Here is a 72089-nt window from a genome sequence, read left to right as displayed (position 1 = left end):
CATAGCATGGCATGGTTTGTTAGGATCTCTGCAAAGAAATGAGTTCCAAGTTGACTCTTTATCTACAAGCTGGGTTTCAGCTTAAGCTGGAATTGAAGAGAAACTCTTCAATTAAATAGGGCTGGAAATCTCTAACTCTGGACTAAACCAGCCCCACCTATATAACAGAATGAAGGTGTTTGTCCTGGGTCAGGGTTTTTACATTGTCAGGATTCAAAGAGAAAGTCTCCATGAAAGAGTTTTAGAGAGTTAGGCGGTCCCTTCAATCTCAGATCAAGCAAAAGCAAAAATACATCTTATAGAGATAAGGAAGGAAATTATATCTTGCTATATCTAGCAATAATTTGAAGTTATTTTGCCCAATTATATGCCAATACATTTGATAATCTAAATGAAATGGAGGAATATCTACAAAAATATAGATTGCCCAAGGTAATAGAAAAGGAAATACATTATTTAAATATTCCCATTTTAGAAAAATAAATAGAAAAAGTTATTAATAAACTCCCTAAAAAAATTATCAGAGGCAGATAGATTTACATGTGAATTCTACCAAATATTTAAAGAACAATTAATTCCAATAATATATAAACTATTTGAAAAAATAGGGAGAGTAGGAGTCCTAAAAAATTCCTTTTATAACAAAGATATGGTACTGATAGATAAATCAGATAACGTAAAAATAGAGAAAGGAAATTATAGACCAATTTCACTAATTAATATTGATGCAAAAATCTTGAATGAAATATTAGCAAGGAGATTGCAGAAAATCATTCCCAAGGTAATACAGAATGTCCAAGTAGAATTTCTACCATGAATGCAGGACTAGTTCAATATTAGGAAAGCTATTAGCATAACTGACTATATCAATAACCAAACTAACAAAAAGCATGTGATTGTTTCAATTGATGCAGAAAATGAATTTCATAAAATCCAATACCCATTCCTATCAAAAGCACTGGAGAGTATAGTAAGAAATGGACTTTTCCTTAAAACGATCAGTAACATCTATTTAAAATCATCACCAAGCATCATATGTAATGGGAATAAACTGCAACCATTCCCAATAAGATTAAGGGTGAAATGAGGTTGCCCACTATCACCATTAATATTCAGTATTGTATTAGAAATGCTAGCTTTGGCAATAAGAGAAGAAATAGAGACTAAAGGAATTAGAGTATATAATGAGCAAACAAAGTTGTCACTTTTTGCAGATGATATGATGGTATACTTAGAGAACTCTAGAGAATAAACTAAGAAACTATTATAAATTATCAACAAAGTCCAGCACTTAGAGATACAAACAGAAATTCCATTCAAGATAACTGTTAATAGTACAAAATATTTGGGAATCTATCTACTAAGAGAAAGTCAGGAACTATATGAACACAACTACAAAACACTTTCCACACAAAGAAAGTCAGATCTTATAAGTTGGAAATATATTAATTGCTCAAATGTAGGCCAAGTATGAAAAGGACTGCCACAAACATTTTTACACATGTGGCTGGGCCCCTTTCTCTCCTTTAAGATCTTTTTGAGATAAAAGCCTAGTATAAACACTGCTGGGTCAAGGAGTATGCACAGTTTGATAATTTTTTGAGCATAGTTCCAAACTGGTATACAGAATGGTTGAATCTGATCACAGTTCCACCAACAATGTATCGGTGTCCCAGTTATAAATAAAAATGACAATTACAATGACCTAAATTAATCTACTTATTTAGTGTCAATCATTAGATTAGTCAATCAAACTCCCAAGCAATTATTTTACAGATCTAAAAAAAATAATAACAAAATTCATCTGGAAGAACAAACATTTAAGTATTTCAAGTGAATTAATGAAAAATGCTAATGAAGGTGTCCTAGTTTTGATAGACCTAAAACTATTTTATAAAGCAACAATCCTTAAAACCATATAGTATTTCCTAAGAAATGGAGCAATTGACCAATGAAAAACATTAGGATTATAGGAAAAGTAGCCAATGAGTATAGCAATCTAGTATTTGACAAACCCTAAAGACCCCAGCTTTTGGGATAAGAACTCACTATTTGACAAAAACTGCTGGGAAAATTAGAAACTTAGTAGATGAAGCTCAGAATTGACACACATATAGCAAGATAAGGTCAAAATGGATTAATGATTTAGACATCAAGAGTGACATTATAAACAAATTAGAAGAACATAGGATAGTTCACCTCTCAAATTTCTCAAAAATCTCAAAAGGAAGGAATTTGACAAAAGAACTGGAACTCATTATTGAACACCAAATAAATAACTTTGATTATATTAAATTTAAAAAGTTTTTGTACAAACAAAACTAATGCAGAGAAGATTAGAAGGGAAGCATTAAATTGGGAAAAAAATTTTACATTTTTGGGTTCTGATAAAGGCCTTTTTAAAAATATATAGAGAACTGACTCAAATTTATCAGAATTCAAACCATTCTCCAATTGATAAATGGTAAAAATTTGAACAGACAATTTTCAGATGAAGAAATTGAAACAATTTTTATTTCCATTAAAAGGTACTCTAAATTACTATTAAATAAATTAAGACAACTCTGAGATACCACTACACACCTTAGATAAGCTAAGATGACAGGAAAATATAATGACAAATATTGGATGGGATGTGGGAAAACTGGGACACTGATACATTGTTGGTGGAACTGTGATCAGATTCAACCATTCTGTAGACCAGTTTGGAACTATGCTCAAAAAATTATCAAATTGTGCATACTCCTTGACCCAGCAGTGTTTATACTAGGCTTTTATCTCAAAGAGATCTTAAAGGAGAGAAAGGGGCCCAGCCACATGTGCAAAAATGTTTGTGGCAGTCCTTTTCATACTGGCAAGAAACTGGAAACTGAGTGGATGTCCATTAGTTGGAGACTGGTTGAATAAGTTATAGTATTTGAGTGTTATGTAATATAATTTTTCTGTAAGAAATGAGCAGGAAAATGATTTCAGAGAGGCCTGAAGAGACTTACATGAACTGCTGCTAAGTGAAATGAGCTGAACCAGAAGATCATTATACACTGCAACAACAAGATTATACAATGAAAAACTCTGATGGACATGTCTTTTTTCTAACAGTGAGATGATTGATACCATTTCCAATGATCTTGTGATAAAGAGACACTTCTACACCCAGAGAGAGGACTGTGGGAATTAAGTGTGGATCACAATGTAGCATTTTCTGTCTTTTTGTTGTTTGCTTGCCTTTTGTTTTCTTTCTCATTTTTCCCCTTTGATCTGCTTTGTCTTGTTCAGCATGTTTGTTATATAAATAAGTATACATATATTGGATTTAGCATATATTTTAACATGTTTAACATACATTGGATTACTTCTCATGTAGAGGAGGGGTAGAGGGAAGAAAGGGAAAATTTGGAAAACAAGGTTTTGTAAGTGTCAATGTTTTGAAAATAAATGTTTTAATAAAATAAGAATTAAGTTTGACTTTTTTAGGACAACAGGCCAAAATATATTCACATACACTTGATGTTTCTGTAGAAAGCAATCACTATGTGAGATAAAGGACACTTTCATCAACCCAGTCAAGGACTAAAGAAATAAACTACACATCATAGAAAGCAGTGGGTATCTTTAAATGTAATCTATTATACTTTGTTTTAAATATATCATAGAAGACTTATGAAAAGGAGAACTATATTTCTTAGCTCCTTAGGAAAGGAAAAATTTTAATTTTTTAATTTTTTTTTTAGATTTGACCATTTGATTAATAATCACATCATTTTGGAAGGAATTTTTTCAGTGCAACAATTACATCCTTATTCCTTAGGCTGTATATTATGGGGTTTAACACTGGAGTCACAATAGTATAGAAAAGAGCAAAGATCTTGTCTGATTTAGCTGAATGACTGGATTTGGGTCGCAAATACATAATACTAGCAGACCCATAGAATAAACATACAACCATGAGGTGAGAAGAACAAGTAGAGAAGGCTTTAGATTTCCCTGAAGTCGATGGTAGCTTCAGGATGGTGGTTATGATTCTTAAATAGGATATTAGTATTAACAGAAAGGGAATCATGACTAAAAAGAAAGTATTAACATGGACAGAGATCTCTCTCTGATACGTGTTCCCACAGGCAGCCTCCAGCAGTGGTGAGGCATCACAGAAAATATGATTGAGTTTGTTAGAACCACAAAATTTCAGAGAGAAAATGTGGCATGTGAGTCCTATCTGGGCTGGTACCCCAGTGATCCAGGAGGCAATCACCAGTTGGACACATGTCCTATGGTTCATGATGAGAGGATAGTAAAGAGGCTTACAGATGGCTACATATCTGTCATAAGCCATCACAACAAGGAGTAAGCACTCTGCAATTCCTAGAATATAAAGGGAACAAATTTGCATAGCACATGACAGGAATGGGATATTACCCTTCTGAGTCCAAATATCTCTTAGTATTCTAGGGAGAGTGACTGATGTGTAACAGATTTCTAAGAAGGAAAAATTTCCAAGGAAAAAGTACATGGGGGTTTGAAGAGCAGGACTTGTCTTAGTTACAACAATGAGCAGGCCATTTCCTATAAGTATATTCATATAGATGATTAAGAAAATTCCAAATAGAAAACCTCGGAGGTTGGGAACGTCAGAAAATCCCAGGAGAATGAATTCCACCACGAATGTAATGTTGCTTCTTTCCATTTTGTCAATTTCTACTGGCTGTGGAAATATTGAATTCAAAATGAGCAAATAACTTTCTTTCCCTAGGCTTTAGTTTATAACTTAGAAATATAGAAAGGGGAATGGACAGAGGGTGTTGTTTAAATGACCTGTTATAACACTGGTAACCGTTATAATTTATGTTGTCTTCCTATATATACTAAGCATTTAATATTCTATTCTACAAAGGTCATATCCAACTGTTTACATTTTACATTCTCTTTTAGAAAGTGAATATCAACAAATGAATTTAGGTAAAGTATGTGCTATGTATTAAGCAGTATACCAATGCTCTCATATTACCTTTCTTGATTATTACAGTGAAAATATAGAGTTTTAGAAATATCCAATAAAATCTTTAAATTTACCCTAATCTTCATATCTACCTTCTATATCACTATTTTACCATAAACATTTTGATTTTCAAAGGTTCTCCTGATACCAGAAGTCATGGCTTTTACCAAAGATATGAATTTTATGAAATTGAATAAATTTTTAATTTCTTCAATAGTACTGGCCTTAAGAGACTTGTTTTGTTAGTTTAAAGCTTTGTTAATGATTTTTTTCTACCCCTGGAAAATTTTTTTTTTCCTAATCATTTCTCATCAGAATTTGTCCATTCTCTCAAGACATATCTCACCTTTACTTGATCATGTTAACTAGTAGACATTTGTCCCCTCGTGGAATTACTCAATCATGAAAATAAAACCATGAATTTCTAACTAACATATATGAACCTTTTCCTATATTTTTCTATATTGTATATTTCATATTGTATACAGTAACAATAAGAATATGTAATGATCATCTGTGTTGGACTTATTTCAGTAATCAGGTTATTCAAAGCGATTCCAATAGATTGGAAATTAAAAATGCCATTCATATCCAGAGAGACAACAGTCAAGACTCAGTGTGGATCAAAGCATAGATATTCACCTTTCTGATTATTTTTATTATTTGTTTGCTTGTTTATTTTTCCTTTCTAATCTTTTTTTTTTTTGACATTTTGATCTGATTTTATTTTCTCACCATGACAAATATTGAAATATGTTTACAAGAATTTACAATTTAATCTATATCATATTGCTTTCTGTCTCAGAAAAGGGAAAGAAGGATGATAGGGAGAAACATTTGGAATATAGATTTCTAATATTAAAATTGAAAACAATCTGTGCATATATTTGGAAAAATAGAATACCATCAAAAACATTAAAATTTTAAAAATTCTGTTTTTTGAAAACAAGGGTCTTGTCTTATATATCTTCATGTACGTTGAACAATAACAAATAACAAAAAAATGTGTTTTCAATATGTGGATCACCATTGTAATATGAGTTCAGGAATATTTCCTACTCCCAAATGCCTTGTTTATTGAATAATGTTTAAAATGCTATCTTTAGAAATTTTGGCATCTGTGATAACAGATGAATAACATTAAATTAAGTTTTTTCTCATTTCAAATTCTATTTTGAACTCTTATTCTATTCATTCCCTATACTATATCTATTAAATTATTAAAAATAATTATATATAAAATATATTTGTGTATCTATGAAAATGTATACATATAGCTATATATGTATATGCTTGTGTACCTACAAAGATACACATATATGTGTGTATATATGTGAGTATATATTGTACAAATATGTGTATCTATATATCTATCTATATATACATATACATATATATAAAGAAAGAGAAAGAGATACATATATATATATAGATATAGATATAGTCACACAAAGAAACATATACACATCATATCAAGTTTTATCTTCAGCTAAGACATGTGTCTGGTAAATCTATTCCATGTAGGAAATGTCCAATCGTGGAGTAGTAGCTCTAGATTTTTGAAGACACATATAGATACAGAAGATTGCTATTTTTGAAGCATAATGATGAAAAGAACCAAAAATAGTATGTTTTCTTTTAATTTAATAGAGATCTATTCTGAAGCCTAAATATGATATCTCTCTGGCCCTTTTAGTTATTCCATTGTGGTAATTTGGGAACACATTCAATCTGTACTCATGAAATTCATATTGGAGTATCACTTTTAGTGCTTATTATTTGCTGTCTTGAATAAGTGATTTAATTTTATTGTGCCTTGGCTTCCTCATATATACTGTAAAAAAAAAATCACAGTAATTCTGTGATCTTTTTCAGATCAATGTTTATGATTCTGTGATCAGGGAATCTGTCAATATCACTTTATCTTTAAATATCACTGATTTTCAACTTCTATTTCAGAACATTAGAAAAGCTGAAACAATATTTAGTTTTACTCTATAAGACAGATATGATTGGATTTCACTTAAAGTACTGGCTAGAAGATAAACTAAATAAATAAAATGCATTTGATTTTTCATCTATAAAAAGGAAAGCAAATTTCTACTTACACTTGCCTTTTGTTAGAAAGATTATTTGAAATGGGGAATCCAAAAAAATTTGAAAATTATTCAAGTTCAATTCAAGACATCAGTGTCAGCATATTCACTCATTATCATTTTACATGGAATTATATCCTAGAGAAGTAACAATTCTATTGATAACCTTAAGTCATCAATGTTCTATAGATATTTTTATGAACGAAAAAATTGGTTGTCTATATGTTTATGCAAAACAGCTTTGGGACAATTTGATGACATAAAAACTATTTCATTCGGAAATTACTCTGACTTCTTTTGATTGACTTCTATGCTTTAAAAGCTTTTCTTTCACATAGATTTGAAAGAAAAATATTTAGTGGGGAAAAATCAATTTATTCTTAATTTTAATAGTTAAGTATTTATAACTTTCAAGACTTCCATAACTTTTTATATGAAACACATTATATAAAGAAAATGGTAGGTAATAATTTTGTCTGAGTCAGTGCACCAATTTGAGTTAGTTTATTTGATGATGTCCTAAGTATAATTTCATTCTATATTTTCAGCATATAGATTTGTCATTTATTGGCTAATAAAATGAAGTAGAATTTGGATGTAAAATTGTATCCAACAATCTGTCAAATATTCTTTGGTACTGCTCAAACATTAGTGCCATGCCTGATTTTTTTGTTGCTCATTTGGGGGTTTTCAAGGCAAAGAAAGACATTGGAATGGTTTGACATTTCCTTTTTAAATGTTTTTTAAAAGTGAGGAAATGGTGACAAAAAGGGTTAAGTGACTTCTGTAAGGTCACAGACACATTTAAACTCAGAAAGAGGCTGTCATTGTACCATATATCTACCCAAATATTTGTTTAGTTCCAAATTGTTACAAGCATATATTATAATGTTTGTTGTATATCTTCATTATTTAGACCTTAAATAAATTGTTTGCACAATATCTATAGGTGATTATCTGGTGCTAAATTTCTTCTCTTCCCATTTGTACAGAAATATAGATTAATTTATCAATGTTAAAGAACATATGTTACATTGCTATTTGGACTAAATTCTCATTAATCTATACATAGGGAAAAGCTACTCCATTCTAACTATGTAACCTCATGGGAAAAGAAAAACAAACAAAGATGTAAACATGCAAATAAAGGCCAAGCTCAACTTAAAGATTTTGGTCCCTCTAATAGTGACCTACCTTAAATATAACATCAAATCACTAAGAATTCTTCCTTGGGCATATGACTTTCTTTCCAATTTTTTTCATTAAAACACATCTCTTCTCCAAAAGAATAGCAAGAGTGCCCCCCCCTTTTTTTTTGGTCCATTTTTGGTCCATTTCTCTCTCTTTTGTTTTTACATTAATGTAACTTCATTTCCCAAGATCTAGTTGTTGGCCACTCTCTAACCTAACCCACACCCAACACACAATCACATCACAGCATATCTCACAACAAATTAGAGCTATGTAAAACAAATCAGGAAATTTTTCATTGCAGAAAATACATACCTTATTCATCACACATTATTCCTATGCAAAGTGGATACATGTATGTCTCAGTGTCAGAAAGGATGCTAATTAGTGTTTTGTACTTTTCTAAAAAAAAAAAAAAAAAGGGGGGGGTGTCTGAAGTAAGTTATTATCTTCCTAACAAAAGAATATTATTTTCCTTGTCCATAAGATATTTTATGGTCCTTCAATAAACTTCTAGGATGCCAAAACTTTCAGGTTTTGTTTCATAATTACAATTGATTATGTGAGTTTATTATTGACATTCAAGATCATACTAATTTTAATGCTGAATAAAATAAGGAAATTTATTGCAGATGCATAATTATAAAACTCACAGATTAGGGGCAGCTAGGTAGAGCATCAGCCCTGAAGTCAGGAAGACCTCACTTCAAATCTGGTCTTAGACACTGAACAGTTCCCAGCTTTGTGACCTTGCTAAAGTCACTTAACCCAAATTGCCTTAGGGGGAAAAAAAAAAGAAAGAAAAATTGGCAAATAAACTAATACTTTTGATGTTTGATGATTTGTCAAGTATCTCATATATTATTTCTTATTCAATAAACAAAACACATTGAGGTATGGACAATTAAGACCTCCTTTTTACAAGGAAGATAATCCAGTGTTAGAGAGTTTAAATGACTTGAGAAAGTTCTTAGAAATATCAAATATCAGAAGAAGGATATCATTGCAGGGCTTCCTGTGTTCTATGCAAACAGTTGTGGCCCAATAAGAAGCAACTTCAGTAACAATAAGGCATAAAAGAGAACAGAAACAAAAAAGATAATTTTAGTTGTATGAAATGGAACATTTCTCATGCAAAAATTTTAATGTAATAACAATTAAGGAATATTAATTTTCATATACTCCTGAAAATCCTTAATATTTAAATTACATTTGAAATTGTCATCAATAAACAAAACTAAGAGCCCTTATTCTTGTGTATATAAGAAATAAAAAAATGTTACCACATTGTATATATAAAATAAGAAATTATCATTAATCATTATAATAACATTACTAATAAAATAAATAAAATTGAAATAAGTTTTTTTTTTTCCTTTTTCACAAATCATGAAAATAAGGTAAAAATTTAAATAATAAATTTTGAATTTCTTAGAAAAATATACACCCAATTAAAATGTTGTCATGTAAATAGTGTAATAAATCCTTAGGAATTATGCAAACATATAGTAAATAACCTATCACCATCTTTGATTCAGCAATCTCAATAATGGAGCATTAAGGAAATTAGTGATAGCTTGATCCAGCAGGAAGAAAATACTATTTTTGTTTTGTGAAAGAGAAAAAAAACCCTGGATAAAGAGTGCAGTGTTCATCCAGCAATGGGTGTACATGTTTTGTCAAATGGATATAATGAAATGTTGTATAAGAAGGAAAATTAATTTAAAGAATTAAAGGAGTGATAAACAAGTTTTAAATGATATCAAGAAAAAGAAATATAACCAGTATATCAACAGCCACAATCACTATATAGTTGTAAAAAAAAGAAAAAAAAAAAAAAAAAAAGGAAAACTAAGGTATAAATGAGTCCACATTAATTTCAATAACAAATTTATGCATTGAAAGAAGCTAATTAATATTTCTTCTCTCTTAGCATTGTAGGTGAGGGTAACTAAGATTATGAAAGTCATCAATTGAACATATATGACCTATATTAGATTGCTTATGTTTGAAGTGTTTTTTATTATATAGTATTTTTACATATAATATGCAATGAAAATATTATTTTAAAATGAAAATCACACATTAAAATAAATTTAAAAGTAGCTAAATATAGTTTTAATGTTAAATAGTATATATTTAACTCATCCTCCTCTGTTTTCATTGTTACAAGGGATATGGAAGTAGTATTATACAAGGTAATAATAGAGGTGTAAGAAAGAAAAGAGGTAATAATAAAGAAGAAAGGATTACAGAACAAGGAACCACAGAAAAATGACTCTGATGCTATTTATATAGCCTTGGAACACAGATTTTGTTTTGTTTTTATTTTAATTTTTGTTTAAGTGAATAGGTCAGAGCTTATTATGTGTGAGGGAGGGTAGATAGTTCATTCTTTGTGTATTTCTTCCCTGATATGTGAGCTCTGAATAATATTGAGTTTTTCAAAGCTTTTAGGAAGCTTCTAGATGAGGTCTGCAAATTTCTTTATAATCAGAGAATTTAGAGGTGGGCAAGTAAAACAATTGACACTTACCTTTATTAGATGAGATTAAACAATATTCAATTGCTTCCTTTAAATCACATGTTGAAAATAAAATGAAAAAAAGTAACTAGCAAAAATAAGATGCTTTAATCTTTGGGAAACTCTTTACATATTATCAATTTATCCTCACAGCATCTCTCTAATATAGGTATCAGTTGACATATTAGGACACTGTGCTTAAACTATCTGAATAAGTTGAAGAACTATCAGAGCATGGTTTGAATTTAGGGATCTCGGGACTTTTCAATTAATCTATTATTTTGTTCCCTTGAGCATTAGCCTATACTACTCTATCCCATCTAACTTTAAATGGAACTTGATTCCTTCTACAAATGATTACTTAGATTAAGTCAACATACTTTGAAGTACAAGTCATTCTTGTCCTTCTGTATTGTCTGGGGAGAGTTTTCCCATGATTTTTACCACATTTTAATGCCAGTGTTCCTTTTGCTTAAAGTCTGGTTCTCTAAGCATCTTAATAAGACAGTGTTACATAGTGGAAAATCTGAGATTTGGAGCCATGGGGATATACGGAAACCTTAGCAATCTTAGTTTCTAAATATCTAATAACTGAAAATTCAATATTCTTAATTATTTTTTAACTTTTTCAATGATATTTTGAATTCTATGAATCTTAGTGTTTGTTTGTTTTTTTTTTTTGTGAAAAGGTAGTATGTTTAACAATTTCTATTATTATTATAAAATTGATATCAACCAATGCTTCCCTCCATATATTTGAAAATCAGTCAGTCCCTTTTGTCTTAGAACAAACATAATATCTTTTCTTCACATCCACCAATGAAAGAAAACTTTTGTAATTTAACTACCTAGCACTTATTGTTCAGAACTTTTTAGTGCCATCCAGTGATTTCATACTTCATTGAAACACAGAGCATAATCACGAGGAATTCTGGATTATCAATCATAACCTGTGGGTTTGAATTCCTCTTCTATTACTGTTTTTTTTTTTTTAATGAATAACTTTAGTAATATATTTTCCTCACTTAATTTGATCCTCTCTGAATGCAATGCATTAGAGTAGATATTTCTCATATTTGTTCACCCTAATTAGAAGACTTGAATGAAAGCAGAAACTACAACAAAAACAACAACAGCAACAACAACTAAAATGACTCTGGTATGATAGAGGGGCTCTGGACCAGATCACCTACTCTAAAATTAAGTCCTAACTATATGCCTTTTCCAGTCATTCTATTGTATAATTAATATACCATCCAAAACTGCAACAATTCCCAATAAGATCAGGAGTGAAACAAGGTTGCTCACTATCACCATTACTATTCAATATTGTATTAGAAATACTAGCTTTGACATAATAGCTGATAAAGAGATTAAAGAAATTAGAGCAGGTAATGAAGAAATCAAATTGTCACTCTTTGCTGATGATATGATGGCATACTTAGAGAATCCCAGAGATTTTACTAAAAAGCTATTAGAAATAATCCACACCTTTAGCAAAATTGCAGGATACAAAATAAACCCATATAAGTCATCAGCATTCTTATAGATCACTAACAAAATCCAACAGTTACAAAGAGAAATTACATTTAACGTAACTACTGATAGTATAACATATTTAGGAATCTATCTGCCAAGGGAAAATCAGAGACTATTTGAGCAAAACTACAAAACACTTTCCACACAAATTAAGTCTGATCTAACCAATTGGAAAAATATTACATGCTCTTGAATAGGGCGAGCAAATATAATAAAGATGACAATACTACCTAAACTAATCTATTTATTTAGTGCTATACCAATCAGACTCCCAAAAAACTATTTTAATAACCTAGAAAAAATAACAACAAAGTTCATATCGAAAAACAAAAGGTCAAGAATTTCAAGGGAATTTATGAAAAAAAAAAATCAAATGAAGGTGGCCTAGCTATACCAGATCTAAAATTATATCATAAAGTAGCAGTTACCAAAAACATTTAGTATTGGCTAAAAAAATAGACAACTTGATCAGTGGAATAGGTAAGGTACAAAGGATAAAATAATCAATAATTTTAATAATTTAATGTTTGACAAACCCCAAAACCCCAACTTTAAGGATAAAAACTCAATGTTTGACAAAAATTGCTGGGAGAAACTAGGCATTAACCCTCACTTAACACTGTACACCAAGATAAGGTCAATTGGGTTGATAACCTAGGCATAAAGAATGAGATTATAAATAAATTAGAGGAACATAGGATAATTTATCTCTCAGACCTGTGGAAGAGGAATGAATTTATGAACAAAGAAGAACTAGAGATCATTATTGATCCCAAAATAGAAAATTTTGATTATATCAAATTGAAAAAATTTTGTACAAACAAAACTAATGCAGATAAGATCAGAAGGGAAGCAATAAACTGGGAAAACATTTTTACAGTCAAAGGTTCTGATAAAGACCTCACTTCCAAAGTATATAGAGAATTGACTCTAATTTATAAGAAATCAAGCAATTTTCCAATTAATAAATGGTCAATGAATATGAACAGACAATTTTCAGATGAAGAAAGTGAAACTATTTCTAGCCATATGAAAAGATGCTCCAAGTCATTATTAATCAGAGAAATGCAAATTAAGACAACTCTGTCAAAACACTGCACACCTGTCAGATTGGCTAGAATGACATGGAAAGATAATGCGCAATGTTGTAGGGGATGTGGGAAAAATTGACTGATAATAAGCAAAAAATAACTTTTAAGAATTTATAAATTCTATAAAATAGAGGCCAATTGGATGGTGCCCTATTAACTTGTTTGAAGGTTGATCCTCCCCAGCTATTCTGTGCTGACTTGATTGGTGGGACAAAGAGGGGGAAGTGACATGTGTGGGGGGAGTAGGAGGAGGAAGAGGAAATTGAGACACTTCTCTCTGTCTCTCCTGGCATTGGAGGGAGGAAGGTGTATGGGGAGATTGCTAGATTTAATCCCCTAATCTTGACCTTAAAAGATCAAGAATTAAATCCTGACTTCAGCTGATTCCTGAGAAGATAGAGTTCCAGCATTTGGCATCCAAACATGGGGCCGGAACCCTACTTCCACCGAAGTCCTCCAGTGACCAGGAGACTAGGTAAGTATTCTAATAGAAATAAGGAATTTACCTTGTTAAGGACTAAACCAGCAATCTCTAATAGCTGAGATGGGGCAGGTATTAGGTACAGACATTCCCTCAGCCTCAGCCCACCCTGCTCCAACCCCAGCCCCTGCTTCAGCCTCATTTATAAATGCTATAGAGGATACAATTAAGATAATTGAATCGCATGTCCCCTTGGTTCTTAAAGGAAGACAAACTAAATGTAGATAACTGGAAGCTAGTGGGACTTGAAATGAAAGAATTTTACACAAAAAATGGGCCTTGTTCAATTTCTGCAGAGGTATTTTATATATACAAAGTGATTCAATTAGACTTAAGCTATCAAGCAAGTTATAGGAGAAGGAAAAGTTCTAAAAATGAACAGAGGAGGAAGTGTGAGGAACAAAAGAAGATAAGCAAACTCAAGGCCTTGCCAGAGGGCAAGGGGATTTGAATGAGGAATTAGGGTGTGTTGACTCTGATTATCCTGAAGAAATTTCAACCCCTCTTACAAAGCAAATTATTGATCAGCTCACATCAACTCCACCTTCAGGGAGGAAGGGAGGAGGAGTAGTGGAAGGGGTGGTGATATCATCAGCACCTCCCCCCCAGCAATCACCAACCCCAATAACTAGTTTACAGAAAGGGCTTATTGAAGTGATCACAAATGGAGAAGAAATAGATAATGATTTCAAACTTCAAATTTTTCCCTTGATTCAACAGCATAATTCTGCAGGTCAAGAAAGTAGAAAATATGTTCCTTTTAATATGGATGTCCTTAAAGACCTGAAAAAAGCTTGCACTCTCTTTGGGGCTACATCAAATTATGTTAAGATGTTAATATGCAATTTGGCTTATGAAACCTTAACCCCTAGTGACTGGAAAATCATTCCAAAAGTGTGCTTAGAACCTGGACAAAATTTGTTGTGGTTTTCTGAATATAGTGAGCTCTGTAGGATTCAATCCCAATGAAATAGTCAAAGTGGAGTTAATCTTCAATCACCTGTGACCAATAACCAGGTGTAGGTTCTTATAGAGATGCTTCAGTACAGATTAATTACTCTATAACAGCATTTGAGCAAATTGCTGCTGCTGCTATCAAAGCATGGGCTTCTCTCCCCAGCAAAAACTACAAGGGTGAGACCTACACAAAAATTATACAAGGACCAAATGAACTCTTTGCTGATTTTGTGGGACGTTTGCAGACAGCTGTCATACAAACTAATAGTGAAAATGAAGTAACAGATACTTTGGTAAGGCAACTTGCTAGAGACAATGCCAATGAGGTTTGTAGAAGGATTATACTAGGACTACATAGGGATGCTCCTTTAGAGGAGATCATAAGACGCTGTGCCACAGTGGACACAAATACCATTTATAGCCAGGCTATGGTGCAGATTTCCCAAGATCCCAACATAGGAAGACAGGGTCCCTTTTGGCAAGGGGTTTCCAGAGAGACTCGTCAATGCTTTCAATACGGTAAAGTAGGGCATCTGAAAGCTCAATGTTAGCATAGAAACAGAGTGAGAAGACAGGCTGGGAGAACAAGACCCAAAACCCCATGTCCAAAATGCAACAGAGGACTCCATTGGGCATCAGAGTGTAGACTGATTCAAGGAAAGGGGATGAGGGGCCCAGCTCCAGCAAAAACACTTGGTGCATGATGGCAGCCAATGGAACACCCAGAGAGTGCCTCTAAGTCCAATACCCAGACATGACCCATCAGCCAGGAAGCCATCTGATGGGAGAAAGGGATTACACAATCAGTCAGCCAGGAAACAACATGATGGGAGAAAGGGACTACAATTAGGGAGGATAGAGTTGTATGCATCTGGGACAACTGAGATACCCCCTGGAGAGGTGAAATCTGTTCCTCTCCAGTCTATGGATCCCTTGCCTCCAGGAACAGTAGGCTTGACCATTTCACCTCCTGAGAGTACTTATAAAACAGTGTTCATTCATACACTAATGTGGGAAACTGGGGAATGTGTAGATAATAATATCCCAGTCACTAACACAGGTAGACAATGTGTGACTTATCAACCAGGAGAAGTAGTAGCATTGGGTTTATTGATATAGACCCCTAATAAGGAATCTTGTGACAGTCACCCATGTTCTGACTCCAAGCAGCAAAACCCAGGAATATATTGGACAGTAGCTGTGACCGCTGACCGACCTATGCTCACCATCTATATAAATGGCATAGCATTAGAAGGACTGGTGGACACAGGTGCAGATCGCACAGTCATTAGAGGAGCCAACTGGCCTAGTCATTGGCCAAAGACTAAGGCAGACACCTACATGTCTGGAGTAGGAGGATCAATAGCAGCTGAAGTTAGTGCTACCCCTTTAAGATGGATATTTGAAGGTGAAACAGGAGTTTTTACTCCTTTTATAATTGGAAAAATACCCATCAATCTATGGGGAAGAGACATTTTACAACAATTATGGTTAAAAATGAGTACTTTGGTTTTTAGGCAGGGCTGCTGTTGAAGGCCTGCCAACACTTTCACCTGTTCCTATCCAATAGAAAACTGATACACCAGTGTGAATAGAACAGTGGCCCTTAGGTAGTGATAACATTCAGGCCTTACTAGACATAGTACAGGGACAACTTGACCAAGGACACTTACAACCTTCTCTAAGTCCTTGGAATTCCCTAGTATTTGTTGTAAAAAAGAAATCTGGAAAATGGAAGATGTTGACTGATTTAAGAAAGGTAAACGAACAGATGGAAGCTTGGGAACTTTTCAACCTGGACTTCCATCTCCTACTCAGTTGCCTAGAGAATGGCCTCTATGGGTTATAGACATTAAGGATTGTTTTTATTCTATCCCTCTAGATAAGGAGGATATGAAAAGATTTGCCTTTTCAATGCCCAGCGTTAACTTAGCTGGGCCTTATAAAAGATATGAATGGACAGTTTTGCCACAGGGAATGAAAAACAGCCCTACTATGTGCCAAATGTATGTTGCTGCTGCTTTTGCTCCAGTAAGAAAAGCATTTCCAAAAGTAATGTTATTACATTACATGGATGATATATTGGGATGTGCACCTGAGAAACAAATGTTAGAAGCATGTCTACAAAAAAACATAGAAACACTAAGGAATTATAAATTGCACATAGCTTCAGAAAAGATTCAAAGACATGTTCCTTTTCAATATTTAGGATATGAAGTATATCCTAAGGTGCTTACAGTACAAAAACTCTCCTTAAGAACAGAGAAGCTAAACACCTTAAATGACTTCCAGAAATTGATAGGAGATATCCAATGGATGCATCCCGTGCTAGGCTTGACTACCTGTCAATTGCAACCATTATATGACATTTTAAGGGGAGACAGTGCTTTAAATTAACCATGCCAACTTACAAAAGAAGCTCAAGAGGCTTTGAGAGAAGTTGAACTGGCTTTATCCAATGTGGTTGAAAGAGTTGAAAGAGTCCCTCAAAAACCCTTGGAAATATCAGTTTTTTGCTACACAAGAGGCACCCACAGCAGTCCTTCATCAAGGAGACAATGTGATAGAGTGGGTGAACCTTCCAGCACAACCAGAACAAAGCCTTATTCCTTACCCAGTGCTTGTGGCTAGAATTTTATTAAAGGACATTAAAAAAGCAGTATAATTATCTGGGATAAGACCTGACAAGATATACACGTTTTATACTAATGCACAAGTTAATGTGTGCTGTGTAACCATCCCAGAGTGGCAAATTTTATTAGCCATGGCTCCAAATTTTACACACGGGTATGTCCGGTAGACATAAATATAATATCTGATTCGGCCTATTCAGTAGGTGTGGTACAAAGAATTGCCACAGCCCAAATAAAATCTGTAGCCTCCAATATATATCAGCTCTTTAAGGAACTTCAAGAGTTAGTGAGAAAGCATCCAGGTAAGATTTATATTTTGTATGTCCACTCCCATAGTGGACTTCCAGGTCCTATTTTTGATGGTAATTCAAAGGCAGATAGCCTTCTAATCATGTTGGCCAGTACTCCTTTATTTCAAGAAGCACAAGAATCTCATTCTAAATATCATCAGGCTGCCCGAGCTTTACAATTACAATTTGGAATAACAAGAGAAGAAGCTAGGAGCATAGTAAAAGCCTGTACAGCTTGCCTTCCTTTCCATGCTCCTACACTCCCTCCAGGGAAGAACCCTCATGGTTTGAGACCTGATGAAATTTGGCAAATGGATGTGACCCATTATAAATTTTTTGGTCATCTATCTTTTATCCACGTTGTGGTAGACACCTTTTCAGGATTCACTTTTACAATGCCAGCAGCAAAGAGACAGCCTGAGTGGTCACTGAATTCTTTATACAAGCATTTGCAATTATGGGCCATAAGCAATAAAAACAGACACTGGACCTGCATATACTTCTAAACATTTTGCACACTTTTGTGCACAGTATAAGATTTTACATACCACCGGCATAGCCTTTAGTCCTCAAGGGAAGGCAATAGTAGAGAGAAGAAACAGAGATATTAAGACACTCCTCAAAAAACAAAAGGAAGGGGGAGCCATGGGTAATCCTAGAGAACTTCTTAATTTAGTTCTCTATACCATTAATTTTTTGACTTTTGACAAAGATGCACTGGCTCCGGCAGACAGGTTTTATAACACACTGGAAGGGCAGTGTTCAGTGTGAGCAACTGTCTTTAGATAATCGCCAGGTGATGTGGAGAGACCCAGAAAGTGGTGAATGGAAGCGACCAGATAGGTTAACTGCTTGGGGGAGAGGGTTTTCTTGTATCTCCACAGATGGAGAAGGAATCAGATGGGTGCCAATGAGCCGAATTCACCTTGTCCATCGGAGAGAGACGGAGCAGACCCTTGAAATGAAGAAGAAGACCCAAGAAACATTGGGTGGTTCCATTGCTGACTGTTCCCACTGCTGAAAGAACCTGGCAGTTATTGCGTTTGACTCATGAACATCAAAAATTGTTGGACTTGAAAATCCTCAGGAATCATTGGATTCTCTGAGATGTGATAAGACCGTTATAGGACTCGAAAACCCTCAGGAATCAATGGATTCTCTGAGACATCATAAGACTATTGTAGGACTTGAAAGTCCTCGGGAATCATTGGATTCTCTGAGGCATCATAAGACTGTTGCTGGACTTCAATCCCTGTAGGGATCATTGGATTCCCTAACATATAAAAAGATTGATGTGGGACTTCAAAAACTTGTGGGGATCATTGGATTTCCTATCACGTGAAACAATGGACAATAGATTGGTTTTGGACTATCTCTTGGTTGCTGAAGAAGGGGAATATGTGTCTGATGTTTACATACCCTCCTTCTAGTACTTCTAGAAATCTTTTACAAAACCGTGTTGATTTATATTGTTTGTTATATCAATACTTGCATGTATACCACATCGACCCTGCACTGATTATGGGGAGAGCCATCACTAATAGCCTCTATGTTATTGCTATGTGCTTGTGTAATAACTCCCATGCTGATGGGTTTGTGCATACTTGTCTCTAATAAGGCCCTTCAACCCAGAAACCCACTAGCAATCCCCACTTCCCTTTGGTGCTTTTCATCTCCCTTCCTGAGATGTTGGGGAGGGCGTGATTATCTCCTTTTTGGTGCTTTCATCTCCCCTCTTGAGAAGTCGGGGGGAGCGTGATCACCTCCTTTTTGGAGTTCTCACCTCCCTGAAAAGTCAGAGATGGCACGACCACCTGTGCTCTAAAACAAAAGAAAGCAGGAGATGTAAAGGGCAAAAGAGCAAATGCACTTGGATAATGGAGCACATGAGACTAATTGCCAATTGGGAGGTTCCCTATTAACTTGTTTGAAGGTTGACCCTCCCCAGCTTTTGTGCTGACTTGATTGGTGGGACAAAGAGGGGTAAGTGACATGTGTGGGGGGAGTAGGAGGAGGAAGAGGAAATTGAGATGCTTTGGGTAGATCTCGCTTGGCATTGGAGGGAGGAAGGTGTATGGGGAGATTGCTAGATTTAATCCCCTGACCTTGACCTTAAAAGATCAAGAATAAAAACATTTAGTGATCCTGACTCCAGCTGATTCCTGGGAAGATAGAGTTCCAGCAATGTACTTTACTTAAATGTGATTCATTCTCTTACTCTTCCATTCCCTCCTTTCCTTCCTCTCTTGCTTTATCCCTCGTTCCCTCCATCTGTTTTCCCTTCCTTCCTCTCTCCATCTTGCTCTTTTCCTGATTCTTTCCCCCTTCATCCCTCTACCTAGTTTTCTATCTTCCTTCCTTATTTTCTTCCTAACTTCCACCCTTCCTGTCTTCCACCTTCTATCCCTTCCTTCTTTTCTTACCTATTTTTCTTCCTTTCTTCCTTCATTCTATTCATACTTTCACTCTTCTTTTCTTTCTTCTTTCTTTCTGCCTCCTTTCCTGCCTTCTTTTCTCCCATTGCTTACTCACCTTTAAAATCAGATCAATCTTAATGTTCTTATCTATTTAAGATTTGTACAAGCAAAATTTGATAAATTACTTCTAAAAATTTTAAATTTGTAAAAATTCTCAAATTTCAAAATATGCATATACATATAAGACAAAATCAATATAATTAACAATTTTTAATCTTATCATAATCAATAAAGTCTCATTAAAAGAATGTTTGGGAGAATTCTAGTATAAGGCAGAATAACAAATATGATCTTATACATTGTTTTAATTTTATTATGAAAGTCTTTCATTGCTTAGATATTAGCATTGGTAATATTTGGTATTGTATTATCTTTGAAATCACTGTTTTTAATTTTTATTAATAGTTTTTTAGGAGACTGTTAACAACAAAAATTGTCTTTGATCATGTTCTAGTTAAAGTACCAGGTATTTACTTAAGAGATAGGGAATTTTGAATTTTCCTCAAGATATAGAAAATTTTCATGTCTTTATTTAGATTTGATGAATAATTTTAACAACCAAATTTTGTTATTCAAGTTATACATTTAGTGACCAATATTTATAATATTAGTTATATGTTATATTTTCCTTCTCCATACCCTACATAATTAATGAACAGTAAAGCTGTGCTTCTTGAAGTTAGTGCTTTTATTATTTCTATTAGAGTCGATCTGATGTATATGTATATATATGCATAAAAACTTTTTTTCTTTTTTCATCATATAGCAAATAGAGAAAAAAAGAAATCAAGGACAGTATAATAAAGGCCTTGAAGATGACCCTATATTTTAGTAAATAGAAGCAAGACTGTCCTTCCCCTCAGTTCTATCAACATAAGATGCATGAATAGACTTTGGGAGTGACAAAGAAAGCTTACTCATTGAGGTAACATAATCACAGAATAAGTGCAACAGAGAGGAACAAAATTTTAAATAATAAATGCTATCTACATTAACAATAGAGAATTTCATTTCATGAATGTTGAAAGAAAATTAGAGTTAAGCCTGAAATAAGCTTGTAGTATATGATTTTTCAGAAGCTATCATGAGTGAAAACTGAAATCCAGAGGGTTTTAATTTATTTTTCTTTCTAGCTTTTTTAGTTGTAAGCCCGATTCATTGATCTTCTCTTTCTATATTTTATGCAAGTAAGCAATTAGAGATATAAAATTTCCTAAATGCATGCTTTGGCTGCATCACACAAATTTTGGTATGTTGTTTTATTATTGTTATTCTCTTGGATGAAGTCAGTTATGTCTATGATTTGTTGTTTCTCCCATTCATGCTTTAGGATTAGATTATTTAATTTCTAATTAATTTTGTTCCAATTAATTTCCAATTAATTTGGCCTTATATTGCATCTGATTTTTATTGCATCATAATTTTAAAAAATGTACTCGCTAGTTCTGCCTTTCTGCATTTGATTTTTATTTTTTTATACCCTAACTCATGATCAATTTTTGTATGGTTCCATGAACAGCCAAGAAAAAAAAATAGACTTTTTCTGCCTCCCTTCAATTTTCTCCATCTATCATACCTAATTTATCTCCATCTATCATATCTAACATTTCTAACATTCTGTTTACCTCTTTAACCTCTTTATTATTTATTTTGTGGTTAGATTTATCTAGTTCTGAGAGAGCAAAGTTGAGATCCTCCACTAGTGTAATTTTGCTGTCTATCCTAAAAGCTGTTGTCTTTGGGTTTATAAAACATTAGTATTGACTATTTTTCCCAGTGAACCTAATCTATTCCACTGATCAACTATTTCATTTCTTAGCTAGTACCAAATATTTTTGATGATCATTGTTTTATAATATAAGTTAAAGACATGTACAGCTAGAAATCATAGTACACAACAACAACAAGAGTATACAGAGATAAATTTTAATGGATGTGACTTTCTTCAACAATGAGATGATTCAGACCAGTTCCAATGGTCCTGTGATGAAGAAAGCCATCTATACCCAGAGAGATGACTGTGGGAACTGAGTGTGATATGAAGATGATATGATGGTATACTTAGAGAACCCCAAAGACTCGGCTAAAAAGCTATTAGAAATAATTAAGAATTTTAGCAAAGTTGCAGGATACAAAATAAATCCACATAAATCCTCAGCATTTTTATACATTACCAACACAATCCAACAGCAAGAGATAGAAAAAGAAATTCCATTCAAAATAATTGTCAATAGTATTAAATAATTGGAAAGACATTCAGTGCTCTTGGATAGGCCGAGCGAATATAATTAAGATGACAATATTCCCCAAACTAATCTATTTATTCAGTGCTACACTAATCAGACTCCCAAGAAACTATTTTCATGACCTAGAAAAAAATAACAACAAAATTCATATGGAAGAACAAAAGGTCGAAAATTTCAAGGGAAGTAATGAAAAAAAAAAATCAAATTAAGGTGGCCTAGCTGTACCTGATCTAGAAATATATTATGAAGCAGCAGTCACCAAAACCATTTGGTATTGGCTAAAAAATAGACTAGTTGATCAGTGGAATAGGTTAGGTTCACAGGGCAAGATAGTGAATAAAAATAGCAATCTAGTGTTTGACAAACCCAAAGATCCAAACTTTTGGGATAAGAATTCATTATTTGACAAAAACTGCTAGGAAAACTGGAAATTAATATGGCAGAAACTAGGCATGGACCCACATTTAACACCACATACTAAGAAAAGATCAAAATGGGTCCATGATTTAGGCATAAATAACTAGATCACAAATAAATTAGAAGAACATAGGATAGTTTACTTCTCAGACTTGTGGAGGAGGAAGGAATTTGTGACCAAAGGAGAACTAGAGATCATTATTGATTACAAAACTGAAAATTTTGATTACATCAAATTAAAAAGCTTTTGTATAAACAAAACTAATGCAAGCAACATTAGAAGGGAAGTAACAAATTGGGAAAACATTTTTACAGTTAAAGGTTCCAATAAAGGCCTCATCTCCAAAATATACAGAGAATTGGCTCTAATTTATAAGGAATCAAGCCATTCTCCAGTTGATAAATGGTCAAAGGATATGAATAGACAATTTTCAGATGATGAAATTGAAACTATTTCCACTCATATGAAAGAGTGTTCCAAATCACTATTGATCAGAGAAATGCAAATTAAGACAACTCTGAAATACCACTACACACCTGTCAGATTGGCTAAGATGACAGGAACAAATAATGATGAATGTTGGAGGGGATGTGGAAAAACTGGGACACTGATGCATTGTTGGTGGAGTTGTGAAAGAATCCAACCATTTTGGAGAGAAATCTGGAATTATGCCCAAAAAGTTTTCAAACTGTGCATACTCTTTGATCCAGCAGTGCTACTACTGGGCTTATATTTCAAGGAAATACTAAAGAAGGGAAAAGGACCTGCATGTGCCAAAATGTTTGTGGCAGCCCTTTTGTAGTGGCTAGAAACTGGAAAATGAACTGATGCCCATCAATTGGAGAATGGTTGGGTAAATTTTGGTATATGAATGTTATGTAATATTATTGTTTTGTAAAAAAATGACCAACAGGATGAATACAGAGAGGCTTGGAGAGACTTATATCAACTAATGCTGAGTGAAACGAGCAGAACTAGATCATTGTACACTACAACAATGATACTATATGAGGATGTATTCTGATGGAAGTGGATATCTTCAACATAGAGAAGAGCTAATCCAATTCCAATTGATCAATGATGGACAGAATCAGCTATACCCAGAAAAGGAACACTGGGAAATGAGTGTAAGTTGTTAGAATTTTTTGTTTTTCTCCCCAGATTATTTTTACCTTCTGAATCCAATTCTTCCTTTGCAACAACAACAAGAAAATTCAATTCTGCACACATATGTATTGTACCTAGGATATACTATAACATATTTAATATGTATGGGAATGCCTTCCATCTGGGGAAGGGGTGGAGGGAAGGAGGGGAAAAATTTGGAATGGAAGGGAGTACAAGGGATAATGTTGTAAAAAAATTACCTATGCTTATGTACTGTCAAAAAATGTTATAATTATAAAATTAATTTAAAAAATAAAAATAAAAAAATAATTCATATACATAAATATATAGACATATATCTATATCTATAACTATATATGAGTAACAATGTGTTTCTCAGATAAAGCAGGAAAAAAAAACACAATTAAAAGAGAAAAAGAAGGAAGTTACCTCTTGCTAAAAGGTATCATAAACAAGGAAGAAAAAAAACAACAACAATAGTAGTACATTATTTAGCCACAAAGAGTGAAATCCTGAGTAAATTAGAAGACCAAAGAATAATCTCCTTTTTTATATCTATGAAGAAGAAAATAATTGTCTGACAATTCATTGAATGACCACTTTTAGAAAATTTTGATTACATCAAAGTAAAAAGCTTTTGTATAAACAAAACTAATGCAAGCAAGATAGAAGGGAAGTAACAAATTGGAAAAACATTTTTTATAGGTAAAGGTTCTGAGAAAGGCCTCATCTCCAAAATATACAGAGAATTGACTCTAATTTATAAGGAATCAAGCCATTCTCCAACTGATAAATGGTCAAAGGATATGAACAAGCAATTTTCAGATGATGAAATTGAAACTATTTCCACTCAAAATTATTCTTCACTTCTTTGGGTATGATATTTTAGCCAACAAGCCCAATTCATTTGCTATGCCATTTATAGTGTTCCAATATCTGAGGTCTTTTACTGCAGAAGCTGGTAGGTCTTGTGTAATTCCAATTGTAACTATACCATATTTAAATTGTATTTTTTTCCTATTTGCTTGCAATATTTTTCTCTTAGTGAAAGGGTTTCTGAATGTAACTATGATATACCCATAGAGACTACAGACTAGATATTTTTATTAGAAAATTGATTATTCTGTTTGTGGAAGCCCTCTTTGCAGTGGCTAGAAAGTGGAAACTGAGTGGATGCCCATCAATTGGAGAATAACTGAATAAATTGTGGTATATGAATATTATGGAATATTATTGTTTTGTAAGAAATGATCAGCACAATGATTTCAGAGAGGTCTGGAGAAACTTACATGAATTGATGCTGAGTGAAATCATTATATACTTCAACAACAATGCTATATGATGATCAATTCTGATGGACGTGGCCCTCTTCAACAATGAGATGAACCAAATCAGTTCCAGTAGAACAGTAATGAATTGAATGAGCTATACTCAGTGAAAGAACTCTGGGAGATGACTATGAACCACTACATAGAGTTCCCAATCCCTTTATTTTTGTCCACCTGCATTTTTGATTTCCTTCACAGGTTAATTGTACACTATTTCAAAGTCTGATTCTTTTTGTTCAGCAAAATAAAGGTTTGGACATGTATACATATATTGTATTTAACTTATATTTTAACATATTTAACATATATTGGTCAACCTGCCATCTGAGGGAAGGGGTGGGGGAAAGGAGGGGAAAAGATGGAATGAAAGATTGTGCAATTGTCAATGCTGAAAAATTACCCATGCATATATCTTGTAAATAAAAAGGTATAATAAAAAAAAAAAAAAGAAAAAAAATGAGTATTCATTGCTTTGTCAATTTGCTGACTAAAGTGTGGAATAGCTCTAGGATGACCAGTTAATCTTGGTGTTGTGTCAAGATACTCTAGAGAGTATGACTGTTTCTCTGTCTTGCTCTGATTCTCTGTCATTCTGTCTCTTTCTGTCAACTCTCTGTCTCTGTCAATCTCACTCTGTCTGTCCATGTCTTTGTCCTTGGTTTTTTTTTTTTTTTTTAACTTTTTTTATTTATGTCTAGCTGTATCTCTCTCATTCTTTGCCTTTCTGTCTCTCTTTGTCTCTTTTATTTTCCCTAAGAGCATCTCTACATGGTTTTGACTCCATGGAACAACATGCTTCCAAAACTAAGGAGGGCTTTGTGCACACCCCACTTTGCCAGCCCAATTTTACCTTATTTTTATGTTTTGTTCATTTATTAGATTTTAACATTTTGACTGAATGTAAATCAGTACATGCTATGTTCACTTCTTTTTTTCTTTCTTTCTTTCTTTCTTTCTTTTTTTTTTTTTTTTAATTTCTCCCATGGTATTTTTCTGTTGCCATGATTTTCCTCTTCCAACATGATTCATAATGCAATTTGTATTAAAAAAAAAAAAAATAGACTTACTTAAAAAAAAAAAAAAAAAAAAAAAAAGGTTTTAACCGAGTTGAGGGTTATTCCAATAAGGTAGTTCACATATTTTTTTTTCATTCATTCATTTTGTTTTATTGTTTGTTTGTTTGTTTTTTTGTTTTTTTAATTCTCACAAATGTATTATCTTTCATTTGCTCAACTCTACTTAAGAAATTATTTTCTTCGGTGAAATTGTGTACACTTCCTAACTATTTGGTCAACCCTACTTTCTATTTCAACTCTACTTTTTAATTCAGCAATTTTTTTTTCTCTTTTGGCCAATTCTGTTTTTAAGGTATTTTTCTCCTCATTTGCTTTTTGTGCCACTTTTATTATTTGGTATATACTTATTTTTAAGCGTTTTTTTTTTCAGTATTTCCTTTTTCTTGTGTCTTCTTTACCAAGCCTTTGCCTTGTTTTCCCTTCTTTTCTTGTGTTATTCACTTTCCTTCTTCATTTTTCCTTTTTATTACTTGACTTTCAAAATCATTTTTGAATGGCCTGAGATGGATTCATTTATTTTAATTCTTGGATGCTTTGAATATAGAAACTTGGACTCATATTCTGAGTGTGTGTTTTGATTTTCCTTATCATAACAGGAACTTTTTATTATCAGAATTATTTTCTGTGGTTTGCTCATCTCCCCATCCTATTACTTGGCTAGGATTCTGCTTCTGGGGTGGAAGGTTCACTGTTCAGAGCTTCAGAATTTGGGAAGCATTTTTCAGAGATATTCAAAGAACCTTTACATTTTTTATTGTTCTAAGGAGATAAAATCTAAGGAAACATGTTTATTTTTGTCCTTTCCTGTGTTCTGTTCTATGAGTGAACACAGGGACTCTTTCTCCTGGTAAAGTGTGCAGACAGACCCTGATTAGCTCTGGCTAGTAATTCTAATTTGCCTAGTGTACCTCCTTGCCTTGAGACAGGCACCCATGTTGTGACACAAATACAAGTGTGAGCAAAGCAACAACTTCCTGTCTCATTGCTAGCAAAGAGATCACTGTAATCTTCTGATGGTTTATTCAGCCACCTTACATATGTGAATTGAGAGTTCTAGGATCAGTAGCTGCTACTACCACTAATAAAGTGGTTCTCAAGGCCATTTCCTGTTTTGCTTTGGCTGGGGTTGCACTGGTGTGGCTTCTTCTGTATTGTGTTCCACTCTTACCTTGGGGCACTCTCTCCTCCCAACATTATAAATTGTCTAGGGCTGCAAATTTCTTTCATTGTTTTTTGTGGGTTCTGCCACTCTAGAATTTGTCTAGAGGCATTATTTAGGGGTCTTTGAAGGTCATTGGGGAACATCTCAGGGAAGTTCCTGCATTAGTTTACAAGTTAGCCTCCATCTGATATCCCTCAACATTTCAATATATAAAATAATGTTAACATCCATTATTTTAACTGAAGTTACTATCATAACTTAATGTCTGAACTACAGACATAATGTACAATGGGTATTTTTATTGTAGAGATTAAGAGACTGAGATTCTAACCATGTCAACTTAACTAACCATGTTAACTTAAATTTCAACAATAATTTTCAGAGTGAGAATTTGTTACTCAGAGTGAGCATCTTTATTGTCATTGCTATTGGTTCAGTACTTTACTACACTAATTATCACAGAAGAAATTCAATATAACATAACTAATTACTTATACAGTAAAGAAGACTAACCTCCCTTCTAAAAATTATTTTGTCATCTTTAAGTAGAAATTATTCCTATCTTTCTTAGCTTTAGGAGATAACTTTTCTCTTAAGCAACTTATATTTTATTGAAAAGGAAAGCATTGTTACTCAAATTCCTATAAGTTTAAAATATTTAAATTTTATTAAATTATTTTCCTACTCTTCCACCAGGAAAAGCATACAGAAATATTCAACATTTGGGTAGGCAAACACTCAGTAACCAATCTTCCTTGGAAAATTGAGGACCATTAGACCTTATGATCTGCCCAACCAATATTTGAAAATACTCTTGGCCTTACCATTTGTCCAATGGAGGATGGAGTAAACCATTCTCCACATTTTACCATAAAATTTGCTAATATCATCTAAAGTCCTCTACACCTAGGCATCCTCCCTACTATTCTGAACTTAGGAATTTGAGGTTAGAGCATTATAATTTCTCTTTCTTTCTCTTCTTTTTTAAATCTATCTCTCTCTCTCTGTCTCTCTGTCATTATATCTTTGTCTCTGTGTGATTCTTTATTAATGTCCCTGTGTTGTTTCCTCTCTCTCTCTCTCTCTCTCTCTCTCTCTCTCTCTCTCTCTCTCTCTCTCTCTCTCTCTTTTCTCTTTCTTTCTTTGTGTTTGTCTCTCTCTGTTTCAATCATTGTCTCTGTGTGTCTCTCCATCTCTGTCTCTCTGCATTCTATCTCTGTCTCTATTCATCTCTCTCTCTCTCAAACACACACACACACACACACACACACACACACACACACACACACACACACAGCTAAAAGCAACTCTTTTTAGTTTCACAGCATGGAACATTAAGCTACTATCACTTTCCCAGCCAAACTTCAGCTTCTTTTCATGTTTTCTTCATTTATTAGATTTTAATGTCCTTGATGCTGTCATCAGTGGGACAGTGACTGTCCCCAGCACTTGGCACCATTCTTTTTACTTTTTTAAAAAGATACTTGAGCTGTAATTTAATCGAGCAATTCAAGTGATATTGCTCATACAGACATACATACAAAGTTAAAATAGTTAAACAAGCAAATTTTGAGTAAAAGAAGTAAGTTTCAGTTCTTTAGGATAATAGGAAAACATATACTCAAGTTTTATTTCATGTTTCCATAGAAAGTAGTCACCTTGTGAGAGATAACCCAGACGAGGACTAGTGAAATAAACTAGACACCAAAGAAAGCATTGAATAGCTGAGAGAGGTAAGAAGTTTGGTAGTGAACACATGGGTTTTCAGACCAGGTGTTCACTAGGGAGTTAACAAGTCAGGGAATTAAGCCAGGGCATTATGTGAGTAGGTATAATAAAGGCTTTTAAGTTTACACGTGGCTGTTCTTGAGCGTGTTATTGGTTATTAAACTACTATTCAAGAAATCGTGGGCCAGAGACTTTTGAAGGCTTCAGAGGAAGTGAGCCAGGTAGAGTTGACACTGCAAAGTTCAGTGGTCAAAGGTACTCTGTTGGGCCAAGGACAGACTGGTAATAGTAACCACTAGGAGGACATGTTACAAATGGCTAGTTTGTTTTAAGTATATCATAGATGACTATGAAAAGAAGAAATCTATTTCTTACCTCCAGTGTGACAAATGGAAAGGAAAACTATTTTGTTTTTAGATTGGACCATTTGATTAGTGAATCACATCATTTTGGAAGGAGTTTTCTCATTGCAACAATCACATCCTTATTCCTCAGGCTATATATAATGGGGTTTAATACTGGAGTCACTATAGTATAGAAAAGAGCGAAGACCTTGTTTGATTTAGCTGAATGACTGGATTTGGATCGAACATAATTAATAGTAACAGACCCATAGAATAAACATACAACCATAAGATGAGAGGAACAAGTAGAAAAGGCTTTGGATTTCCCTGAAGTTGATGGTAGCTTTAGAATAGTAGCTATGATTGTGAAATAGGATATGAGTATCAACAGAAAGGGGATCATGGCAAAAAAGAAAGTGTTAACAAGTAAAGAGACCTCTTTCTGATATGTTTCCCCACAGGCAACCTCCAGCAGTATTGAACAGTCACAGAAAATATGATTGAGTATTTTAGGACCACAAAAGTTCAGAGAGAAAATATAATATGTGACACCTATCTGAACTGGTATCCCAGTGATCCAGGAGACAATCACCAGTTGGACACATACCTTGTGATTCATGATGAGAGGATAGTAAAGAGGCTTACAGATGGCTACATATCTGTCATAAGCCATCACACCCAGAAGTAAGCACTCTGCAGCTCCTAAAATATAAAAGAAGCAAGATTGTACAGCACAGGAAAGGAATGGGATGTTTCCCTTCTGAGTCCAAATATCTTTTAGCATTCTAGGGAGAGTGATTGAACTGTAACAGATTTCCAAGAAGGAAAAATTTCCAAGGAAAAAGTACATGGGAGTTTGAAGAGTAGGATTCATCTTAATTATTACAATGAGCAGACCATTTCCTATGAGTATATTTATATAGATGATCAAAAAAATTCCAAATAGTAGATTTCGGAGTTTGGGAAGCTCAGAAAATCCCAGAAGAATGAATTCCACCACAAATGTCACATTGCTTCTTTCCATTTTGTCACTTTCTTCTGGCTGTGGAAATATTGAATTCAGAATGAGCAAATAACTTTTTTTCTTTTTTCTCTAGGCCTCAGTTACAAACTTAGAAATATAGAAAGGGGGATGGACAGAGGGTATTGTTTAAATGTCCTCTTATATCACTCTTAACCTTTACAGTTTATATGGAGTTTTCCTATGAAGTATATTATTTAATGTTCTATCCTATAGAGATCATTGCTAAGTATGAACATATGAACATTAGAAGGTCAAAGTCAACAAATGAATTTAAGTTAAGTATGAACTATGTGTGATGGAGTATATTAATGTTCTAACACTATCTTTCTAGAATATAAAGTGAAAATATGGAATTTAGATACTGGGACACTGATGCATTGCTGGTGGAACTTGAGCGGATCCAATCATTTTGGAACTATGCTCAAAAACTTATCAAACTCTGTCTACCCTTTGATCCAGCAGTGTTTCTAGTGGAATTATATTCCAAAGAGATCTTAAAAGAGGGAAAAGCACCCACATGTGCAAAAATGTTTAGGGCAGCCCTTTTTGTAGTGGCTAAAAACTGGAAACTGAGTAGATGTCCCTCAATTGGAGAATGGCTGAATAAGGTGTGGTATATGAATGCTATGGAATACTATTGTTCTGAAAGAAATGAGCAGCAGGATGATTTCAAAGAGGCCTGGAGAGACTTATGGGAACTGATGCATAGTGAAATCAGGAAAATCATATCATTATATCATCATATATAGCAACAACAAGATTATATGATTATCGATTCTGACGACCATGGCTCTCTTCAACATTGAGATGATTCAAACCAGTTCCACTTGTGCAATGATAAAGAGAACCATCTATACCCTGAGAGAGTACCATGGGAACAGAGGGAGGAACACCACATAGTGTTCTCACTCTCTCTGTTGTTATTTGCTTTCATTTTTTTTTCTCAGTTTTTCTTTTTATTCCTTCTTCCTATTATTTTTCTTGTGCAACCAGATAACTGTAAAAATATGTATACCAATATGGGAACTAACATTTATTTCAACATATTTAACATGTATTGCAGTACCTGCCAGATAGGGGAGGCGTTAGTGGGAAGAAGGGGAAAATTTGCAACAAAAGGTTATGCAAGGGTCAATGATGGAAAAATTACCCATGCATATTCTCTGTAAAAAAAAAAAAAAAAAAAAAAAAAAAAAAAAACTTTAATTAAAATAAAAGGGAAAAGGAGAAGCAAGAAAGGAAGATTGGGAGAAAAATCTGGAATATATAGTGAGAAGGTGAATGATGGAAACAATCTGTGCATGTTTTTTGAAAAATAGAATACCCTCAAAAAACATTAACATTTAAAAAAAAATAAAGTTTTTTGGAGAACAAGAGTCTTTTCTTAGATATCTCAATGTACCTTAAAGATAATACATGAATAACAAATGTGAATCACTATTGTGTTATGAGTCCAGGTATACTTAGTACTCCTAAATATTTGTTTTATTGAATACTGTGTAAAATAGCATCTTTAGAGATTCTATCATCCATGGTAATAGATGCATAATTTTAAATAAGGTTTTTTCTCATTTCAAATTTTAGTTTGAACTTTTCGTCTATTCATTTGCAGTGCAATATATATTAAACTGAGAATTAAACATTAAGTTGTATGCAGAAATATATTTGTGTATCATTGTAAATGTATGCATATACTTATATTTGTATATACTTGTGTACACACACGCACAGATATATGTTTGTATATATGTGTACATCTGTGAACAAATATGTATATATACATATATTTATATACAACTACTTTATGAAAGGATTAGAGTAGTTCTGCCATCTTTTTCAGATCGATGTTTACAATTCTGTGACCAGACAACATTCAGTATCATTTAACCTTTTAATATCACTCATTTTCAATTTCTATCTCTGAACATTAGAAAATATGAAACAAAATTTAGTTTTACATTACAAGGCAAATATGATTGGGTTTCCCTTAGAGTACTGACTTGAAGCTAAAGTAAATAAGTAAAATATATTGTTATTATAATGCTTCTGCACTTTTCATCCATAAAAGGTAAAATCAATGTGTGCTTATACTTCCCTTTTGTTGGGAAGATTATTTGAAATGGAGAATCCAAAAAAATAAATAAATAAAATAAAATTGTTCAATCTCAATTCAAGATATCCTTGTGAGAATCATTATTCATTCATTATCATTTTGTATGGAATTATTTGACATTTCCTTTTCCAAAGCTTTTTATAACTTAGGGAATCATGACAAAAATGATTAAGTGACTTCTTCAAGGTCACAGACACAATTAAACTCAGGAAGAGGCCTGTCATTGTACTACATATATATCTCCCCAAATATTCAATTATTTCTAAATTGTTACAAACACACATTATATTGTTTCCTATCTTCATTTATTAGGCTATACAACATTGATTAGTAAGCCATAACTACTTAAGGAAAATGTTTGCACAATATCTTTAAGTGATTACCTGGCGCCAATTCTCTGTCTTCCCACTTACAGAGAAATATAGGTTTAATTCATCAAAGTTAAAGGAACATATGTTACAATTACAATTTAGACTAAATTCTCACTAATCTATACTTAGAGAAAAGCTACTCCATTCTAGCTATGTGACCTCATGGAAAAGGCAAAAACAAAACAAAACAAATAAAAGAAATATACATACAAATAAAGACCAAAGATTAGCATAAAGATTTGGGTCACAATAATAGTGACCTCCCTTAAATACATCAAACCACTAAGCATTCCTCCTTGAGTATATACCTTACTTTCCAATTGTCTTCACTAAAACCATCTCTTCTCCAGAAGACTAGAAAGAGTGGCAGAGTGGCATTTTTTTTTGTTCTATTCTATTTTTTTTTTTTACATTTATGTAATTTATATACTCTAACTCTGGTTGTTGGTCCCTCTCTAACTTAATCTCCCCCCCCCACACACACACACACACAGACACAATCATATCACAGTATCTTACAACAAATCAGAGCTATGTAAAACGAAACATGCCTATGGTATGAAGAAAATACACAACTCATTCATCACATAATGGCATATGGCAAGAGAGGACATGCATGTTTTAATGTCAGATAGTATAGTAATTAGTGTTCTGAACTCTTGCAAAAAAAAAAAAAAAAAAAAAAAAAAAACAAATGCGGTCTCTGAAGTAACCGATTTTCTTCCTAGGAATAGGATTTAAAATTACAACCAAGAACAAGGAAATAATATCTTCCTTGTCCTTAAGATATTTTATGGTCCTCCATTAAGCTTTTAGTTTGCCAGAATTTTCAGGTTTAGCTTCAGAATTACAATTGATTATGTGGGTATATAATTAACATATAAGATCACACTAAATTTAATGGTGAATAAAATAAGGAAGTCTATTGTAAATTCATAACTAGAAAACTCAGTGTGTAGATAATATTTTCGATATTTGCTTTTTGTCAAGTATATTACACATTATTTCACATTCAATGAAGAAAACACACTGAGGTGTGGACAATTAAGACCTACTTTTTACAAGGGTGGCAATCCAATGTCAGAGAGTTTAAGTAACTTGAAAAACTTCATAGAAATATCAAATATCAGGAGAAGGAGATCATCCCAGATACTCCTGTATTCTATGCCAATATTCTTGGCCCAATAAGAAACAACTTCAATAACAAAATGAGGGCTAAAAGAAAATACAAAAAAAAGAGATCTTTTAAATTGCATGAAATGAAACATTTCTCATGCAGAAATGTTGATGCAATGACAATTAAGAAACACTAATTTTCAAATAATTCTGAAAAAAAATTTGACATTTAAATTATATTTGAAATTGTGATGAAGAGATAAATCTTAGATCTCTTATTCTTTTATACATAGGAACTCAAGTAATATTTTCAGATATATATATATATATATATGGATATATATATATGTATATATCTCTCTATATATATGTAGTAAGAATAGTAAACAATCACTAATCATTATAAAAATGTTACTAATAAGAAAAAACAAAAAAAATTGAAATACTTTTCTTTTTCACAAATCATGAATTAGATAAGGTAAAATGTATACACATAATCACTTTTGAACTTCTTAGAATATATAAAAAACATTGTCAGGACATTGTCATCCAAATAGTGAGAGAAACCCTTTGGCATTCTGCAATTATATAGTAAATTATCTATCACAATCATTGATTTAGCAATTTAATTGATGTGACATTAAGGAAACTAGTGACAGAAAGGACCTACAAGGAGAAAATACTATTTTCTGTATGAAAGAATATAAAAAAGACTCTGGATAAAGAGTGTAGATTTGAATCCATCAATGAGTGAACATGTTTTGTCAAATAGATATAATGAAATTCTGTGTAAGAATGAAAATTAATGTAAAGAATTAAAGAAGTAGTGATAAAAAAATTAAATGATGCCATGGAAAAACAAATATAACAGCAGCCACAATAAATACAATACCATAAAAGAAAGTAAAACTGAGGAATAAGTGAGTTCAGATTGATTTCAATAACAAATTTGCTCATCAAAAAAAAAAAAAAAAAAAAAAAAAAAAAAGGTGAAATATATGCTTCTTAGCATTGTAGGCCAGGAGAACTAAGATTACAGAGATTTGAAAAAGTCATCAATTGCTTGTATATATCCTATATTAGATTGTTTATATTTGAACACAAAATTAAAAATAAAAAATATTGTCATATAGTTTTACATGAAATAAAAAGTTAAAATATTATTTTAAAATAAAAAAATAAAACAAAAACAAATTTAAATGTTTTTAAATATAGTTTTAATGTTAAATAGTATATGTATTAATACATCCTCTGTTTTCATTTTTATCCGGGATATGGGAGGAGTATTATACAAGGTAATAACTGTGGAGTAGTAGAAAATAAAACAAAAAGAGAAAGTATTAATAAAGAAGAAAAAAGACAGAAAAAAGGAACTACAAAAAAAAAAAAAAAAAAAAAAAAAAAAAAAAAAAAAGGAGTTTGATGTTATTTAGATAGCCTTGGAGTTCAGGTTTTATTTTATTTTTGTTTTATTTTTGTTAGGATTCTTACAAATCCTAACAATTTTATGTCTAGGTACATAAGTCAGAGCTTAATGTGGGGGTGGAAAGAAAGTTCATTTTTTGTGCATTTTTTTCATGAATATGTGAACCCTAAATATTGTTGAGTATTTCAAAGCTTTCAGGAAAATTCTAGATTAATAGGTCTCCAAGTTTCTTCATAATTTGAGAATTTGGAGGTAAGTAAGCAAAATGCTTCACACTTACCTGTATTAGATGAGATTGAACCATATTCAATTGCTTCCTTTAATTCACATGTTGGAAATAATATGAGAAAATAGTAATTATCATGAAGAAAGTGCTGTAATTTTTATGAAATTCTTTACATGTTATCAAATTATCATCACACCAGTTCTCTAATATAGATACCATTTGACCTTTAAGGAGACTGTTCAGAAACTATTTGAATAACTTGATTAAGTGTCAAATGGAGGTTTGAATCCAGGGATCTCATGACTTTTCAATTAATCTATTATTTTGTTCTCTTAAGCATTAGCTTATATTAATGCTTTCCATGTAATTTTAAAAAGGGAACTTGACTCATAAAAATGATAACTTAAGATTAAGTCACCATTCTTTTAAGTAGAAATCATTCTTGCCCCTCTTTTTTGTCTGGGGAATGTTTTCCCATGGTACTTATCACATTTTAAAGCCAATGGTCCTCTTGTTTAAAGTCTGGTTTTTAAGCATCTTCTTAATAAGACAGTGTTACATAGTGTAAATATCTGGGAATTGGACCCTAGGGGATATAAGGCAAGCTTAGTAGTATCTAATAATTGAAAAGTCACTATTCTCTTAATTAGTTTTCCATTTTTGGAATAATATTTTGAATTCTTTGCATCTTACTTTTTTGTGAAAAATAAGGTAGAAAATGTAGGATGTTTTGACCATATTTATTATTCCTCTAAAATTGATACCAACCATTGTTTCCTTTCAATTATTTGAAAATCAACTAACTCCTTGTGTCTTAGAACATATATATATTTTTTTTCTTTGCATCAATCTGGGCCAGAACTCTGAATTGAAACAAAGGATTCTTACAAGGTACTAAGTGGAATTGATAGAAACAATAGTTATCTAATTTAGCATGGTTCAGTGTGATTGATCTGACCCTATAAGGAAATATTATGGGCCAGAACTTGAAGCAAGGTACTAAGTGGAATTGAAGAGAAAAAAGGTTAAATCTAGTTTAGCATTGATTTACTCCTACAACAAATAATGGTTTCCTAGTGATATAATGACGGTTTGTACTCAGTGTGTAGCATATAAGTTAGAAGCCTCAGCCAGGAAGATTCATGGTAAGCTAATTATAACAACACCTACCTAACAAGATCATTGTGCATATCAAATGAGATTATATTTGCATAGTTACCAGAACATAGTAGGTGTTAAAAAGTCTTATTTCCCATGATTATCCCAAGAAATTGCTTAATTACATATGAATTTATCATTAAATCTGATAGTATCACTAACATGATGCTAAAAGAAAAAAAAAAAAAGAAAACTTTATCTTTTCACATTATTTTATTATTTTGTCAAGGTTAATTTAAGGAATAAATCAGTTGTGTGGATTTTTCCAAGTGATTGACCTCTTTGCAGCATCTTTTACCTCCTTGTTTCTCAAGCTATAAATTAGGGGATTTAACATAGGTATTATGAGTGTATAAAATACAGCAGATATTTTCTCTTGCTCCAGGGAATACTGAGAACTTGGCTGAATGTAACTGAAAGTCACAGAACCATAGAATAATGTCACTGCTGTGAAGTGGGATGCACAGGTAGAGAAAGCTTTACGTCTCCCCTCAGCTGATTTGATTCTCAGGATAGCTATGAGGATATGAATGTAGGACACCATGATGATTATGAAAGTAAACATTGCAATCACTCCTGAGAAAACTAAAAGTAGAATCTCATTGATGTGTGCATCAGAACAAGAGAGTTTCAAAAGAGGCGGGATGTCACAGAAGTAATGATTTACCACATTGGGCCCACAGAAATTTAACCTGAGCAAACCAATTGTATGGGTCAATGAATTAATTAAACCCCCTAAGTAAGATGCAAGAACCATCAAAATGCAAACTCTTTGAGTCATAATAACTGTATAAAGCAATGGATTGGCAATGGCCACATAACGGTCATATGCCATCATAGAGAGCAGGATGCCCTCAGTAGTAACATACACAGCAAAAAAGAAACTTTGTAAAACACAACTGGCAAATGAACTTACTTTGTTCTCTACTAGAAAATTCACTAACATTTTGGGAGCAAAGACAGTAGAGTAACAAATGTCACATAAGGAAAGGTTGCTGAGGAAGAAGTACATGGGAGTGTGAAGTTGGGCATTCATCCAAATAATTATAATCATCCCCCAATTTCCTACCAGAGTGACCATATAAATAACAAAGAAAAGCAAGAAGAGAGGGATCTGCAATTCTGGGATGTCAGTCAGTCCAACAAGAAAGAATTCTTTCACAAAACCAGTGTGATTCCATGTTTCCATATCCAATATTTCTGTGTTCATGGTACTTTTGTGTATCTAACAAAATGTCATTCAAGATTAAATCATGTTGCTTTTTTTCTGGGATCTTGCTTCCATAATAGGAGAAATTAATTTATATTATCCTACAAGAGAATAATAATAATTTGTTAATGGCAGAAATGATTATATAATGTCATAGTGCTGCTATTTTTTCATAAGCTTGATTTTAGCCTAAAAGCAAAACAAAGTCATGCTATTCTTCTTGTATATTTAATGTCTATCAAATATTTCAAGACACTTAAAATAATTTGCTATCTATAGTTGATTAAAACTATCAAGAAACTTTTCACTTTAAACTGACTGAAAGCATTAGCAGCATGCTTTCTATAATGGATTGGATAAGCATGATTATATGTTTGATTTCCTTTGCTATGTTTGTATAATCTTTCATATAAAAATCTAAAAGATAATAGACATCTGGAACAAATGTATACTATTTTTGGTAATCTATATCATATCTTGGTAATTATTTACATATTACATATGATAATTGTCCACATTCAATAAAACTTATTAAATGAATTACCTCAGAACATTTTGAGTTTGTTCCTTGGATTTGTCCTCTATAGGTCCATGAAAGACAGTGCTTATGATCAACAGTTGTAAGTATCTGGTTATGTTTTTGGTGGGTATTAAGCAATTATTCAGTTTTGTAATCTAAAATAATGTGCCATATTATTTCTATAACATGCTTGAATATTTTTCATTGGTCACTAATTCAGGTTCCCTTAATGATAATCATTCTATGATTTTTGGTTGCAGTGGAATGGCTAAGACTTGTAAATATCAATTATTATAATTCAATGACAGCAAAAATCTGTGACAGACATTTATTTGAACTTTTCACTGTCACCATCATAATTCATTCTATACAACTTCATAAGTCCTATGATTTTCTGAAATTTTCTTGTCATACCATAGAATAATATAATTTATCATAAATTTTCCCTATTGCCATTTCTATTCATGACATTTTTGTCATTACTCCATTGATATTGTTTCTAATCCTTTAGAAAGATATAAATGTTCTTATGAATATTTTTCATTGATCTAATTGTTTAAAAAGCCCTGAAGTGCGATCTCTGAGTCACAATTTGTTCATGTTAGTTATTTTTAATTAAAATAATATTTTCTTTACTTCTTTATGTACATGCATTATTCCCCTTCTCCGAAAAGGAAAATTATTTCAGCTTTGATTTTGTATTTACATCTTCCTAATATTGAACTTTTAGTAAGTTCTTGAGATGATCTAGATTGAAGGACGGGATAGTGCATAGAGTGCCATAATGAAGTCAGAAAGACTCCTTTTCCTGTGTTCAAAATGAACTACAGACTAGGTCTGTCACTCCTGGAAAGGCATTTAATCTTGTTTCCCACAGTTCCCTTATCTGTAAAATGAACTGGAGAAGGAAATAAAAAAATAAACAAAACAAAACAAAACAAACAAAAAAAAAACAACTTTAGTATCTTTGCCAAGAAAGCTCTAAATGGTGTCACAAAAAGTGACATTCAACTGAAAAATAACTACAGTAAAATAAAGATTCCTCCAACTTGTACATCTTTTTCTGCCAAAGCTTTTCATCTGATGGCATTTCCCATCAACATAACAAATTCACCAAAAAAATGTATATGAAGAGATTCAGTTAGTTAATAGTGAAACCGTCTAGTCATTTGATGTTTATAATCCCTACAATAGTAGATGCTATAGATTTACTTGATTCTTATAGACTTGTGGATTGGGATTCCCTGAGCCAAGGAAATGTTAGTATAAATGGACTTTTCACTTAAAGCTTTGCTTTAACATTAACAATAGAACCACATAGTCAAATTAAACTACATATTTATTTTTCGGTCAAAATTAATGTGAATAATGCAATTTAAAATTATAGCTGCCTTTTCATGTTGATTATAAGCATTCTTGTATTTGCCAATATATTTATGACCAGTAATTTCTTAAGTCATTGATGGAAACTTTAATGTAAAGTCTTCCTTTCTATAATCTACTGTAAGATTTTCACACACAATCACTGACCTGATAAATATGATTCTTGACAAAATTCATTGCAAAAATCCCTCCCCATCTTTAAATATAACAATCTTTTGACAATGTTGACTTTATCAGAAACTGAATTATGTTTCACAGTTAGCCAGTTGAAAACATATTGTTTTCCCCAAGAGGTGTACTAAAACCTTTAGAAAATAATTTTAGATAATTACAAAAAAAGTTGTATTTGAATTTGAGGTTCAAAAGAAAGTCACAAGAAAAGTTTGAACTGTAATGCTTCAAAAGTTTTGTTGAATCTATTTGACTCCATGTTTAGACATATGCAGGGTAAAATAAAATTGAACATATTTATTTGGCTGCATATGTCAGTTATGTCTACTAATCGCCATCACTCTGAAATATCTAGGAAAATAGGAAGTTGACATCTGAGAATAAAACACAAGAGGTGAAAAGTCAATGGAAATATTTTTGCATTCAAAAATAAATTCTTACCAATTCACGCATATTCCTTGAAACATATGTAATAGAAGACGCTCAAAATTCTATTGGGCAAAATACAAAAAAGTGCATTTTTTCAAATATAAACTTCAGAATTCTATATCTGATACTATATATTTTTTAAATTTGAATGAATAATTAAAATATTTTAAATGAATAAATACTTTGTGAAAAGCAGTGTTCTGAGAATTCTATATATAAATAGGGGAAAAAATAGTCTGTACTCATTTGGGCTTAACCAAACAATAAGTCCCAAAGCTCCAAATTTATTTAGTTTAAACATTTAGAAATTAGACTAGTATAGGCCTTATTTGAAAAGATTCTCTTTTTGGATATTCTATTATATTGAATAAACTAATATTATAGGCTGATCATTGTGTGATTTGTTTTTCTACTGAAATTTACAAAAATCTTCTAGTAAAGAACAGAACATCTCTGATCTGCCTTAGTTAAATGGTCAGAGATAATTCTTTTCTAGAAACTCCATTATGAGCAAACCATCCAAGTTGTTCCACAATTAATGTCTTTCCAAATGAAATATCCTATAAACCAGTCTCCAATTTCTATGCAGTGTGCTTCTGGGGCTCTGATTCCAGGCTTAGCGTTTTATCCACTGTATCATTTGGTTGTCCATTTCTCACTCTTTTTGAATGTAAGTTGTATCTGTATCTACTTCTCCTTCAATTTCTCTCTGTCTGCCTATCTTTATCCTTTCTCTTTCTCTCTCTTCTTTGTTCTCTTCATGTCTTCCTCCTTTCCCCTCTCTCTGTCACTCTTTATCTCTTTCTCTATATCTCTTTCTCTTTATCTCCTCTACAAGGATAACAGAAATAAGCAAGACTTTTTACCCCCTCTTTCCTTAAGGTAACCACCCAACTCTCTTTAATTGCTTTGTCTTACATTAAGATTTCAAATGATACTTTTAGAGAGGGACAGATAAAAAATGTCCCAAATGCTAGCATCTAAGAAGAACATAAACAGCAAGATATGAAGCCTATGCTCTATCATATTCCTTCCAGCTTCAAGTTGGGAAAATCCTTGGTTTGGAATACATCTTGTTTGGACCTTTGCCCTTTGAAAGTTTTATTTAATAATAACATGACCATTTAATCTTCTTGGTAGAATGTAACAGGTTTTTAGAACAATAGCTCTCTAATATTTGAGGTCCTCGGGATGATTGATATATCTTTCCTAAAATCTAAAGGAAGAAATATAATTATATCCTTAGGCTAAAAGACTTTTACAACCATTGATGGACAAATGGATAGAACAATGAACTAGAAGATCAGGTGATCTCAGGATCACTGATTTTAAAGCCAGAAGTCTTTAGAATCATTGACAGATTATTAAAACAGAAGCACTCTAAGGTTCTAGAAGACCTCCTCCCTGCTCTGTTTCCCTACTACCAGGGGACACAGAATGGACACAAGTAGATATAAGGAAGAATTCAGGAAAAAAAGGGTACAGAGATATGGGTCTCAGAAAATTCTTTGGGTAGGAAATGGCTTCTTGGAATTTGACTTGAGGGGGGAAACTGCTTCTTAGAGTCAGAATTGTGTAGACTCTGGATTCTAGATGTGGAAAATGGTACATGCAAATATTTGGGGTCAGAAAATGCATGTGAAGTTCAGGGTCAGATTCTCAAAAATCAATATGTCTAATGAGAATGACAAAGTAGGGGATAAAATGTGTAAGTCAGTGCATTTCAAAATTAGGTCTTAAATTTAATTTTATTTTGAGGATGAAATCAATTTGTAATATCATATTATTGAGATTCATAAGGAACCTTTTGAGGTTGGGGGTCACAGACCAGTCTAGAAGCATCTCCAAAGAATTTGCAGGGTTAAGCCTATCTGTAAGAGTTGGGATTAACAGGCAACTCATTATTGTCTCAGAAACTTTGTTATCACTGACCAACAGATAACTGTTATCTGACAGCCAGCTTTATTCTTGGTACTACTGCATTCTCCAGGCCAGATAGCCTGAGGGTGGCTGTCACACCTCAGCACCACCTCTCCACTAGAAGCTGCACCCTATCAGGGTCATTCACCAGTGCCCTAAGAATGAATTTTAAAGTGAAGTAGAAAGTTGAGGCAATAATATTATTGATTCAATTTCTGAGTCTTATTTTTACAAAAAACATAAAAGAATGTAGATATTTGATTTATCCAAGTTGAATCAATTTTGTTAAATAAAAGCTCAAATATCTATTTGACTTTCAGTGAGTTTTTTGTTTGCTTTTCTGAGACAATCATGACAATGCCAGGTAGATAATCTTAAAGCAATTATAGGAAGATTTAACATCTTAATCAAAATACTTGTAATATGACTACCAAACAATGCTTACCTCATTTAAGCAAGCCAATATCCAGGCATGAACAACTTCATGTTTTGTCAGCTTTGATAAGAAAAATTATTTTTATTTGGTACATTATTATTTGGGGACACTATTCCTTGCTCCTAGCTCTGAATCTCAGGCCACTTAATACTGATTCTCTGGGTCATTAAAGTGCCTTCTTAGTCTTCTGGGACTAGAAATAATCATGGAACTTCATATTCTTTAAAGAATTATTAATTGAATTCATTTTTCCACAAGAGAAAAGTGTACCTCCCTTTGCAGGAAAGAGACAAAAATCAGCATGTTCAATTTAGAAGTTTGTGAGACTAGAAAATAATATGGTGGAATGAAAATAACATTGCCTTAGGTGGGAACAATATCAACTCATCACTTATCAGTAGTGTTATTTCTTATACAACAAGCCATGCATGGTTCAGTGGACAAAGTATCTTAGCAGAACTCAATTAAGACAGAGATTCAATTTCTAATTTGAGCACTTAGTAGGTACAGTAATACAGGCAAATCACTACACTTATGTGAGCCTTTATTTACATCAATGGGTTGCAAATAGTTGCATAGCAGTCAAAGGCCATAGAAGCCAGAATGAGGCATTGTGCATCAGCAAAGCAAGCAAAGAACTACATTCGAAGGGCACAACCATACAGAGAAATGTTCTTCTTAAAAGATAAGAAGTTCACTAGCATTTTGGGAGCTATGGCTGTGGAATAGCTGAGGTCTAGAAAGGAGAGATTACTGAGAAAATAATACATGGGAGTTTGAAGTTAGAATCAATATTGACCAAGGCTATTAAACCAATGTTTCCCACCAAAGTCAAAACAAAGATGACCAAAAATAAAAGGAACAGAGTGATTCAGAGAGGTAAGTAATCAGTGAAACCAGTAAAAATAAACTCAATTGGTGGAGTGTAATTTCTTTCAGACATCTTTGTTGGGAAGAACTTCATAAATGAATTAAACAGTAGGTAGGGTATTCAGCTGAGTTATGTATTATTGGATAAATCCAGAATGCATTCTATCTTACTTCTGTAAAAATGAATAGAGAGCTAAGAATGTCTTTCCTGCCTCATCAAAAAAACATCCTCTATTCAAGTCTTATATTTAAGGGAAAGTCTTAAATGATGTGAAAGAATGGTGTCAAGGAGCAAAAAAAAAAAAAAAAAAACCAGCAAAGATTTTAGGTAATCACAAAATGTTATTTCTAATTAAATAATAATGACCACATATATTTATATGGACTTTTAAAATTCCTTATAAACTTAAAATTTATTTTCTCCTTTATACTCAAAAATTTTACAAGGATAGTACTTTAGATATACCCATTTTGAAAGATAAAGATATTGAGGCCAGATGATTCAGCTGATTTATCAATTGCCAGAAGATAATTTTGAATTAGATGTGACATTTAAACTCAGTTGTTTCTGACAAACACAGTTTTCTATTCATCTTGTCTTATCATACCTTTCAAACTATGATAATAATAGACAATACTTTGGATAGACCCATTTTGAAAGATAAGGAAACTGAGGCCAGATAATTCAAGAGGTTTCTCCATTGCTATGAAGATAATTTTGAGAAAGATGTGGCATTTGAACCCAGGTGTTTCTGACAAACACAGCTTTCTATTCACCTTGTTTTAGTGTACCCTCCAAACAATGAAAATAATAAGAGTTTAAGGAAAAAAATATAAATTAATAACAATATATTACATTTATAGTAAATGTCTCCTGAGGAATTCCATTGCTTCCTGAAAACAATAAAAATAAGAACAAGACATCTAGATGGCATATAGAGTACTGCATAAAATGCCAGGAAAACCTGGATTCCAATGAACCCACAGACACTTATTAACTGTTTGGTCCCAGCCAATTTATTTACTCTTTCTATGCCTCAGTTTCCTTATCTGTAAAATGTGCATGATAATAGTATATACCTCCAATGGTTGTTATGAAAATGAAATTATTTTTAAAGCATTTGGAAAATATTAAAGCCATATTTTAATTCTACCTATTAATAAGAAGGAACTGGAAATGGTAATCATCTATGGTGTTTAAGAAAGCAGGACTAAGAAAATCCATAAGGAAGTTTTCTTTCTTAAAATAAAAAAAATCTGGAATCCATATCAGTGCAAAGTAATTAGAATTTGTTTACTTTTATAAAGTACATTGAAGACAATATAGTAGAAAACACATTGTTCTGGAGTCACAGAACTGAATTTGAATCACTATTCTCACCTTTACTGACTTTGTGACATTAGACAAGCAATAGACTAATGCAGAATGGAAAATTAGATGTGTGATTTCATTGACACAGGAAACTCATGAGGAAGCTCCTTGCCCCTTTGCTGGCTTATATTTTCTGATGTAGGGAGTTTCCTAGAGAGAGTATAGATAGCTTTCCAGTGCTATGTAGTCAGTTTATGACAGAAAGAACATTTGAAACCAGGATTTCCTAGGCACAAGGCTGGTTTTTTATTCATTTTGATACCCTTCTTCATAGGCATTTAGGTGAATGAAGTCACATATTTAGAATCATCAGAGATGTTAAGGATCTTCCAAGACTGATCATGGCTTTAGGGATAAGGTATTGTACTTAGACTCAAGTAACATCTTGATTCAAATACTATCTCAAACACTTACCAGATGTTTGATTCTCCATAAAGTTGCTTAATTTCAGTTTGTCTTTGTTTCTTCCTCTGTAAAGTGAACATAATAGTACTTACTTTAAAGGGTCATTATTATAAGACACTTGTTTTCTTATGATGAGATAATGTTTGTAAAGTGCTTTGTTCTCTAAAACAGGATATAAATGAAATAGTTTTATTGTGTCTTCTACCTCATTAATAGAATATAAGTTCCACCTGGAAAGCTATTCTTAAATTTATCTCTTCCATAAATTTCCATATGTATTTATCAAGTTGGGATTGCATTACCAAATAATTTATTGAATACTAATTCACTGAGACCTGAATTTTAGTGGATTTTAATGGATTTTAATGGATGTGACTTTCTTCAACATGAGATGATTCAGACCAGTTCCAATGGTCCTGTGATGAAGAGAGCTATCTATACCCAGAGAGATGACTATGGGAACTGAGTGTGATATGAAGATGATATGATGGTATACTTAGAGAACCCCAAAGACTCGGCTAAAAAGCTATTAGAAATAATTCAGAGTTTTAGCAAAGTTGCAGGATACAAAATAAATCCACATAAATCCTCAGCATTTTTATACATTATCAACACAATCCAAGAGCAAGAGATACAAAGAGAAATTCCATTCAAAATATCTGTCAATAGTATAAAATATTTGGGAGTATATCTACCAAAGGGAAGTCAGGAATTATATGAGCAAAATTATGAAACACTTGACACAAAAATAAAGTCAGATTAAATAATTGGAAAGACATTCAGTGCTCTTGGAGAGGCCGAGCTAATATAAATAAGAGGACAATATTCCCTAAACTAATCTATTTATTCAGCGCTATACAAATCAGACTCTCAAGAAACTATTTTCATGACCTAGAAAAAAATAACAACAAAATTCATATGGAAGAACAAAAGGTCAAAAATTTCATTGGAAGTAATGAAAAAAAAAATCAAATGAAGGTGGCCTAGCTGTACCTGTTCTAGAAATATATTATAAAGCAGCAGTCACCAAAACCATTTGGTATTGGCTAAAAAATAGGCTAGTTGATCAGTGGAATAGGTTAGGTTCACAGGGCAAGATAGTGAATAAAAATAGCAATCTAGTGTTTGACAAACCCAAAGATCCAAACTTTTGAGATAAGAAGTCATTATTTGACAAAAACTGCTAGGAAAACTGGAAATTAATATGGCAGAAACTAGGCATGGACCCACATTTAACACCATATACTAAGAAAAGATCAAAATAGGTCCAAGATTTAGGCATAAATAACTAGATCATAAATAAATTAGAAGAACATAGGATAGTTTACCTCTCAGATTTGTGGAGGAGGAAGGAATTTGTGACCAAAGGAGAACTAGAGATCATTATTGATCACAAAACTGAAAATTTTGATTACATCAAATTAAAAAGCTTTTGTATGAACAAAACTAATGCAATCAACATTAGAAGGGAAGTAACAAATTGGGAAAACATTTTTACAGTTAAAGGTTCCAATAAAGGCCTCATCTCCAAAATATACAAAGAATTGGCTCTAATTTATAAGGAATCAAGCCATTCTCCAATTGATAAATGGTCAAAGGATATGAACAGACAATTTTCAGATGATGAAATTGAAAGTATTTCCACTCATATGAAAGAGGGTTCCAAATCACTATTGATCAGAGAAATGCAAATTAAGACAACTCTGAGATACCACTACACACCTGTCAGATTGGCTAAGATGACAGGAACAAATAATGATGAATGTTGGAGGGGATGTGGAAAAACTGGGACACTGATGCATTGTTGGTGGAGTTGTGAAAGAATCCAACCATTCTGGAGAGAAATCTGGAATTATGCCCAAAAAGTTTTCAAACTGTGCATAGCCTTTGAACCAGCATTGCTACTACTGGGCTTATAGTCCAAGGAAATACTAAAGAAGGGAAAAGGACCTGCATGTGCCAAAATGTTTGTGGCAGCCCTTTTGTAGTGGCTAGAAACTGGAAAATGAACTGATGCTCATCAATTGGAGAATGGTTGGGTAAATTTTGGTATATGAATGTTATGTAATATTATTGTTTTGTAAAAAATGACCAACAGGATGAATAGAGAGAGTCTTGGAGAGGCTTATATCAACTAATGCTGAGTGAAACGAGCAGAATTAGATCATTGTACACTTCAACAATGATACTATATGAGGATGTATTCTGATGGAAGTGGATATCTTCAACATAGAGAAGAGCTAATCCAATTCCAATTGATCAATGATGGACAGAATCAGTTACACCCAGAAAAGGAACACTGGGAAATGAGTGTAAGTTGTTAGCATTTTTTGTTTTTCTCCCCAGATTATTTTTACCTTCTGAATCCAATTCTTCCTTTGCAACAAAAAGAAGAAAATTCAATTCTGCACATACATATTGTACCTAGGATATACTATAACATATTTAATATGTATGGGAATGCCTTCCATCTGGGGAGGGGGTGGAGGGAAGGAGGGGAAAAATTTGGAACAGAAGGGAGTACAAGGGATAATGTTGTAAAAAACTTACCTATGCTTATGTACTGTCAAAAAATGTTATAATTATAAAATTAATTTTAAAATAAAAATTAAAAAAATAATTCATATAGATAGATATATAGACATATATCTATATCTATAACTATATATGAGTAACAATGTCTTTCTCAGATAAAGCAGAAAAAAAACACAAGTAAAAGGGAAAAAGAAGGAAGTTACATCTTGCTAAAAGGTATCATAAACAAGGAAGAAAAAAAACAACAACAATAGTAGTACATTATTTAGCCACAAAGAGTGAAATCCTGAGTAAATTAGAAGACCAAAGAAGAATCTCCTTTTTTACATCTATGAAGAAGAAAATAATTGTCTGACAATTCATTGAATGATCACTTTTAGAAAATTTTGATTACATCAAAGTAAAAAGCTTTTGTATAAACAAAACTAATGCAAGCAACATTAGAAGGGAAGTAACAAATTGGAAAAAAATTTTTATAGGTAAAGGTCCTGAGAAAGGCCTCATCTCCAAAATATACAGAGAATTGACTTTAATTTATAAGAAATCAAACCATTCTCCAACTGATAAATGATCAAAGGATATGAACAAGCAATTTTCAGATGATGAAATTGAAACTATTTCCACTCAAAATTATTCTTCACTTCTTTGGGTATGATATTTTAGCCAACAAGCCCAATTCATTTGGTATGCCATTTATAGTGTTCCAATATCTGAGGTCTTTTACTGTAGAAGCTGGTAGGTCTTGTGTAATTCCAATTGTAATTATACCATATTTAAATTGTATTTTTTTCCTATTTGCTTGCAATATTTTTCTCTTAGTGAAAGGGTTTCTGAACGTAACTATGATATACCCATAGAGACTACAGACTAGATATTTTTATTAGAAAATTGATTATTCTGTTTGTGGAAGCCCTCTTTGTAGTGGCTAGAAAGTGGAAACTGAATGGATGCCCATCAATTGGAGAATGACTGAATAAATTGTGGTATATGAATATTATGGAATATTATTGTTCTGTAAGAAATGATCAGCACAATGATTTCAGAGAGGTCTGGAGAAACTTACATGAACTGATGCTGAGTGAAATCATTATATACTTCGACAACAATGTTATATGATGATCAATTCTGATGGACGTGGCCCTCTTCAACAATGAGATGAACCAAATCATTTCCAGTAGAGCACTAATGACTTGAACCAGCTATACTCAGTGAAAGAACTCTGGGAGATGACTGTGAACCACAACATAGAATTCCCAATTCCTTTATTTTTGTCCACCTGCATTTTTGATTTCCTTCACAGGTTAATTGTACACTATTTTAAAGTCTGATTGTTTTTGTTCAGCAAAATAACTGTTTGGACATGTATACATATATTGTATTTAACTTATATTTTAACATATTTGATATGTATTGGTCAACCTGCCATCTGAGGGAAGGGGTTGGGGGAAGAAGGGGAAAAGATGGAATGAAAGATTGTGCAATTGTCAATGCTGAAAAATTACCCATGCATATGTATTGTAAATAAAAATCTATAATTAAAAAAAAAAAAGAAAAAAATGAGTATTCATTGCTTTGACAATTTGCTGAAGACAGTGTGGAATAGCTCTAGGATGACCAGTTAATCTTGGTGTTGTGTCAAGATACTCTAGAGAGTATGACTGTTTCTCTGTCTTGCTCTGATTCTCTGTCATTCTGTCTCTTTCTGTCAACTCTCTGTCTCTTTCAATCTCACTCTGTCTGTCCATGTCTTTGTCTTTATTTTTTTTTTAATGTCTTTCTGTATCTCTCTCATTCTTTGCCTCTCTTTCTCTGTCTCTCTTTGTCTCTTTTATTTTCCCTAAGAGCATCTCTACATGGTTTTGACTCCATGGAACAACATGCTTCCAAAACTCAGGAGTATTTTGTGCACACCCCACTTTGCCAGCCCAATTTTACGTTATTTTTATATTTTGTTCATTTATTAGATTTTAACATTTTTGACTGAATGTAAATCAGCACATGCTATGTTCACTTCTTTTTTTTTTTTCTTCTTTTTTCTTTTTTTTAATTTCTCCCATGGTATTTTCCTGTTGCCATGATTTTCCTCTTCCAACATGATTCATAATGCAATTTGTATTAAGAAAAAAAAAAAAAAAGGTTTTAACCTAGTTGAGGTTTTTTCTAATAAGGTAATTCACTTTTTTTTTTCATTCATTCATTTTGTTTGAGTGTTTTTGTTATTGTTTTTTTATTCTCACAAATGTATTAGCTTTCATTTGCTCAACTCTACTTAAGAAATTATTTTCTTCAGTGAAATTGTGTATACCTCCTAACTATTTGGTCAATCCTACTTTTTATTTCAACTCTACTTTTTAATTCAGCAATTTTTTTTTCTCTTTTGGCCATTTCTGTTTTTAAGGTATTTTTCTCCTCATTTGGTTTTTGTGACACTTTTATCATTTGGTATATACTTATATTTAAGGGTTTTTTTCAGTATTTCTTCGTTCTTGTATCTTCTTTATCAAGATTTTGCCTTGTTTTCCTTTCTTTTCTTGTGTTATTCATTTTCCTTCTTCATTTTTCCTTTTTATTACTTGACTTTCAAAATCATTTTTGAGCTCATCAATGGCCAGATGGATTCATTTCTTTTAATTTTTGGACGCTTTGAATATAGAAACTTGGACTCATATTCTGAGTGTGTGTTTTGATTTTCCTTATCATAACAGGAACTTTTTATTATCAGAATTATTTTCTGTGGTTTGCTCATCTCCCCACCCTATTACTTGGCTAGGATTCTGCTTCTGGGGTGGAAGGTTAACTGTTCAGAGCTTCAGAATTTGGGAAGCATTTTTCAGAGATATTCAAAGAACCTTTACATTTTCAGTTGTTCTAAGGAGATAAAATCTAAGGAAACATGTTTATTTCTGTCCTTTCCTGTGTTCTGTTCTATGAGTGAACACAGAGATTCTTTTCTCCTGGTAAAGTGTGCAGACAGACCCCGATTAGCTCTGGCTAGTAATTCTAATTTGCTAGTGTACCTCCTTGCCTTGAGACAGGCACCCATGTTGTGACACAAATGCAAGTGTGAGCAAAGCAACAACTTCCTGTCTCATTGCTAGCAAAGAGATCACTGTAATCTTCTGATGATTTATTCAGCCACCTTACATATGTGGATTGAGAGTTCTAGGAGCAGTAGCTGCTACTACCACTAATAAAGTGGTTCTCAAGGCCATTTCCTGTTTTGCTTTGGCTGGGGTTGCACTGGTGTGGCTTCTTCTGTATTGTGTTCCACTCTTGCCTTGGGGCACTCTCTCCTCCCAACATTATAAATTGTCTAGGGCTGCAAATTTCTTTCATTGTTTTTTGTGGGTTCTGCCACTCTAGAATTTGTCTAGAGGCATTATTTAGGGGTCTTTGAAGATCATTGGGGAACATCTCAGGGAAGTTTCTGCATTAGTTTACAAGTTAGCCTCCATCTGATATCCCTCAATTTTTCAATATATAAAATAATGTTAACATGCATTATTTTAACTGAATTTACTATCATAACTTAATGTCTGAACTGCAGACATAATATACAATGCATATTTTTATTGTAGAGATTAAGAGACTGAGATTCTAACCATGTCAACTTAACTAATCATGTTAACTTAAATTTCAACAATAATTTTCAGAGTGAGAATTTGTTATTCAGAGTGAGCATCTTTATTGTCATTGCTATTGGTTCAGTACTTTACTACACTAATTATCACAGAAGAAATTCAATATAACATAACTAATTACTTATACAGTAAAGAAGACTAACCTCCCTTCTAAAAATTATTTTGTCATCTTTAAGTAGAAATTATTCCTACCTTTCTTAGCCTTAGGGGATAGATTTTCTCTTAAGCAACTTATATTTTATTGAAAAGGAAAGCATTGTTACTCAAATTCCTATAAGTTTAAAATATTTAAATTTTATTAAATTATTTTCTTACTCCTCCACCAGGAAAAGCATACAGAAATATTCAACATTTGGGTAGGCAAACATTTAGCAACCAATCTTCCTTGGAAAATGGAGGACCATTAGACCTTATGATCTGCCCAACCAATATTTGAAAATACTCTTGGCCTTACCATTTGTCCAATGGAGGATAGAGTAAACCATTCTCCACATTTTACCATAAAATTTGCTAATATCATCTAAATATCACCTAGGCATCCTCCCTACTATTATGAACTTAGGAATTTGAGGTTTTAGCATTATAATTTCTCTTCTTTCTCTTTTTTCTCTTTAAAATCTATATCACTCTCTCTCTGTCTCTCTGTCTCTCTGTCATTATATCTTTGTCTCTGTGTGATTCTTTATTAATGTCCCTGTGTTGTTTCCCCTCTCTCTCTCTGTCTCTCTCTCTCTCTCTCTCTCTCTCTCTCTCTCTCTCTCTCTCTCTCTCTCTCTCTCTCTTTTCTCTTTCTTTCTTTGTGTTTGACTCTATCTCTGTCTCAATCATTGTCTCAGTGTGTCTCTCCATCTCTGTTTCTCTGCATTTTATCTCTGTCTCTATTCATCTCTCTCTCTCTCTCTCTCTCAAACACATACACACATACACACACACACACACACACACACACACACACACACAAATACACACACACGCACACACACACAGCTAAAAACAGCTCTTTTTAGTTTCACAGCATGGAATATTAAGCTACTATCACTAGGAGACCTTGGTGTTCACCTCACTTTCCCAACCAAACTTCAACTTCTTTTCATGTTTTCTTCCTTTATTAGATTTTAATGTTCTTGATGCTGTCATCAGTGGGACAGTGACTGTCCCCAGCACTTGGCACCATTCTTCACATAATAGTAGATTTTTAAAAAGTTACTTGAGCTGTAATTCAATTGAGCAATTCAAGTGATATTGCTCATGCAGACATACATACAAAGTTAAAATAGTTAAACAGGCAAATTTTCAGCAAAAGAAGTAAATTTGAGTTCTTTAGGATAATAGGACAACATATACTCAAGTTGTATTTTATGTTTCCATAGAAAGTAGTCACCTTGTGAGAGATAACCCAGACGAGGACTAGTGAAATAAACTAGACACCAAAGAAAGCATTGAATAGCTGAGAGAGGTAAGGAGTTTGGTAGTGAACACATTGGTCTTCAGACCAGGTGTTCACTAGGGAGTTAACAAGTCAGGGAATTAAGCCAGGGCATTATGTGAGTAGGTATAATAAAGGCTTTTAAGTTTACACGTGGCTGTTCTTGAGCGTGCTATTGGTTATTAAACTACTATTCAAGAAATCGTGGGCCAGAGACCTTTGAAGGCCTCAGAGGAGGTGAGCCAGGTAGAGTTGACACTGCAAAGGTCAGTCAAAGGTACTCTGTTGGGCCAAGGACAGACTGGTAATAGTAACTACTAGGAGGACATGTTACAAATGGCTACTTTGTTTTAAGTATATCATAAATGACTATGAAAAGAAGAAATCTATTTCTTACCTCCAGTGTGACAAATGGAAAGGAAAACTATTTTGTTTTTAGATTGGACCATTTGATTAGTGAATCACATCATTTTGGAAGGAGTTTTCTCATTGCAACAATCACATCCTTATTCCTCAGGCTATATATAATGGGGTTTAATACTGGAGTCACTATAGTATAGAAAAGAGCGAAGACCTTGTTTGATTTAGCTGAATGACTGGATTTGGATCGAACATAATTAATAGTAACAGACCCATAGAATAAACATACAACCATAAGATGAGAGGAACAAGTAGAAAAGGCTTTGGATTTCCCTGAAGTTGATGGTAGCTTTAGAATAGTAGCTATGATTGTGAAATAGGATATGAGTATCAACAGAAAGGGGATCATGGCAAAAAAGAAAGTGTTAACAAATAAAGAGACCTCTTTCTGATATGTTTCCCCACAGGCAACCTCCAGCAGTATTGAACAGTCACAGAAAATATGATTGAGTATTTTAGGACCACAAAAGTTCAGAGAGAAAATATAATATGTGACACCTATCTGAACTGGTATCCCAGTGATCCAGGAGACAATCACCAGTTGGACACATACCTTGTGATTCATGATGAGAGGATAGTAAAGAGGCTTACAGATGGCTACATATCTGTCATAAGCCATCACACTCAGAAGTAAGCACTCTGCAACTCCTAGAATATAAAAGAAGCAAGATTGTACAGCACAAGACAGGAATGGGATGTTTCCCTTCTGAGTCCAAATATCTTTTAGCATTCTAGGGAGAGTGATTGAACTGTAACAGATTTCCAAGAAGGAAAAATTTCCAAGGAAAAAGTACATGGGAGTTTGAAGAGTAGGGTTCATCTTAATTATTACAATGAGCAGACCATTTCCTATGAGTATATTTATATAGATGATTAAAAAAATTCCAAATAGTAGATTTCGGAGTTGGGGAAGCTCAGAAAATCCCAGAAGAATGAATTCCACCACAAATGTCACATTGCTTCTTTCCATTTTGTCACTTTCTTCTGGCTGTGGAAATATTGAATTCAGAATGAGCAAATAACTTTTTTTCTCTAGGCCTCAGTTACAAAGTTAGAAATATTTAAAGGGGGGATGGACAGAGGGTATTGTTTAAATGTCCTCTTATATCACTCTTAACCTTTACAGTTTATATGGAGTTTTCCTATGAAGTATATTATTTAATGTTCTATCCTATAGAGATCATTGCTAAGTATGAACATATGAACATTAGAAGGTCAAAGTCAACAAATGAAGTTAAGTATGAACTATGTGTGATGGGGTATATTAATGTTCTAACACTATCTTTCTAGAATATAAAGTGAAAATATGGAATTTAGATACTGGGACACTGATGCATTGCTGGTGGAACTTGAGCAGATCCAATCATTTTGGAACTATGCTCAAAAACCTATCAAACTCTGCCTACCCTTTGATCCAGCAGTGTTTCTAGTGGAAATATATTCCAAAGAGATCTTAAAAGAGGGAAAAGCACCCACATGTGCAAAAATGTTTAGGGCAGCCCTTTTTGTAGTGGCTAGAAACTGGAAACTGAGTAGATGTCCCTCAATTGGAGAATAACTGAATAAGTTGTGGTATATAGATGCTATGGAATACTATTGTTCTGAAAGAAATGACCAGCAGGATGATTTCAAAGAGGCCTGGAGAGACTTATGGGAACTGATGCATAGTGAAATCAGCAAAACTATATCATTATATCACTATATATAGCAACAACAAGATTATATGATTATCGATTCTGATGAACATGGCTCTCTTCAACATTGAGATGATTCAAACCAGTTCCACTTGTGCAATGATAAAGAGAACCATCTACACCCAGAGAGAGTACCATGGGAACAGAGGGAGGAACACAACATAGCATTCTCACTCTCTCTGTTGTTATTTGCTTGAATTTTTTTTTAAGTTTTTCTTTTTCTTCCTTCTTGGTCTTATTTTTCTTGTGCAACCAGATAACTGTAAAAATATGTATACCAATATGGGATCTAACATTTATTTCAACACATTTAACATGTATTAGAGTACCTGCCAGATAGGGGAGGGGTTAGTGGGATGAAGGGGAAAATTTGCAACAAAAGGTTATGCAAGGGTCAATGATGGAAAAATTACCCATGCATATTCTCTGTAAATAAAAAAAAAAAAATTAATTAAAAAAAAAGGGAAAAGGAGAAGGAAGGAAGGAAGATTGGGAGAAAAATCTGGAATATATAGTGAGAAGGTGAATGATGGAAACAATCTGTCCATGTTTTTGGAAAAATAGAATACCCTCAAAAAACATTAACATTTAAAAAAAATAAAGTTTTTTGGACAACAAGAGTCTTTTCTTAGATATCTCAATTTATCTTAAAGATAATACATGAATAACAAACGTGAATCACTATTGTGTTATGAGTCCAGGTATACTTAGTACTCCTAAATATTTGTTCATTGAATAATGTGTAAAATAGCATCTTTAGAGATTCTATCATCCATGGTAATAGATGCATAATTTTAAATAAGTTTTTCTCATTTCAAATTTTAGTTTGAACTTTTTGTCTATTCATTCCCAGTGCAATTTATATTAAACTGAGAATTAAACATCAAGGTGTATGCAGAAATATATTTGTGTATCATTGTAAATGTATGCATATACTTATATTTGTATATACTTGTGTACACACACTCACAGATATATGTTTGTATATATGTGTACATCTGTGAACAAATATGTATATATACATATATTTATATACACATATATATACAGATACACAGAGAAATGTACACACATTATGTTGAATTACATGTTGAATTTTATCTTTAGCTAAGATAAGAATCTGGTAAATGTATTCCATGTAAGAAATAAGTCAAATTATGGAATAGTAGCTTTAGGTTTTTGAAAGTACCTATAGGTGCAGAAGATTAGTATTTTGTATACCATAATGACAAAAAAAAAGTTATAATGCCTTTAAATTTAGTAAAGTTCTATTCTCAACCTTAAACATGCTATCTCTCTAACCATCTTAGTTCTTCCATTGTGGTAACTTGGGAACACATTCAATCTGTACTCAGAAAATTCATATTAAAGTTTCTCTTTTAGTGCCCATTACTTGCTGACTTCAACAAGCAATTAATTTTATTGTGCCTTATCTTCCTCAACTACTTTATGAAAGGATTAGAGTAGTTCTGCCATCTTTTTGAGATCAGTGTTTACAATTCTGTGACTAGACAACATTCAGTATCATTTAACCTTTTAATATCACTCATTTTCAATTTCTATCTCTGAACATTAGAAAATATGAAACAAAATTTAGTTTTACATTATAAGGCAAATATGATTGGGTTTCACTTAGAGTACTGACTTGAAGCTAAAGTAAATAAGTAAAATATATTGTTATAATAATGCTTCTGCAATTTTCATCCATAAAACGTAAAATCAATGTGTGCTTATACTTCCCTTTTGTTGGGAAGATTATTTGAAATGGAGAATCCAAAAAAATAAATAAATAAAATAAAATTGTTCAATCTCAATTCAAGACATCCTTGTGAGAATCATTATTCATTCATTATCATTTTGTATGGAATTATTTGACATTTCCTTTTCCAAACTTTTTATAACTTAGGGAATCATGACAAAAATGATTAAGTGACTTTTTCAAGGTCACAGACACAATTAAACTCAGGAACAGGCCTGTCATTGTACTACATATCTCCCCAAATATTCATTTATTTCTAAATTGTTACAAACACACATTTTATTGTTTCCTATCTTCATTTATTAGGCTATACAACATTGATTAGTAAGCCATAACTACATAAGGAAAATGTTTGCACAATATCTTTAAGTGATTACCTGGCACCAATTCTCTGTCTTCCCACTTACAGAGAAATATAGGTTTAATTCATCAAAGTTAAAGGAACATATGTTACAATTATAATTTAGACTAAATTCTCACTAATCTATACTTAGAGAAAAGCTACTCCATTCTAGCTATGTGACCTCATGGAAAAGGCAAAAACAAAACAAAACAAATAAAAGAAATAAACATACAAATAAAGACCAAAGATTAGCATAAAGATTTGGGTCACAATAATAGTGACCTCCCTTAAATACATCAAACCACTAAGCATTCCTCCTTGAGTATATACCTTACTTTCCAATTGTCTTCACTAAAACCATCTCTTCTCCAGAAGACTAGAAAGAGTGGGAGAGTGGCAGATTTTTTTGTTTTTTTTTTTGTTCTATTCTATTTTTTTTTTTTTTACATTGATGTAATTTATATACTCTAACTCTGGTTGTTGGTCCCTCTCTAACTTAATCTCCCCCCCCCCCCACACACACACACACACAGACACAATCATATCACAGTATCTTACAACAAATCAGAGCTATGTAAAACGAAACATGCCTATGGTATGAAGAAAATACACAACTCATTCATCACATAATGGCATATGGCAAGAGAAGACATGCATGTTTTAATGTCAGACAGTATAGTAATTAGTGTTCTGTACTCTTGCAAAAAAACAAAAACAAAAACAAAAACAAAAACAAAAAACAAATGCGGTCTCTGAAGTAACCGATTTTCTTCCTAGGAATAGGATTTAAAATTACAACCAAGAACAAGGAAATAATATCTTCCTTGTCCTTAAGATATTTTATGGTCCTCCATTAAGCTTTTAGTTTGCCAGAATTTTCAGGTTTAGCTTCAGAATTACAATTGATTATGTGGGTATATAATTAACATATAAGATCACACTAAATTTAATGGTGAATAAAATAAGGAAGTCTATTGTAAATTCATAACTAGAAAACTCAGTGTGTAGATAATATTTTCGATATTTGCTTTTTGTCAAGTATATTACACATTATTTCACATTCAATGAAGAAAACACACTGAGGTGTGGACAATTAAGACCTACTTTTTACAAGGGTGGTAATCCAATGTCAAAGAGTTTAAGTAACTTGAAAAACTTCACAGAAATATCTAATATCAGGAGAAGGAGATCATCCCAGATACTCCTGTATTCTATACCAATATTCTTTGCCCAATAAGAAACAACTTCAATAACAAAATAAGGGCTAAAAGAAAATACCAAAAAAAGAGATCTTTTAAACTGTATGAAATGAAACATTTCTCATGCAAAAATGTTAATGCAATGACAATTAAGAAACACTAATTTTCAAATAATTCTGAAAAAAAATTGATATTTAAATTAAATTTGAAATTGTGATGAAGAGACAAATCTTAGATCTCTTATTCTTTTATACATAGGAACTCAAGTAATATTTTCAGATATATATATATATAGATAGATATAGATATATGTATATATATATATGAAGTAAGAATAGTAAATAATCACTAATCATTATAAAAATGTTACTAATAAGAAAAAAACAAAAAAAATTGAAATACTTTTCTTTTTCACAAATCATGAATTAGATAAGGTAAAATGTATACACATAATCACTTTTGAACTTCTTAGAATATATAAAAAACATTGTCAGGACATTGTCATCCAAATAGTTAGAGAAACCCTTTGGCATTCTGCAATTATATAGTAAATTATCTATCACAATCATTGATTTAGCAATTTAATTGATGTGACATTAAGGAAACTAGTGACAGAAAGGACCTACAAAGAGAAAATACTATTTTCTGTATGAAAGAATATAAAAAAGACTCTGGATAAAGAGTGTAGATTTGAATCCATCAATGAGTGAACATGTTTTGTCAAATAGATATAATGAAATTCTGTGTAAGAATGAAAATTAATGTAAAGAATTAAAGAAGTAGTGATAAAAAAATTAAATGATACCATGGAAAAACAAATATAACAGCAGCCACAATAACTACAATACTATAAAAGAAAGTAAAACTGAGGAATAAGTGAGTTCAGATTAATTTCAATAACAAATTTGCACATCAAAAAAAAAAAAAGGTGAAATATATGCTTCTTAACATTGTAGGTCAGGAGAACTAAGATTACAGAGATTTGAAAAAGTCATCAATTGCTTGTATATATCCTATATTAGATTGTTTATATTTGAACACAAAATTAAAAATAAAAAAGATTGTCATATAGTTTTACATGAAATGAAAAATTAAAATATTATTTTAAAATAAAAACTAAAACAAAAACAAATTTAAATGTTTTTAAATATAGTTTTAATGTTAAATAGTATATGTATTAATACATCCTCTGTTTTCATTTTTATCCGGGATATGGGAAGAGTATTATATAAGGTAATAACTGAGGAGTAGTAGAAAATAAAAGAAAAAGAGGAAGTATTAATAAAGAAGAAAAAAGACAGAAAAAAGGAACTACAAAAAAAAAAAAAAAAAAAAAGGAGTTTTATGTTATTTAGATAGCCTTGGAGTTCAGGTTTTATTTTATTTTTGTTAGGATTCTTACAAATCCTAACAATTTTATGTCTAGGTACATAAGTCAGAGCTTGATGTGGGGGTGGAAAGAAAGTTCATTTTTTGTGCATTTTTTCCATGAATATGTGAACCCTAAATATTGTTGAGCATTTCAAAGCTTTCAGGAAACTTCTAGATTAATAGGTCTTCAAGTTTCTTCATAATTTGAGAATTTGGAGGTAAGCAAGCAAAATGCTTCACACTTACCTTTATTAGATGAGATTGAACCATATTCAATTGCTTCCTTTAATTCACATGTTAGAAATAATATGAGAAAATAGTAATTATCATGAAGAAAGTGCTGTAATTTTTATGAAATTCTTTACATGTTATCAAATTATCATCACACCAGTTCTCTAATATAGATACCATTTGACCTTTAAGGAGACTGTTTCAGAAACTATCTGAATAACTTGATTAAGTGTCAAATGGAGGTTTGAATACAGGGATCTCATGACTTTTCAATTAATCTATTATTTTGTTCCCTTAAGCATTAGCTTATATTAATGCTTTCCATGTAATTTTAAAAAGGGAACTTGACTCATAAAAATGATAACTTAAGATTAAGTCACCATTCTTTTAAGTAGAAGTCATTCTTGCCCCTCTATTTTGTCTGGGGAAAGTTTTCCCATGGTACTTATCACATTTTTAAAGCCAATGGTCCTCTTGTTTAAAGTCTGGTTTTTAAGCATCTTCTTAATAACACAGTGTTACATAGTGTAAATATCTGGGAATTGGAGCCTAGGGGATATAAGGCAAGCTTAGTAGTATCTAATAATTGAAAAGTCACTATTCTCTTAATTAGTTTTCCATTTATAGAATGATATTTTGAATTCTGTGCATCTTACTTTTTTATGTAAAATAAGGTAGAAAATGTAGGATGTTTTGACCATATTTATTATTCCTCTAAAATTGATACTAACCATTGTTTCCTTTAAATTATTTGAAAATCAACCAGCTCCTTGTGTCTTAGAACATATATACTTTTTTTTTTTTCTTTGCATCTATCTGGGCCAGAACTCTGAATTGAAACAAAGGATTCTTACAAGGTACTAAGTGGAATTGATAGAAACAATAGTTATCTAATTTAGCATGGTTCAGTGTGATTGATCTGACCCTATACGGAAATATTATGGGCCAGAACTTGAAGCAAGGTACTAAGTGGAATTGAAGAGAAAAAAGGTTAAATCTAGTTTAGCATTGATTTATTCCTACAACAAATAATGGTTTCCTAGTGATATAATGACGGTTTGTACTCAGTGTGTAGCATATAAGTTAGAAGCCTCAGCCAGGGAGATTCATGGTAAGCTAATTATAACAACACCTACCTAACAAGATCATTGTGCCTATCAAATAAGATGATATTTGTATAGTTACCAGAACATAGTAGGTGTTAAAAAGTGTTACTTGCCCATGATTCTCCCAAGAAATTCCTTAATTACATATGAATTTATCATTAAATCTGATAGTATCACTAACATGATGCTAAAAGAAAGAGAAAAAAAGAAAACTTTATCTTTTCACATTATTTTATTATTTTGTCAAGGTTAATTTAAGGAATAAATCAGTTGTGTGGATTTTTCCAAGTGATTGACCTCTTTGCAGCATCTTTTACCTCCTTGTTTCTCAAGCTATAAATTAGGGGATTTAACATTTAACATAGGTATTATGAGTGTATAAAATACAGCAGATATTTTCTCTTGCTCCAGGGAATACTGAGAACTTGGCTGAATGTAACTGAAAGTCACAGAACCATAGAATAATGTCACTGCTGTGAAGTGGGATGCACAGGTAGAGAAAGCTTTACGTCTCCCCTCAGCTGATTTGATTCTCAGGATAGCTATGAGGATATGAATGTAGGACACCATGATGATTATGAAAGTAAACATTGCAATCACTCCTGAGAAAACTAAAAGTAGCATCTCATTGATGTGTGCATCAGAACAAGAGAGCTTCAAAAGAGGCGGGATGTCACAGAAGTAATGATTTACCACATTGGGCCCACAGAAATTTAACCTGAGCAAACCAATTGTATGGGTCAATGAATTAATTAAACCCCCTAAGTAAGATGCAAGAACCATCAAAATGCAAACTCTTTGAGTCATAATAACTGTATAAAGCAATGGATTGGCAATGGCCACATAACGGTCATATGCCATCATAGAGAGCAGGATGCCCTCAGTAGTAACATACACAGCAAAAAAGAAACTTTGTAAAACACAACTGGCAAATGAACTTACTTTGTTCTCTACTAGAAAATTCACTAACATTTTGGGAGCAAAGACAGTAGAGTAACAAATGTCACATAAGGAAAGGTTGCTGAGGAAGAAGTACATGAGAGTGTGAAGTTGGGCATTCATCCAAATAATTATAATCATCCCCCAATTTCCTACCAGAGTGACCATATAAATAACAAAGAAAAGCAAGAAGAGAGGGATCTGCAATTCTGGGATGTCAGTCAGTCCAATAAGAAAGAATTCTTTCACAAAACCAGTGTGATTCCATGTTGCCATATCCAATATTTCTGTGTTCATGGCACTTTTGTGTATCTAACAAAATGTCATTCAAGATTAAATCATGTTGCTTTTTTTCTGGGATCTTGCTTCCATAATAGGAGAGATTAATTTATATTATCCTACAAGAGAATAATAATAATTTGTTAATGGCAGAAATGATTATATAATGTCATAGTGCTGCTATTTTTTCATAAGCTTGATTTTAGCCTAAAAGCAAAACAAAGTCATGCTATTCTTCTTGTATATTTAATGTCTATCAAATATTTCAAGACACTTAAAATAATTTGCTATCTATAGTTGATTAAAACTATCAAGAAACTTTTCACTTTAAACTGACTGAAAGCATTAGCAGCATGCTTTCTATAATGGATTGGATAAACATGATTATATGTTTGATTTCCTTTGCTATGTTTGTATAATCTTTCATATAAAAATCTAAAAGATAATAGACATCTGGAACAAATGTATACTATTTTTGGTAATCTATATCATATCTTGGTAATTATTTATATATTAGACTATGATAATTGTCCACATTCAATAAAATTTATTAAATGAATTAACTTAGAACACTTTGAGTTTGTTCCTTGGATTTGTCCTCTATAGGTCCATGAAAGACAGTCCTTATGATCAACAATTGTAAGTATCTGGTTATTTTTTTTGGTGGGTATTCACCAAGTATTTAGTTTTGTAATCTAAAATAATGTGCCATATTATTTCTATAACATGCTTGAATATTTTTCATTGGTCACTAATTCAGGTTCCCTTAATGATAATCATTCTATGATTTTTGGTGGCAGTGGAATGGCTAGGAATTGTCAATATTAATTATTATATTTCAATGACAGCAAAAATCTGTGACAGACATTTATTTGAACTTTTCACTGTCACCATCATAATTCATTCTATACAACTTCATAAGTCCTATGATTTTCAGAAATTTTCTTGTCATACCATAGAATAATATAATTTATCATAAATTTTCCCTATTGCCATTTCAATTCATGACATTTTTGTCATTACTCTATTGATATTGTTTCTAATCCTTTAGAAAGATATAAAAGTTCTTATGAATATTTTTCATTTATCTAATTGTTTAAAAAGCCCTGAAGTGAGATCTCTGAGTCACAATTTGTTCATGTTAGTTATTTTTAATTAAAATCATATTTTCTTTACTTCTTTATGTACATGCTCTCTAATATTTGAGGTCCTTGGGATGATTGATATATCTTTCCTAAAATCTAAAGGAAGAAATATAATTATATCCCTAGGCTAAAAGACTTTTACAACCATTGATGGACAAATGGATAGAACAATGAACTAGAAGATCAGGTGATCTCAGGATCACTGATTTTAAAGCCAGAAGTCTTTAGAATCATTGACAGATTATTAAAACAGAAGCACTCTAAGGTTCTAGAAGACCTCCTCCCTGCTCTGTTTCCCTACTACCAGGGGACACAGAATGGACACAAGTAAATACAAGGAAGAATTCAGGAAAAAAAGGGTACAGAGATATGAGTCTCAGAAAATTCTTTGGGTAGGAAATGGCTTCTTGGAATTTGACTTGAGGAGGGAAACTGCTTCTTAGAGTCAGAATTGTGTAGACTCTGGATTCTAGATGTGGAAAATGATACATGCAAATATTTGGGGTCAGAAAATGCATGTGAAGTTCAGGGTCAGATTCTCAAAAATCAATATGTCTAATGAGAATGACAAAGTAGGGGATAAAATGTGTAAGTCAGTGCATTTCAAAATTAGGTCTTAAATTTAATTTTATTTTGAGGATGAAATCAATTTGTAATATCATATTATTGAGATTCATAAGGAACCTTTTGAGGTTGGGGGTCACAGACCAGTCTAGAAGCATCTCCAAAGAATTTGCAGGGTTAAGCCTATCTGTAAGAGTTGGGATTAACAGGGAACTCATTATTGTCTCAGAAACTTTTTTATCACTGACCAACAGATTGTTATCTGACAGCCAGCTTTATTCTTGGTACTACTGCCTTCTCAAGGCCAGATAGCCTGAAGGTGGCTGTCACACCTCAGCACCACCTCTCCACTAGAAGCTGCACCCTATCAGGGTCATTCACCAGGGCCCTAAGAATGAATTTTAAAGTGAAGTAGAAAGTTGAGGCAATAATATTATTGATTCAGTTTCTGAGTCTTATTTTTACAAAAAACATAAAAGAATGTAGATATTTGATTTATCCAAGTTGAATCAATTTTGTTAAATAAAAGCTCAAATATCTATTTGACTTTCAGTGAGTTTTTTGTTTGCTTTTCTGAGAAAGACAGTCATGACAATGCCAAGTAGGTAATCTTAAAGCAATTATAGGAAGATTTAAAATCTTAGTCAAAATACTTGTAATATGACTACCAAACAATGCTTACCTCATTTAAGCAAGCCAATATCCAGGCATGAACAACTTCATGTTTTGTCAGCTTTGATAAGGAAAATTATTTTTATTTGGTACATTATTATTTGGGGACACTATTCCTTGCTCCTAGCTCTGAATCTCAGGCCACTTAATACTGATTCTCTGACTGGGTCATTAAAGTTCCTTCTTGGTCTTTTGGGACTAGAAATAGTCATGGAACTTTGTATTCTTTAAAGAATTATTAATTGAATTCATTTTTCCACAAGAGAAAAGTGTACCTCCCTTTGCAGGAAAGAGACAAAAATCAGCATGTTCAATTCAGAAGTTTGTGAGACTAGAAAAGAATATGGTGGAATGAAAATAACATTGCTTTAGGTGGGAACAATATCAACTCATCACTTATCAGTAGTGTTATTTCTTATACAACAAGCCATGCATGGTTCAGTGGACAAAGTATCTTAGCAGAACTCAATCAAGACAGAGATTCAATTTCTAATTTCAGCACTTAGTAGGTACAGCAATACAGGCAAATCACTACACTTATGTGAGCCTTTATTTACCTATTTATAAAATGGAAATAGCCCCAAACACACAGGTTTGTTTTGATGATTATATAAAACAATTAATGTATCACCCTTTCACATAATTATCATGAATCTGACATGAAATAATATGAAAACCTTTGAAAAATGAAGAAGTGATTGATTACTGTGTTATCCAAAAATCACATACATTTATATATAGTGTGTATGTGTGTGTGTGTGTGTGTGTGTGTGTGTGTGTGTTGTGTGTGTGTGTGTGTGTGTGTGTGTGTGTATTGATAGAGAAACAGATATAGGGACAAATTAATTATATGTATGTATGTGTGTATATATCTATCTATCTATCTATCTATCTATCTATATATACAGAGAGAGAGAGAGAGAGAGAGAGAGAGAGAGAGAGAGAGAGAGAGAGAGAGAGAGAGAAGAGGTAGAGACAGAGAGAGTAAAAGGAGAGAGGGGGAGAATTAAATTAATTAGAAGTATAGTGTAGCACCAGATTTTATCATTTCTTGAATATAATATAGAGTTCAAATTGCAAAGATCATTGTTGATACAATGTTGACAGTATAGATATAAAAGTTGGGATAAGTCCTTAAATATTATCTACTTTAAAATGTCAATAATAATAATAAAGGAAGCTTTCCTAGGTAACTGACATTGCAAGGTAGTATTGTTGAATTAATGACAAAGTTAAACTCAAACCCAAATCTTCTGCCTTTGACATCCCTGATTTTCCCAACATCTTTCAGTCTCCTACATATGTCTGACTTGGGTTGGTGGAATAAAATCTCTAATAAAATCTAGATATCCTGCCCCTACCTCACAAAAAGTGGCAAATATCTACACTCTCATTCATCCAGCCAGTCAGCCACAGTATCTTGCCATCTGTACCAGAACTGACCTACCTTTTCCTACCTGGAATTGGCCCATCTGGACCTGACCTTGAGAATGTATTTCAGCAGTCCCTGAGAAAAATGATAATTCCCATTTTTGAGATCAGTCATCTTTATTAATGATTGAATAAAAACTCAATGATTCAATTGTATCTATATGATTCAATTACAGACAGAGGCAAATCCCATGCAGCTACCTACTTGGGCTACAATATAATGCACCCTTCATTAAGCTTATATCTTATCTTTTATACTCTTTCTAATGTTGTTAACGAAGTAATTAAATTGATATCTTCATTGTGTTTGAAAAAAGAATGCATATTAACTTTCTTACAAATCTAGTGAACATCCTTGCAACATTCCAAACTCAAATTTCTTTTCCTTTCCATCACTTATTTATCTTTTTCTATTAGGAAGTCCTCTTCTTGAAGGCAAGGGTTTTCTAACTTCTGTATATTTATTACTGACATTCAACAACATCTGCCTAATAAAAATAGTTCATAAATTCTTTTTTTCATTCTTTGAATTTTTTTTAATATTGGACCAAGACTCATCAGACTTATAATGAACTTTTCACATTGGCTGTTAATAATCATGATCTGTGATAAAGATTAAGCTTTTCATTGTCTGTGTCTCAGTCTCTTCATGTTTTACATAATATACTGATGAGAAAGGTAACAAAATGCCTTTTTAAATATTTTTTGTCTTGACCAGTTTATAAATTTTATCAGCTTATTTTAGTTTTATCTACATGTGGATTGAAGCAGTTAGATGGTATAGCAGATAGAATGGAGGGCCCAGAGTTAGGAAAGTTCACCTTTGTGAGTAAAATGTGATTTCAGACACTAACTGTGTGATCCTTGGCAAGTAACTTAACCCTTTTGTCTCAATTTCCTCATCTACAAAATGAGCTGGAGGAATAAATGGCAAACTGAAGAGAGAAACTGAGGCTGGAGACCCTAAAAAGAGTCACTTTGACTTTCCATGTTGTCCTGACTCAGAAGTCAGCCCAACCCCACCTCTGTTAAGTACCACTAATTTACCTTTCTATAGAGTTCAGCAGACACTACCCAAGTTTTCTATAGAGCTGCTTAAGTACCCCTACTTAACTTTCAATAGAATTGAATTCACGTTAAGTACCTCCACTTAAGCTCTATATAATTTGAACTATCACTAATCAAACTTTCAATAGCCTTACTGAAAGCCTATTCAAACCCAATAGCTCTGTATATATACAAGAGGGTGGACAGAATGGGCAAGTGGGCAGAATGGACAGAACTCTAATTCCATCTCAGAGTTCTGCTCCACCGAGATCTCTGGATGATTTATAATAAACTTAAACTTCTACTTTTACTTATAATTTAGTAAATTATTTTACTTCACCCGCGCCTTGTCTCATCAAAAGCCTGCACATCCCCAACAGAACCACTTCAGGAATTTTGCCAAGAAAAGCCCAAATGGGACATGAAGAATCAGTCATGACTGAAACAACTGAAGAAACAAATGTGGATTATTCATGTGTAGACAATGAGTCGTTATCTGTGTATCATAGCCTTTGCCCATCTATATTGTAGAACTTCATGAAATCCCCATACCTTCTCTTATCAGTCAGGATCACTATTTTTGTAGAACTAATGCCTAAGTTATGATAAAAGAAGTTATCTTCTCAGAGCATGTTAAGTGTTAATGTGATCTGTGTGTTAATAAATTAATTAATTGTGTGGTTATATATGCATATGTATATATATGTATACACACATTAATTAAGAAGTACCTTGCTGAATGATGCAGGAAATGTTCTATACATGGTTTGACCATCAATATTCCCTGTGCAAAATAAAAGAATAGGCTGCATAATATCAAAAGTTCCTCTCCCCTGCAGTGGCCTGGAACTTCTATTTTCAAGGAGATGGATATATTAATTGTGGATTAGCTGTATGTAATATGTTGGTCTTTGGTCCATCTGAAACAAGCAATTGATGAATATTTATCTTTATATTCACAGAACACACATTTTACACAGGAACTCAAATGATGGTAGAAAATATGCATATGTGAAATACATATCGATTGATGAAAATATGCATAAGAATTGTTTACATTTGATGATATGAGATATTCAAAAAGTTTAATTTTTTTTTTTTTAGAAAAATCCAAATTTTATGAAATGAAATAAGTGGATGATTCATGACAGATACCAAGATTGACATTAATTTATTGTATTCTGTTTGAAATTTGTTATGAGTCCATTTGTTGCAAGTTTTTCTTTGAATTTCAAGTGAGAGTTAAGAGCCTGACAGACACAAAATATAGAAAAACCCTCCTGAATAGAGTTCAAGAAGCCTACACAAAACAGGTGCTAGTTCTCCCTGAATAATTCATAATGGGAATAAAGGAGATAGAGGAGAAGTGAGGGGATGGGAAAGAAGAAAAGAGAAAAAGTGAAGGGGGAAAAAATGTTTTCTTAGAGCCAGATTACAGAAACATTAAATAAAAAACTTTGTATTTTATATGACAGGCATTTGGTATCTACTAAATATTTTTGAGAAGAGGGATGATTAATCTGTCTACTATTGTAAGAAATTATTTTGGTAATTATGTACAGGATAGACTGGAAGTCAGCAAGTTTGAAAGCAGCAAGACAAATTAGTAGAGAATTGATTGAAATAATTGCAGTTGAAGGTAACTGACAAGCCTCAGACCCGGCAGTGAGTAAGAGAGGATATCTATCCAAGCATGTGAAGACTTTGTCTGACAGGAAAAAAAAAAAAAAAAAAAAAAAAGAAAACAATTGTTCCAGTTGCCATGAAAGTGCCTGCAAGAAGAATTGTGAAGTGTTTCAAAATTGAAGATGCCAAGATAATCTATTGAATCCAAACCATCATCAGTTATCCAGACTTTTGTTTGGAAAATGAATGGACTTTGATGACTGAAAGAGTGAGTGAGGCTGCCTAAAGCAAATTCAATTCACACGTCAAGATATCATTCATGATGTTTTTGTCTTGAAAGATTAATAATAGCAATTGGTTCCAATACATATTGTATAAGATAGGGAGGAGTAATGTGTGTTCATACATATGTAGGTATATATAATTGCACATATACATGTATATATACACATACATGCATGTTACTATCTTTTCTCACAGAAGTACTATTGGCAAAGTTTGCCATCTTTTATTCACATAACTTTTTATTCTCCTTTCACATATTTCTTTGCTATCTCCTACTTCACTTCCACTTTGAAATTCAACATTGGCTACAAGTTACAGTTGTATATATACCTGTATATCATAGAAGAGATCTCTCAACTGCCTTCATTTTTCATTCCTTCCTACACTACATTTTTTAATAACTTGCTGACATTTAGTGACACTTGTTTACTGTTGTTATTCATTTGGAAAACAAAATAGACCTTTGTTATATTTAAGAACTTGAAGTTCTCAAAATAAATTTTAATTTTTTCAAAACTGGTCCAGCCTGTTTGAATTTTCCAGTTCATCTCTGGATTTGATGAACAACATTTTGTTGGTGTTAAAATTACCAATACTTATATAATGTCCTACAAATCATTAAGGTCTATGAAGACAAAGGCTTAGTTTATTTAATTGTGATATCAATGAACCAATCAATATTTTCCTCATTAAAAAAAAAACAAAAAAAAAAACACATTTATTTAGTTGCTTCATTTTTCTCCATTTTGTTTTGTTGATGGAGTGGAGGACAAAGGGGAACGGAACTATCAGGTGATGAGATTAAGCAGAACAATTTTCCATGAAGAAAAAAAATTATATACAAGAGCCAGTTCCACATCAGCCAATTTTATACCAGTGACTGTCACTTATACTTCCATTGATTTTTATATGCTATATTACCTTTTAAAATCACATATCAAAATTAATTGAGATGTTGTCTTAGTTCATAGAATTTACTATTACTTTTGCTAAACAACAAAGTATGGAAATGAAGTTTTATTTTTGATAATTATGTTGCATCGTGGCTATGGTAGTTTAGTCTCTGCATTAATTTTTTTTTTGCCTTTTGAAATTTTCCAAGTAACCAAACAGTTGTCCCAAATTTAGGACCATTTTCTTGGAAGTACTGGTCATTAGTGTTTCTAGAGACGGGACACTTTAAGAATGTATGTGGTATTCAAGAGGACCAGCACTTCTAGTGTGATGACTTCCTCAACCATTTCCAAGGCTGCTCATTTATCTTTGGTATCCACTGTTGCTCAACTCTTACTTATTTATCCAAGAAGTTGTAGCATATGGAAAATTCATAGTCCAGCAAAACTCTCTTAGTAGATAGGGTTTATCAGACTATCTTTGGTATCCACTGTTGCTCAACTCTTACCTATTTATCCAAGAAGTTGTAGCATGTGGAAAATTCATAGTCCAGCAAAACTCTCTTAGTAGATAGGGTTTATCAGACTGAAAACACCAACAAGTCTCAATTTTTTTGATAAGGTAGGCGGATGTCTATCCCAAACATGTGAATACTTCCTCCAGTGAAATGGACAAATGACAGCAATTTATCCCCATCTCCCAGAAATCAGCTGAAGCAGGTACTATAGAACAGTTAGAACTTGGTCAGACATCCAAGATGCCAAGGTCATCCACAGCATTCTGGATCATCACCTGTCATCTGACTGTTGTCTTACCATTAGATTTCAATGACTCACAAAGACAGATTGAAGCTGATGACATTGTACTCTGCCTCACCTAAATTTAAGACACACTCAAGTTAAGACATCACTCTATGATGTCACTGTTCCTATTCTAAAATGAAGGATGAACAACTGCTTAAATATAGAACATACCTTCAAAAAAGTGAAAATATTCAGTAAATATGATCATTATGTGAGTCTACTTCTGATTAGCTAAACCAAGTTTTTCCTGAAAAGGCAGATTTATTTAAGTGCTAACTGACAATCTAAGCTCGGAACTTCTTTTTTTTTCAGGAATATATAGTGGACCTGTGATTTCAGTTATGCAGAGAATTCCTAAGATAACTAATTCTGTTCATGCAAGTTAGATTGTTGTCTGAAACAAAATCTTAATTTTTTTTCTGAGGCAACCTCAAATTAGTACCTTTACCACAGTACAAAGAAGTACCTTTACCACAGTGAGATGATCAGTATGTGTCAAAGGAAATATTTAAACCAGATATTCTGACTTCCATTTTTGTCTCTAATCAATATGCAATCTCTTATCTCTTAATTCTGAAAAGAACAGAATATCTCTTTTGTTTTTCTCTGTCTGCTCTGATCAATGAACACTACTCTCCTAAATGTAGTATAATACATTTTCAGTTTCTAGGCCAAGATCCTAGAAGATCAGTATGAAAATGAGGAGTCCAATTTGTTAATCCCCCTTTTTATTTTTTTCTCTTCATTACATGCTACCAACTAAAATAATACACTTTTCCAAGAAGTGCTTTATATAGTTGTTGAAGGAACTAAATGTTTTAATTTTT

General features: G+C 32.6%; 5 protein-coding genes across 5 annotated transcripts; all 5 read right to left on the bottom strand.

The window, feature by feature from the left end:
- Positions 1–3757: 3757 nt before the first annotated feature.
- LOC141546993 (olfactory receptor 10AG1-like) lies at positions 3758–4723 on the bottom strand. The gene has a single exon (XM_074275245.1). The coding sequence runs from the start codon at positions 4679–4681 to the stop codon at positions 3758–3760; it is 924 nt and encodes a 307-aa protein (XP_074131346.1). The 5' UTR covers positions 4682–4723.
- A 25079-nt stretch (positions 4724–29802) lies between these two features.
- On the bottom strand, positions 29803–30768 carry LOC141548089 (olfactory receptor 10AG1-like). Its single transcript, XM_074276890.1, has one exon. It carries the CDS (start codon positions 30724–30726, stop codon positions 29803–29805), a length of 924 nt encoding a protein of 307 aa, XP_074132991.1. The 5' UTR covers positions 30727–30768.
- A 6615-nt stretch (positions 30769–37383) lies between these two features.
- Positions 37384–38325, bottom strand: LOC141547502 (olfactory receptor 5J3-like). The gene has a single exon (XM_074275900.1). The coding sequence runs from the start codon at positions 38323–38325 to the stop codon at positions 37384–37386; it is 942 nt and encodes a 313-aa protein (XP_074132001.1).
- A 15595-nt stretch (positions 38326–53920) lies between these two features.
- LOC141548005 (olfactory receptor 10AG1-like) lies at positions 53921–54886 on the bottom strand. Its single transcript, XM_074276744.1, has one exon. It carries the CDS (start codon positions 54842–54844, stop codon positions 53921–53923), a length of 924 nt encoding a protein of 307 aa, XP_074132845.1. The 5' UTR covers positions 54845–54886.
- Positions 54887–61910: 7024 nt separating this feature from the next.
- LOC141547644 (olfactory receptor 5J3-like) lies at positions 61911–62792 on the bottom strand. The gene has a single exon (XM_074276069.1). The coding sequence runs from the start codon at positions 62790–62792 to the stop codon at positions 61911–61913; it is 882 nt and encodes a 293-aa protein (XP_074132170.1).
- Positions 62793–72089: the final 9297 nt, after the last annotated feature.

Source organism: Sminthopsis crassicaudata, chromosome 6 (assembly GCF_048593235.1).
Source record: "Sminthopsis crassicaudata isolate SCR6 chromosome 6, ASM4859323v1, whole genome shotgun sequence".
NCBI classification, from domain to species: Eukaryota; Metazoa; Chordata; class Mammalia; order Dasyuromorphia; family Dasyuridae; genus Sminthopsis; species Sminthopsis crassicaudata.
Note: the sequence above shows the minus strand (reverse complement) of the source record. Positions and strands in the feature narration are given on the sequence as shown.

Coding starts and splice junctions, on each gene's coding strand:
- LOC141546993 (XM_074275245.1), bottom strand. CDS start 4,681: ATGGAAAGAAGCAACATTACATTCGTGGTGGAATTCATTCTCCTGGGA.
- LOC141548089 (XM_074276890.1), bottom strand. CDS start 30,726: ATGGAAAGAAGCAATGTGACATTTGTGGTGGAATTCATTCTTCTGGGA.
- LOC141547502 (XM_074275900.1), bottom strand. CDS start 38,325: ATGGAAACATGGAATCACACTGGTTTTGTGAAAGAATTCTTTCTTGTT.
- LOC141548005 (XM_074276744.1), bottom strand. CDS start 54,844: ATGGAAAGAAGCAATGTGACATTTGTGGTGGAATTCATTCTTCTGGGA.
- LOC141547644 (XM_074276069.1), bottom strand. CDS start 62,792: ATGGCAACATGGAATCACACTGGTTTTGTGAAAGAATTCTTTCTTATT.